Below are 55,970 nucleotides of genomic sequence, written 5' to 3' on the forward strand. Positions count from 1 at the left end.
TCGATTCAAGCTGCTTGTGACTGTACATACCTCACAAAATTCACGTCAATTTTTTAAGGAGCGAAGCAATGGTTTTGTTACCGATTTATACATATTTTATACTTCATTCCGATAGGCACATTACTACGAAAGGAACAGGTATTTTCACAGCTTGACCTTAATTTTACCAGCTGTCCTACACCAATCTTCTCCAAATAAACAAACAAAACAAAAATGATAAGCCGAGCGAATTCCGTGACTGATAGTACGTACTGGAACGCCTTCTCTCTACTACACAAGTATAGAATCGAAAAATCTCTTTCCCTTTGCCTTTATTGATCGCTTGATCAGTCCAAGTCAAAAGTTTCGATGAGATACAACCGGATTCAGGCAAGATGAAGAACATAATACTAGTGTTAACCATGCTGATCGTTGCGATTCAGCTCACCAATGGATTTTCTACAACCCGGAACGTTCTTTCGGCATCTACAGAACAGTCATTAGCATCAGAACAGATAGTTAATACTAGTACCGTTAAAACGCCAGTACCGTTCGATCCCCTACGATGGCTTATCTCAAAATCGGGAGCGCTGTTCAGTCGTGGAGTTCACTGAAAAGTTAACAAATGGAAAAGTATCATTACGTTGCGTGCAGTTCAACTATTAGGTGGGTAGTTACCATTGTAATCACACAGTTTTCAGCTAAAAACCACCGAGGCAGAGAATTGTCACATACAGTTACTCGAAAGTGCATTCCTCGGCCCCGGTGTTCTTTTATTATAAACGACATTAGTTACTAGCACATTGCCTGTTACGCAAAACCTACTTCGATTACAGTTCTTACACCTGTTGGATAATATCTCTACAAACAACAATCCGTCCCGCACCCGACGTTACGCAACTGCATTCAAAAACAATCGCACAAATCGTGCGCTAGAAGCAACAACAACAACAATAAACAGGCTCAATTCAAACACTGGGACAGAAGCCAAATTTCACGTGCCGACGCTGAGAAGTTAACCATCGCAACGTGTTCGGAATGGTTTAGATAGATGATGCTTCCAGGCATTACCAGCTTTTTCGTGTTGTTTTGTATCAACAAGAGGTTTATTTGTTAAAACTTCGACCTACTCTACCTTAATGGCAACTTGTTCACCAATACTTGTACAGGAAAGTTTGTAACATGACATTTTCACACTAGGTGAACTACAAAAGAAAACATTTCATGTTCTTTTCTATCTTTTCTTCGAAAGAATTCAGCCTGATTCTTGGAATGATTTTTAATCATTGGTCTCTTTATTCACTTATTCGACGAATTAATCACCTGGATATTTTTTGCAAAATGTTTAAACACATCTCACCACAGCAAGAATCTGCACAGCGCTGGGATCAGTATCAGAAGGCTGGAAAACTGCACATATGATGCCTTCCCGGCAGCTGGTTGAGCACCAAGCTGCGGGGCAGTTGTCGGAGCACCAGCTGTCACCGCCGGCTGATCGGTTACCACCGTTGTAGAATCAGTCGCCATTACAGTAGTCGTGATATTATCAGCGGTTGTGAAAGGTGCCAACGGCACCGCTTGCTGCGGTTCGACACTCATAGCGGCATTCGGTATTTCAACGGCCGCTGTACTTACGGTGGAATCGGGTAAGGTAGTGTCCGAGACGGGGAAACTTGCCAGCGGTGCAATTCCAAGGGGATTCTCCGACGCGGTAGTGGTGGCATCCGTTGGCATTGGTGCTAAAGGTGTCTCGCTAGCCGGATTCACGGGAATCGGGGCAAGTGGTGCATCGCCGTTGGGATTGATGGGAGCCAAAGTCGTTGTGGTTGTTGTAGTAGTTGTTCCGTCCGTTGTTGCAGGTGCAGCTTCCTTGGAATCTTTTGGTTTGAGTGCATCATATAGTGCGGCTCCGCCGGCACCTGCTGCCAGACCAGCAACGCCAGCGCCAAGGACGGTTCCTAGACCACTACCACCAGAGGAAGGTTGTTCGTAATGATGGATCACTGTTCCGGGTTGTTGGAAACCGCCGACAGGAGCTTGGTATCCGGGCTGCTGAGGGTATCCAGCAGGTGCGAAACCTCCAGGTTGGTAACCTGCAGGCTGATAACCTCCCGGGTAACCGCCGGTTTGAGGTGGGAATCCTTGACCAGGTTGTGGATGATAACCGAACCCAGGTTGTGCAGCAGCACCCGGATAGGCAGGTGCGCCCTGGAATGAAGGATTATTTTGCACGTATGTCGGTGGCGGTTCGTTGAATCTTGAGTTTATGTTCGGATTGGCCTGTGAGGAGTATGGTGGTGGAGGACCTGGATTGGGCTGTGCTGAATATGGCGGTGGAGCATTATGCGGTACGTTCCATCCGACTGGAGGACTTCCTGGCTGCTGAACTGGAGAAGACACGGGAGCGGGTGGTGCCGCCGGTTTCGGTGGTGCAGCATAGTTTGGCGAATAGCTCAACTTAGCCACGTCCGGATTCGCATAGCCTCGTTGCGCAGTGGGCTTTGTAACACGGCCACTGCTAACCACCTTTCGCGCTTCACTCAGTTCGATCAAGTTGGCCAAGCAAAGCAGCAGGCAAATTGCGCATGTTTTCAGCTTATTTTTAGGCACTACCGTGCACCGATCGTAGCTTGCCATTGCACTACACTTGATTGCTATAGATAGTTATGTCCTCACTGTTGCATACTCTAGACTGCACTCGAGTAGATGTAGCAATGTTTTCACGAACCACCTGACCACCACCTACGTTGGGAGGGCGGCAAAATCACACTGACCGATGGAAGGCGGTAGGTAGCACAACAATCGAAGCTAATTTAAATATTTCTCACTCACTTCAAGCGGGTTCCGCTAATGGTGTTCCGATGTGTGATTCAGACGACCCGTCAAGGTCGACCCGAAAGTGGTTTAAGGCGTTACCTAATGGAACTCGTGACCAGCAGTTTTCCCCCTTGACTGATCTGGAGTAAACTCCGAGAAAAGAACGAAAAGGTTCAACCACTTATTCTTTGTCGTTGCACAAATCCTCCAATGGCAGGAAACTACGGGTGATGTAGGCAATTTATGTATATTCGTCCTTGTTCGTAGCTTACGAAAAAAGTACCGTGATGTGTGGGGATCTTTTCGCGATCGACGAACGATGAATACTAATCGCACTGCTAAGCCGAGATGGGGGTTCTGAAATAACAAACAAATGGCAAGTGTGAGAACTTATTTTGATCGACTCTTGTTAACAAGATGCGCATTTTAAATATCTCTCGTCTATAGAGAATCTTCCACCCTCTCTATAAAGAGCTTAAATAATTAGTATTGGGTTTTATTTATGCTGTAGTTTGTACAATTAAACGGTATAAAAAGTGTATTGTATGCAAATCGAGAATCCACGTTCTACACAAAACCCCGGTAAAGTTCTAGAAAGCTTACTTAAACTGACTATGTACTGCGATTCGTCGGCTGCTACTCGGTAGCAACCAACAGGGATGATGATTCAAACTAAACTGCTGTCGCTTTACCACTGCTCATAAATTGTGCCCAAATTAACACATTAGCTGACTACCAGTTTTTCTATTAGCATTACGCGAAAACTAAAAGCCGTTGCTTGCCAAATCACGGACATTATCGTAAGCACTGATGTCACCCCACCACGCAGCTAGTTGAAGCAAAACCATTAACTGAAACCATAATATCCAAATAGTTTTCTAAACACACTATCAGACACGGTATGATAATTTAACAGAACAGCGCCGGCTATCCGAACAAAAAAGAGCCGTGGGACAGGGGGAAGGGACTATTCTCGATATGAGGAAGGGAGAAACGGCTGTAAAAAGGTCTAATGGCGACGCCCGAAAAAGTAGACTAAACACAGCTATTATAATGGAATTAAGCTTGACTTAATTATATCCTATATATAAGTGATAATTCAAGCCGAACATAAATCGATCATTCCTGAACTGTTGATGAAATTCCTTCTTCGAAGAATATGAGCATGTGGTAAAATCTCTGTTTTCTTAAATATATCTATGAATCATCGTTGAAAGTATGTATTGTCCCTTTGTTCTTTGAACAGCGACTTGTAGGCACAAAAACCTATCGATGAATGTGGCAAATTCGGAAATCACCGAATAAAAGCTACGTCATTTGTGGTTGATCCCAAATTATTTAGCATCTTGTGCACCAATGTTATCTAGTTTTTAGCACCCAGTAATTCGCTGTGTCAATGGTTTTGAGCTCATTAGTTTACAATATTGAGTTCTTCACGGATGAATGTAATATTTGTATATCTTTACCTAATAGGGGAGACAACAGGCTTCTAGCTTTTCTTATATTACGCTAGAAGACTCTATAGAAAATCTGAAAACAACAAGCGACCATTGTTGTAAAGTGTTGAAAATAATTGTACCTTGAAGATCGCAACTAAACCAATAATTTACAAATCTAACAAAATTTAACAATCCATGTTATTTCAAATCCGTTAAGGTCGACTATACGTGCTTTGATCCCTTATCGCGGAATGACGCATATAACATAAATTTCTCGATTTTCTATAATTTTTACATTTCTCGCCAAAGAAACGTAGGGAGAAGTGGACCAAATCGGACCGCTGGCCAAATCGAATCCTCAGCCGTTTTTCAGCTATGCTAATACTATGAAAAGCGTATATTTCAATTTCATATGTAACTTTTGGCTCTGATGTAGCACGTGAAATTTGACATTTCTAGAGAAAATTTTCAATAGGACGTAAGTAACATTGAGAGCCTCTCTTTGTTTACTTTCTCTTTCGTTTATTACGACGTCATTACAACACTTTGCACTAATTTTCCAGTACATATCGAAAGCCGACGGTTTTTACTAGAATATTATGCAAAGAGTTTAGTAGTAAATGTTGAAATGGCCGAGTAATGAACAGAAGAGAAAGATCCCAAAGAGAATCTCTCATTGTTACTTACGTCCTACTGAAAATTTTCTCTAGATTTAACAGTCTTCGCGTTTGTTGATCAGAGGAACACTCTAACGTAACCTTTATCTGCTATGTAGCTAAGACATTATTTGTGACAATATTAAATTGATTCCAAGAAACTATTGTGTTTCTGAAACTTTTGAATAATATCTTTCAAACGAAGGCTACATATTAAGAAGACTGATATCTCTTTCCTTCTCCCATACAAACGAGTGGCGACAGAGGTTACAGTGAACTCCGCTAGCGAATCTCAATAGTAGCATGTCTGTAATAACATACGTACCTGTAACTATTGAGAACCAGAGCTACAGGTCCAAAGCCCTGGTAAAGGAGGATGGTTGTGATGACCTGGGCCGCGGTCACCACGTAAATCAAGATAGGTCATAACCCCAATTCCAAGGCGTGAAGCGACCCGTGCCGAGGGATGAGTGATCGAGGGGGTGAAAACGATGCTCGATCGTTAACGGAGCCTGTGGGGTACCTGGGCAACCCCCACAGTGAGCGTCCCTTACCACGTTACTGCGGAGCTCTGGCGTGGCGGACCTTTCTTTCTCGCGCAACTCGTGGGTATCAACATGAATGAAGAAAATAGCCCTACCAACGCGCTGGACGGGCCACTATCCGCGATGCGCAAAGTGGTGGAGCAGCTCGATGCAATAAATCGAGTTCACTAGCGCAAAGCAAAATATAAGCAAGGAGCTGAAGCAGAGCCTGCTGATGCTCCGGAAAGCTGTTCGTGTCGCAAAACAGGAACAGCAGGCTTACGCCAAGAGGGTGGAATGTCGGGTGGCCTTCACCTTCTATGGAGCAGCCATGTCGCTCGAAGCGGCGGCTGAGTTCCCCCCGAAGGGCAAAGACAAGGGCAATCGCAAGACGGCGTCGAACGCGAAGCGCCCTAGGAAGTCACCAGGCGAGGGTGCAAAAACCGACACCACACGGCGTGCAACCGTCAAGGCCAAACGCCGTTTGGTCGAGGTAAGCAGGGGCGAGAATGACCCCGCTGGGCAGAGGGATGGTACCAGCAACCCGGCGCAACCGGGGCAGGGGGCGTAAACCCCTGGACGCTGGTCACCAAGAAGAAGCCGGCACCGACACCGGATGTACCGCGGCCCGCGAAGAAGGCCAAGGACAGAGGCGAGACATTGTGGTTAAAAACCGACAAGGACAAATACGCCGACGTCCTAAAGTCGATGAGGGCGGCCGAAAGCTTCTCAGCCCTTGGGCAAGACGTGCGTAGCGTGAGACGCACCAACACAGGAGAAATACTTCTGGTGCTGAAGCGAGGCGCACAATCTAGTGCAGTGTACAAGGCCTTGGCCCAAGAGGTCCTTGGTGAAGGCGCCCAGGTCAGGTCGCTAGGGGCGGAAATGACTCCAGTGTAAGCATCTGGACGAGTTCACGACCGCAGACGATGTCGTCGCAGCCGTCAAGGAGCAATGCGACGTTACAATCGAGCGGGCCTCTGTGCGTTTTAGAGGGGGACCCCCCGGCACCCAAGTAGCCTACCTCAGGTTACTGAAGGCGGATGCCAAAAAGGTAAACTGAAGATCGGCTGGTCGGTATGCCCAATTAGCATACCTCAGCCGCCTTCAGTGGATAGGTGCTATCGGTGCGTTGAGTCCGGTCACAAATCCTACGAGTCTAAGGGCATAGACAGGAGCAAACTATGTCGTCGCTGCGGCGAGGAGGGACATAAGGAGCGGGGTTGCACTAAGGCGCACAAGTGCCTTATCTGCACCGCTAAGAAGCAAGCCCGTAATCATGCTATGGGCGGACTTTCGTGTCCCTTCGGTGAGGCAAATAAGAAGCCGTGAACGTTACACAGCTAAATCTTAACCATTGTGCAGCAGCCCAACAGCTGCTGTGGCAGTCGGTCTCGAAGTCGAGGACAGATGTCGCCCTCCTATCAGACCCGTACAACATCCCTGCCGGCAACGGCAATTGGGTGTCGGACGGGTCTGGAATGGTGGTAATATGTACAACGGGACAGTTCCCGGTTCAAGAGGTAATACACTCCTCCGCCGAGGGTGTTGCGATTGCCAAGATCAATGGTGTGTTCCATTGTAGCTGCTACGCTCCACCAAGGTGGCCCATAGAACAGTTCAACCAGATGATCGACAGGCTCTCGTCAGACCTAGTGGGCCGGAAACCGGTAGTCATAGCGGGAGACTTTAACGCTTGGGCAGTGGAGTGGGGCAGCCGCTGCACAAATAGCAGGGGCCAAGCGCTAATGACACATTCCGTAGAAACGGGGTGGAGGCGTGGATTGACGCAACATTTGCCAGCCCGAGTCTGGCTCCAGGCATGGAATGGAGGGTAGACGAAGGCTACACCCATAGCGATAATTTAGCAATCCGCTTTAGAATCAACTATGGTGTACAGCATCCGAGGGCAGGAGATCCCTGTCAGGTACGCAGGTGGAAGTCCAATCACTTCGACAGCGAAGCTTTCACCGCGGCCCTGGGACTGGAGGCCAACACCGACAGTCTAAGCGGGGATGCGCTGGTAGCTGTTCTAACACGCGCGTGCGATGCCACTATGCCGAGAAAAACCCTGCCAAGAAACGGCAGATGCCCGGTATACTGGTGGAATGCCGAGATTGCAGCTCTACGATCAGCCTGCCTCAGAGCTAGACGTAGGATGCAACGAGCTCGCACCGAGGATACAAGAGAAAACCGTCGTGCGAGCTGCGAAATTGGCCCATTAAAAGCAGCAAGAGAGCGTGTTTCGACAACCTGTGTGAGAGTGTCAACGCGAATCCGTGGGGTGACGCCTACAGGATTTTTATGGCCAAGACCAAAGGGGGCTCTTCACCCCCAGAACGGTCTCCGGATCGGTTGGCGACGATTATCGAAGTACTCTTCCCGTCTCGAGCCACAAGCTCCTGGCCACCTGCACTACGAGACAGTGCGGGCACGGCCGAAATGGTGGCTCCGGTGACGAATGAAGAACTACTCGCAGTGGCTAAATTCCTAGCAATGAACAAAGCTCCAGGGCCGGATGGAGTTCCAAACAGCGCTCTCAAGGCAGCGATCATAGCGAACCCGAACATGTTCAGGCTAACTATGCAAAGATGCCTTGACGAGTGCCGTTTCCCCGATAGATGGAAAAGGCAGAAATTGGTGTTGTGGCCGAAGCCCGGGAAGCCGCCAAGCGACCCATCGGCGTACAGACCAATCTGTCTGATCGACACGACTGGCAAATTGCTTGAGAGAATTATCCTCAACAGGATAACCCCGTACGCAGAAGGTACGGACGGCCTGTCAAGCAATCAGTTTGGCTTTCGGAAGGGTAAGTCCACAGTGGACGCTATCAACTCAGTGATAAAGACTGCCGAGATAGCGATCCAACGAAAAAGGCGAGGCATTCAATACTGTGCGTTAGTGACACTTGACGTGAAGAACGCATTCAACAGCGCAAGCTGGGATGCCATCGCGCTCTCGTTACACCGGCTTAGCCTACCGGTGGGTCTGTACCGGATCCTGGAAAGTTACTTCCGGAACCGCGTACTGCTATACGAGACCGATGCCGGTCAGAAAAGGGTTCCGATTACCGCCGGAGTCCCGCAGGGCTAGATCCTAGGCCCGGTGCTATGGAACCTCATGTATGACGGGGTTCTGAGACTGAAGTTCCCTCCTGGGGTCAAGATCGTCGGCTTTGCCGACGACGTAACCTTGGAGGTCTACAGGGAGTCAATCCCTGAGGTAGAACTAACCGCAGAACACGCGATCAACACGGTGGAGGAATGGATGAGCGCGAGAGGCCTGGAGCTCGCTCATCATAAGACGGAGGTAGTTATTGTCAACAACCGCAAGTCGGCACAACATGCAGTTATCCATGTGGGAGAAGTCGCGATCACTTCACAGCGGAGTCTGAAGTCCCTCGGAGTCATTATAGACGACAAGCTGACCTTCGGCAGCCACGTCGACTATACATGCAAGAGAGCGTCGACTGCTGTTGCGGCTCTATCGAGGATGATGTCCAACAGCTCAAAGGTGTGCGCCAGTAGACGTAGGCTACTGGCAGGCGTTGCCGTATCTATCCTCAGGTACGGCGACCCGTCATGGTCAAGAGCACTGAGGGTAACCAGTTACCTACAGAAACTGGAGAGCACCTACCGCGTGATGTGGCTCAAAGTGATATCTGCCTACCGCACGGTATCACACGATGCATCCTGCGTGATAGCGAGCATGATGCCATTCGGGCTGGTCATTCGGGAAGATAAGGAGTGTTTCGAGCTACGTGGAAATAGAGGAGCCCGCTAGCACATCAAGGTGACCTCGGTCGCCAGATGGCAGCGTGAGTGAGATAACTCCTCGAAAGGTAGGTGGACCCACCGGCTGATACCTAACATATCGAACTGGGTGGGAAGACCCCATGGGGAAGTTCACTTCCATCTGACACAATTCCTGTCAGACCATGGCTGTTTCCGACAGTACCTCCACAGGTTCGGGCACGCGGAGGTCCCAGCTTGCCCGGACTGCCCAGGTGTAGACGAAACTGCCGAACACATACTGTTCGTATGTCCTCGGTTCGACGTCGAAAGAAGAGCAATGCTTGACGTCTGTGGCTGGGACACAACGCCTGATACCCTTATTCAGCGGATGTGTCAATCGGTGGAGAAGTGGAACGCAGTCTCGGCTGTTACCACCCAGATTGCCTGTAGGCTACAGGTAATCTGGCGAACCGAGCAACAGACGACGGGCGCGGCTAACTAGTGATTGGTTACCCGAGCAGAAGAAAATAACTGCGGAATACTAAACTTAGGTATCAATACCAACGACTGTTTACCACAATATGGTATAAATGAGCTCTACATAAGAGGTAAAATACCAAAAAAGAATATCACAGACATGTTCTACAAATAACTATTTGATAATGAAACGAGTTATTATAATACCTGAATAATAATAAAACATATTTCAATCTTCCAATAATAAAATTCACTCTATGGAGGTATTCAATAAGGTATTGGTTTGGTATTTGTAAAAATAACTGGAATACATAAATAATACTAAAATAAAGTATCATACCTCATTGAGGTATTAAGCAGGTATTGAAAAATATTTCTTCAATACCTGCTTAATACCTCAATGAGGTATAATATTCAATTAATACTAAGTTTTGGTATGAATACCAAAAAATAGTATGCTCGGGTTTTTGCCCAGTTATTTTCTCCTGGTCGGGTAGTTGGAGCGAAAAAGGCCGAGCGCAAAAAAGGGAGTGAATGGTCTGTTCATACTGAGGCAGGTTTGGCGCAGCGACTGGCAACCGCGTAAGGGGTAAACCCAGCCACCCCGAAGCAAGGCAGAACAGCGAGTGTATAGGCGTATAAGTGGAATGCCTCATGCCAAGATAGGAGGGTCGTAGCGTAGTATGTTGGGACTTAGCTATCGATGCATCATGGCGTGGCAGAGGAGTGAAAGGGTGAGCATCCAAGTCAGTCTCACACGGTATGTTAAGGGTGAGCACAAATGTCAGCCTCACATTGTATGGTAGAGGTTAGCACAAAAGTAAGCCTAGCAAGAAATGAAAAAGGTGAGCACACAAGTCAGCCTCGCATGGTATGTCAGAAGGGGCCTAAGAAAAATGTCCCACATGAGATGCCAGGGGGAGTGACAGAGGTATAATAGAGTGGCACGATCGAGAGTGAATCAGGTGATAGGGTGAGCACCCAAGTCAGCCTCACATGGTATGGGCGGGGCGAGCACAAAAATAAGCCTAGCAAGGAATGAGAAAGGTGAGCACAAAAGTAAGCCTCATGTAGAGTGTTAGAGAGTGAATCACGGTGTGACAGAGAGAGCACCCAAGTAAGCCTCATACAGGACGTATGAACGCGTGAGCGAGAGTGAATGAGTACATCAAGTACAGCCATCCCCCCAGAAGTAATACCGAGAGGTAGTCCCTGGGTGGAACGATGGCGGAGCCCAATGGAGTTTAGTCGGTATTAATGGCAGCGTCACCATTCGAGCCCGACTCGCCCCCCAGTACACCCCGTGTGGTAGCTTGGACACCTACTAATAGCACGTGTACTGGGTTAGTACGTAAATGTCTTCTCCATTGTAAAAAAGATGGGTGGGTAATGTCTGCGACATAACCGGAGAGATGTAGAATACATAAAGAACACGTTCTTCAAATATGTTGATACTCATTGGAATTTTCGGACAAAAGGTGATTTGGGCGAGGAATATTTCAAATTATTCTTTACAAAAATGATGGTGGTCCTGAAAAGGACCGGTTTTGTTGGCGTTGTTGGCCTTGGTGAGGGAGATGGCTAACGATGAAATTAATTGTTAGCATGAGGAAGTCGCGTAGTACTGGCCAATGGAAGAACAGATAATAATTGATTCCTGAAAATCAATTTTTCTTTATTCATGTAAATTATACATACTTACAAATCTAATAGAAGATTCCTGGTCATATTTCTGAATCATTAGTGCGAACATTGTGTAATTTGGTTAAGTACAATGAAAGTTACAAACTTTCCAAACTCGACCTTCTGTTCCTTCAGAAATATTGAAATGGGGTGTCTATATTAAACCGTTAGTCGTGGTCACAATAAAAAAGATGGGTGGGTAATGTCTGCGACATAACCGGAGTGTCGTAACTACACTTGTGACGTTAATCCAAATCTAATGATATGCAACGAAATTACGTTTGCATGTGAAATTTTCAAATGATTCGTTATAATTATGGTTAAAAATTCTAATTGGAAATTCTTTTCCATCACCAACTATTTTTCTTTTTTCGAATCTACAGCATTCTTTGAAAATATTGTTGAAATGTTATTGATGAAAAACTGAAAATGCGTTTGCCAACACTGCTCACTAAATGGATGGTGGGAAGACGCACATTCGTTTTGATTATGCTAGTATTAGTAGCAGAAAAGAAAGAAAAGGCGCATGGCCCGAAAACGAGCAAGCGAGAGAGCGATAGTAGTTCGTATTCGCTCTACTAAACTAAAAAAAAAGATGGGTGGGTAATGTCTGTAACATAACCGGAGCATCGTGACTTCACTTCGAGACGTTAATTTAAATCTAATGATTTATGCAGTTAATCAAAGGAGGCTGCCAAAAAGTTCGAATAAAAGCAAGCGACTAGTGTACTTTGCACGTTCTATATTTTATCAATACTAGAGAGGATCAATAAAATAATTCAAATTGTAATAGCGACATGCAATTGTGGCAACACTGGCCATGAGATGGTGGGGGAACACACACATTCGTTTTAGTTATGATGGTATTAGCAGCAGAAAGGAATGGAAAAGCAGTGCACGAAAACGAGCGAGAGAGGATAATTTAAATTCTCTTTCTTTCTTTCCACACATCGTATTTCTTATATAGCTTTCTGAAAATTATTTGTTATACACCATAAAATGTAAATTTCAGTTTAACTCTTATTAGAACATAATTAATTGGTCCTGAAAAGAACCGTTTACTGTTTTATTGCGGGAGCATAATTCAGACGCACTCCTCGCGGACACGGTGAGCCAGAAAGCACTATTTTGCATCCTCCAACAAACCGACCAAGTAGGCATCGTTGGCTTCTCGGGGCATCATTACGATTGAGCTTTGTAAGCGTAGCTCGACTTTGCAGTCCTGTACAATCTCACGAACCAGACGCTGGAACGATAGCCTACGGATTAGTTGCCCTTTAGTTGGGGCGAAATTCTTGCAGGGCGACAGTTCCGATGAGTCACCAGTAGCTGGGGCACTTTTTCCGTCCGTCGCTATTGCCAACTGCTTTCCTTCGGTGGACTGGCTGCTTGCTAGTGCTTGAACGAATACGAATGATGAGTAAAACCGACCGACCAATATTCATATATGAACACACGAGAAAGCACTACTATCGCTCTCTCGCTCGTTTTCGTGCCATTCCTGCGCCTTTCCTTTCCGTTCGGCTACCAATACTAGCATAACCAAAACGAATATTCTGTCTTTCCATCGCCTTCAATCTAGTGGCCAGTGCTAGCAAACTTGCATGTTCAGTTTTCAATAACAACATTCAAACAATATTTTCAAAGAATGTTGCAGATTTGAAAAGAAGGAAGGAAAAGATTTTCACAAATTTAAATTCTTTCGTGTTATTTGTTAGCGCTGATAAAGGCTATTTAGTTTGCTACTAGCAAGGAGCTGCACAAACAAATCGATTTATGCAGTTAATCAACGGAGGCAGCCAAAAAGTTCGAATAAAAGCATGCGACTAGTGTACTTTGCACGTTCTATATTTTATCAATACTAGAGAGGATCAATAAAATAATTCAAATTGTAATAGCGACATGCAATTGTGGCAACACTGGCCATGAGATGGTGGGGGAACACGCACATTCGTTTTAGTTATGATGGTATTAGCAGCAGAAAGGAATGGAAAAGCAGTGCACGAAAACGAGCGAGAGAGGATAATTTAAATTCTCTTTCTTTCTTTCCACACATCGTATTTCTTATATAGCTTTCTGAAAATTATTTGTTATACACCATAAAATGTAAATTTCAGTTTAACTCTTATTAGAACATAATTAATTGGTCCTGAAAAGAACCGTTTACTGTTTTATTGCGGGAGCATAATTCAGACGCACTCCCAGCGGACACGGTGAGCTAGAAAGCACTATTTTGCATTCTCGAACAAACCGACCAAGTAGGCATCGTTGTCTTCTCGGGGCATCATTACGACTGAGCTTTGTAAGCGTAGCTCGACTTTGCAGTCCTGCACAATCTCACGACCCAGACGCTGGAACGATAGCCTACTCTGTTGCCCTTTAGTTGGGGCGAAATTCTTGCAGGGCGACAGTTCCGATGAGTCACCAGTAGCTGGGGCACTTTTTCCGTCCGTCGCTATTGCCAACTGCTTTCCTTCGGTGGACTGGCTGCTTGCTAGTGCTTGAACGAATACGAATGATGAGAAAAACCGAACGACCAATATTCATATATGAACACACGAGAAAGCACTACTATCGCTCGTTTTCGTGCCATTCCTGCGCCTTTCCTTTCCGTTTGGCTACCAATACTAGCATAACCAAAACGAATATTCTGTCTTTCCATCGCCTTCAATCTAGTGGCCAGTGCTAGCAAACTTGCATGTTCAGTTTTTCAATAGCAACATTCAAACAATATTTTCAAAGAATGTTGCAGATTTGAAAAGAAGGAGGGAAAAGATTTTCACAAATTTAAATTCTTTCGTGTTATTTGTTAGCGCTGATAAAGGCTATTTAGTTTGCTACTAGCAAGGAGCTGCACAAACAAATCGATGTATGCAGTTAATCAACGGAGGCTGCCAAAAAATTCGAATAAAAGCATGCGACTAGTGTACTTTGCACGTTCTATATTTTATCAATACTAGAGAGGATCAATAAAATAATTCAAATTGTAATAGCGACATGCAATTGTGGCAACACTGGTCATGAGATGGTGGGGGAACACGCACATTCGTTTTAGTTATGATGGTAGTAGCAGCAGAAAGGAATGGAAAAGCAGTGCACGAAAACGAGCGAGAGAGGATAATTTAAATTCTCTTTCTTTCTTTCCACACATCGTATTTCTTATATAGCTTTCTGAAAATTATTTGTTATACACCATAAAATGTAAATTTCAGTTTAACTCTTATTAGAATACAATTAATTGGTCCTGTAAAGAACCGTTTATTGTTTTATTGCGGGAGCATAATTCAGACGCACTCCCCGCGGACACGGTGAGCTAGAAAGCACTATTTTGCATTCTCGAACAAACCGACCAAGAAGGCATCGTTGTCTTCTCGGGGCATCATTACGACTGAGCTTTGTAAGCGTAGCTCGACTTTGCAGTCCTGCACAATCTCACGACCCAGACGCTGGAACGATAGCCTACTCTGTTGCCCTTTAGTTGGGGCGAAATTCTTGCAGGGCGACAGTTCCTGATCGGGTTGCGATGAGTCACCAGTAGCTGGGGCACTTTTTCCGCCGTCGTCATCGCCCACTGCTTTTCTTCGATGGACTGGCTGCTTGCTAGTGCTTGAACGAATACGAATGATGAGAAAAACCGACCGACAGATATTTATATAATCGCGCTAATATGCACTACTATCGCTTTCTCGCTCGTTCTCGTGCCGTGCATGAGCCTTTCCTTTCCGTCCGGCTTCTAATGGCAAAACCAAAGGAATATGCAGTCTTTCCCCCACCAAGTGCTCTCGTCAAGCAACCCAATGCGAATAACCATACGAACAAACATGTAGTGGACCTATATATAAACTTTTCATTATTTTATTGTTCGGTTGGTCTACCATAACGACGGCTCTGTGCGGGATGGGCTGAAAATTTTCACTTTTCCGAGTCGTTTTCGAAAGATTTTTCAAAACACATTTTTTTTGTTATTAGTACATGTTATACATACTTCAAATTTTAATACAGCATAGAGGAACATATTTGCAACAAATTGGCCTAAAAATCAAATCATTCTGTTAAGTATGATAAAAGTTATTAACGTTCAAAATCTGACGCGGCACCGCAGCCGATATTTTGAAACGGGACCCCTATATTGAAACCTTAAATGTATTCTACATTAAAAAACATACATACCCAGGGCGCTAGAGGTTTTGAGCGTCGAAAGTAGCATTCTTTCCCACTGTGCGACGGGAAAATGACCTCGGTACATTCCGAAGTCTCTGTCATTCTGGAATGGGTCATTGGAAAATCGGCAGAGCACACACCTCCTACATCGCGAAATCAAGTTGTTTGCATAAGGAAACCAGACCATATGCAGAAAACTTTTTTTCATAATTCCACTGCCGGTCAGTGGGATTTGGAAGGTTACACAGCTTTTTATGTGTTAGTTTCTTGCAAATGCTTTGTTCTAGAGATTTTAAAAACTTTTGTAAAAGCATAATTCTGCCGAATCAATTTCTTTTATTTCGATTCTAGAGGTTTTAACCTTAAGGTCATTCGTCTCTTCGGGTTAGAAAAATCTCTTATGAAAAATTTCTAACCCAATGTGCGGTGTCGGGACTTGTACCCAGGTACGCTGCGTACAAGGCAATCGATTTACCAACTACGCTACCCCCACCCCCTGCCGAATCAATGAAGTTTCTATCTCTTGTGCTTTCACAGTTACACGCGATTTTCAAAACAAAAACCTGTTTTTATCCACCTAATGGTGAAATTATGTTCAATATAATAATGGAAATGTATAATCTATATTCAATACAATTTACACATACATGCAATGGATCGACAGCCACGAACTTGAAATGCTATGTGTTGACGCTGAAACACTTGAAACTAGCGGCGTACCAGTCCGTATAATATTTAACTAGCTCAATTAGCTTAGCTCAATGTTGTCTTTCGGCAAACTTTATCATGTCTGTGTGTGAAGGGGATGAATATCCCACAACCCAACCACCCCGCCCCAGCCTATCTCGGTATGCCTACTAGGTAAAGGTTATTGAGACGAGTAAGGGGTGGGTCTGGATAGGGTGCATGAGGTCGTCGTTTGAGGATCTGATGAGGGTATTTGAGGGAAGGTGGCTTGATTGGGGATGTGGCTTAATGGGGTGAACTTGAGGAGAAGGCGAGAGTTTAGCAAAGGCTGGTGTGTAATGTGGGGGGCAGCCCCGTATAACGTTTCTATATGAGAAAGGCAAAATGAACTGGATTTACTGCAAACGACCCGGCAACGAATAAAGGATAACGATTGGTAACTCGGATCTTGGAACGTAAGAACTTTGAATGAACCCGCACGGGTAGGGCCCCTCCCAAGTAACAATGCAGGTTTTATGATACTCTTGAAGTCGCTCTTAAAACTTAGATTACACTTGTAGTTTGCTATAAAACTTCCAATGTTTCTTGGGCTGGCTCGCGAACTGCGTATTGTTGGCGTGCACGTGGCAGCAATACGAAGTAGAGTGGCCGAAAACCCGAGAACGCGAATTCAGAACAGTGGACCCCATTGCGAACACCTCATTCAGGTACCACACCTACAACGGTAGTGGTGAAAGAGCATTACATGGTGTTGGTTTCATAGTGATCGGGAAGCAGCTGAAGCGAGTTATTCGGTGGATGCCGATAAACGACCGAATCTGTGTGTTAAGATCAAGGGCAATTATTTATGCGCCAACTAATGACAAGCCCGATGATATGAAGGACGCGTTCCATGAGAGCTTAGATAAAGCCTACGGAGATTGCCCAAGACAAGATGTTAAAATAGTAATCGGAAATGCTAACGCACAGATTGGGAGGGAGCAGTTCCTTCACCCAATTATTGGTGCACAGAGCCTTCATTCTGCTACCAATGATAATGGCCTGTGGCTTGTAGCTTTCGTAGATCACGTACTGGTAAATGGACGGCATTTCTCTGACGTCATTAATGAGAGGACCTTCAGAGGCCCAAACATCGACTCGAATCATTATCTCGTAGTAGCAAAGATTCGTGCTCGATTATCCAGCGTCACGAGTCCAAAAAACAACAAAACGATTCGATTCAATATTCAACATCTTCCGGCTGAAGGGGTAACAACTGAGTATCGCCAGAAGTTGAATGAGCGGATAGATGAGACCAATGTCAACAGTATGTGGGGGACTGCCCACGAAGCTGTGACCATAACGGCACGAGAAGCGACAGGTACAGCTCAGCGGCGCCAACGAAGCGGTTGGTGCGATGAAGAGTGCCAGAGAGTGGCGAATGAGATGAATGCGGCCAGAAACCGGATGCTAGTGGCTGGTACACGCCTCAACAGAGATCGGTACGGGGAAGCGAGAAGTGCCGAGAAACGAATCCACCGCGAAAAGAAAAGGCAGTGTGATTGCTGAAGCGCAAGAAAGCATGGACCGGAATGATATGCGGAGATTTTATGCAACTGTCAACAGTGCGTTATGTGCAATTACCGAGAGGGAAATTTGCTGACAGATAAAAAAAATGGTGGCTACCAGGTGGAAGGAGCATTTCGAGGTTTTGTTAAATGGCGGAAGTGAAAGTGTATCCAGGAACAGGATAAGCATTGAAAATGACGGACAAGCTATGGATCCACCAGCAGAAGACGAGGTTAACAACGCTATACGACAGCTGAAAATCGGTAAAGCTGCTGAGCAGGACGAGATCCCGGTTGAACTTCTCAAACAAGGTAGTGAGCAGTCGCACCAAATAATCCACCGCATTATTCTAAGAGTATGAACGGGCGAAGAATTGTCTGCTAGTTAATTGACTGGAAGGACTCATTTAACCAATATGCAAGAAAGGGCACAGACTGGAGTGTGCTAATTACAGGGGGATATCTTTCCTGAACACGGCGAGCAAAATACTGTTGCGTATCCTGTTTAGCAGACTTATTCCTTCGTCGGTGAATACCGGGCTGATTTTCGTGATTGCCTATCAACAACGGATTAGATGTTCAGCCTACGGATGATCCTAGACAAATTCCAGGAGTACAACTTGCAGACCACCACCATCTGTTCATTGATTTTAAGGCGGCGTACTACTCGGTGAAAAGAAATGAACTGTGGCAGATTATGTCAGAACATGGTTTTCCGGCGAAACTGATTAGACTGATAGGTGCGACGTAGGATGGTTTAAAATCAAGTATTCGGGTTGCAGATGAGATCTCAACCCCATTTGTGCCCTTAGATGGACTGAAGCAAGACGATGCACTTTCAAATTTGCTATTCAATATTGCTCTTGAAGGAGCTATCAGGACTTCAGGAGAGCTGGCGTGCAAAGGGACAGAACTATCATCACAAGATCGCATATGCTCTTTGGTTTTGCGGACGATATTGATGTAATTGGAATCGATCGTAGAGCAGTGGAAGAGGCCTTCTTGCCTTTAGAGAGGGAGACAGCAAAGACAGGCTTAGTCATCAACTCTGCCAAGACAAAGTACATGGTCGCATGTAAAGCTAGAGAGCCAGGTCTAGTGGTGTTGATTCCGAAGTAGTGCTTGATGATGACGTGTTTGAAGTGTAGTCGACGAATTCTTGGTGCACTTGTGACTTCCGACAACGATGTTTCCCGTGAGGTAAAACAAACGTCAACAAAATTCGCCTTATACAAGACACTGATCCTTATTGTCACTCGTTATGGCCATGAAGTGTGGACGTTGGGGGAGGCAGATAGGAGAGCATTCGGAGTCTTCAAGCGTAAATACTCGGCGCGATATACGAACATTGAATGTGACGCAGACGCATGAATCATGAGCTGTACAAGTATACAAAACTGCGGATATTGTTAAACAGACAAAATATGGCAGACTGCAATGGGCTGGTCATGTGATACGAATGGTGGAAGAAAGAATTACGAAAACAATATTCAGCAGGGAGCCAGGAAGAGGACGCCGACTTCGTTGTTCTATACGCGGTGGAAGAGGACTTGAGATCCATAAACGTGCGGGAGAACTGGAAGGACGCCGCCCTAAACCGACAAAGATGGAGCTCTACGATACGCCCGGCATTGGCAAGAAGACACTGTAGCCAATAGGGTACAAGGTAGGTAGGTTTGGTATCTTCTAGCTGCTGTACAACAAGTGCTGATGATGAAATGTATAGTGCGGTCATCGAGTATGGCTAGAATAGCACAAATTAATCTTCAGCATAAACGTATAGAAACTATAAATCTATCCCACCTTGTGCAGGGAGGAAAAGCTTCTGTAGTATTTCCGCATAGGAAACTTCTATGTTGGAAGGCTCCTTAATCCCGCCTTCGTAGCTTTCAACAAAAAGGGCATGACAAATCCACATGAAATGTCTCGTGCATGTCTTCGAGCTATCACTCACTACTGGTACATTCCCTTCCTGCTGGAAAGCAGCGAACCTGTTTCCAGTTCATATAAAAGGAAACAAATCGAACATTGATAATTATTGGGGAATCTCGTGTTTAAGTGCTGTATCAAAACTGTTCGAGCTGGTTGTGTTAGATCTTATTTTCTTTCACTGCAAACACTACATTGCAGATGACCAACATGGTTTCATGCCTAAACGATCGACAACGACAAACCTGCTCTCGTTCACAACATATGTAATGGATGGATTCGCTGACGGATTGCAAACCGATGCTATTTACATGGATCTATCTGCGGCCTTCGACAAAATCAACCATGATATCGCAACAGCGAAGCTGGGCAAACTCGGAATTCATGGACAACTTCTGCGCTGGTTTCGTTCCTACCTCGATGGAAGGCAACTCCAAATTAGCATTAAGGACTGTCTATCTGCACCATTCTTCGCTACATCCGGCATACCACAAGGAAGCCATCTCGGTCCAGTAATATTCCTCCTCTACTTTAATGACGTCAATTTCACATTACAAGGACCCCGCCTTTCTTTCGCCGACGACATGAAAATTTTTCAACAAATAAGGGATAAAACCGATGCCGAGCTTCTTCAAAGGGAACTGGACAGCTTTAGTACGTGGTGTGATCTAAACAGAATGATTTTAAACCCGAGAAAATGCTCAATCGTTACGTTCACGCGGAAACGCCAACCGACTCAGTTTAACTACCATTTCTTCGGCTCGAGCATTCCAAGACACTCTCACATCAAAGATCTCGGAGTCATCATGGATTCGGCACTAACATTCAAACCACATACGTCATACATCGTGGATAAGGCATCACGACAGCTTGGGTTCATCTTCCGAATAGCGAAAAACTTCAGGGACGTATATTGTCTTAAATCGCTTTACTGCGCGTTGGTCCGCTCAACGATAGAATATTGTTCAGCTGTTTGGAATCCGTACTACCAGAACGGGATTGACAGAATCGAGGCTATCCAACGCAGGTTCATACGCTTCGCCCTTCGTCATCTCCCATGGCGAAACAGATTTCAGCTGCCGAGCTATGAAAACCGTTGCCAGCTTATGCACCTCGATACACTCAGCATTCGGAGGGACTGCTCTCGAGCCCTGTTCGTCTCGGACTTACTCTCTGCCAGAGTAGATTGCCCTACAATCCTCGGACGTCTGGATCTTCAAGCCCGCGTTCGAGCTCTACGTAATAACTCTCTTCTGCGAGTTCCGTTCAGGAGAACCAACTATGGTTGCCAGAGCGCAACGAATTTTTAACAGTGTGGCGACGGCCTTTGACTTCAACCGGACGCGGAATGCGATAAAAACGAAAATGTTGGCAATTTTAAAATGTAATTAGTTTAAGCAACCACCATTGGGGCCAAGGGGCCTGTTGGTGAAGGTAATAAACATAAACATGTACACTTGCTAATATCACAGCTCGTGATATTTGTGCTGTCACAGTCAATATGACTGTTGATAACATCAACTAAAATACGTCTAATGTTCGGCATAACTCTCTGCTCTGACAGTATTACGCATGAGTTGGCAAACTAGCTCGTACCGAACGCGCTTAAACCGTCGTTGTCTGATCATAAGTGCATCGTCTTTGATCATTTAAACATCTCGCTAGACATCGTCACATATTGCAATCCCAAATCTACGACCTCTACGAAGAGGGTTTAGCGACTAGGTTTCAAGCGTATCTTCCGACGATTGAATCTTCACGTGACTTGGATGAGGTCGTGGATAAATCAAACTCACTCATAGTAGCAGCACACCAAGAAACCAACGTGACCAGCAGATTAAATAAGTTACTTTCAAAATCGAAAGGCTTTCAAGTCAGTTCGATTAGAACTGCTAATAGTGAATACTCGTTTGGCAAATATGTAGTACTCAACTATCTTTTTGACACACTCTTTCCAGGCTGTACGGAGCCTTCACTAACTGAATTCTTTTCAGGTAGTTCTGATTTGTTCGTAGGATTGTGACAACCGAAGCGATCAAATGGGTGATTGAATGTTTTGTTCCGTATAAGTCTGCGGAAAAATAAATTTATTCCAGTTCTACTTCAAAGAGAATATGAACACTTGAAGCATATTTTGAAAAAAGTTCTTACCAGTAGGTTTGCAACAGGATACATTCCATTTGCGGTGGAAAATAACTGAAAAATTCATCCCCAAAGTTAGCCGCGTCACTAATGCGGAAAAAAAGAGCTTTAGACAGATCAGTCTGAGCACCTTCCTTCTCAAATCAGTGCAGAGTTTAATCGACCACTATATTCGGGATGTTAGCTTGAGCGACTGTATCCAATACTACAGCGGGAAGTCTACCACCACCCCATTACACAATGCTGTCTACAACATTGAACAAGCTTTTTCACAAAAGCAATCAAGTTGAGGAGTTTTTGTTGATATTGAAGGTGCTTTTGACAGCGTGTCCTTCGAAGCCATTTTGGTAGCAAAACACTGTCAGTACTACCTTCATATATCACGAACTGGATACACGCAATGCTTAGCAACCGACATCTGTGCTCATCGTTAAGACAAGTAGAGACAAGGGAGCTGAGTGTCTGGGGGTGTCTGGGGATGTCTTCAAAGTGGTGTGCCATCACCACTTCTATGGAATCTTGTCACCGATGGCTTGATGAAGATACTTAATGAGCTTGCGTTTTCGACATATGACGTTGATAACTATCACCGGTATTTTGCATTAACACACTTTTTGATTTGATGCAACAAGCCTTATGTGTTGTTGGGCAAAGGTGTCTTCATGTTGGAGTATCAGTAAATGCAAATAAAACACCAATGGTGCTTTTCACGCAACGAAGGATTACAACCGGAGCTCGTCCATTGCAGTTCTTCGACTCTGAAATTATTATCGCAGATCAATTTGAGTACGTTGAAGTAATTCTTGACTCAAAACATAATTGGACAGCTCACATCGATTTCAGAATCAAGAAATCTGGCGTTGCCTTCGGCCAATGTAGACGGGCTTTCGGCAAATCTTGTGGAGTCAAACCCAAGTAAATTCAGTAGATCTACCCAACAATTGTTAGACCAATACTGGCATGCGGCTACCTTGTGTGATGGCAGACGGGAGAAGTCATGACAATCCAATCAAATATAAAACATCTGTAAACATCTCTCGAACTGAAACAAAGGAACACTTGGGATTTTTGATGTTCCTGGAAGTGCTGGGAACTCCTTCTCTGAGCTTAATCCTCCGAGACCAGGAGCTAATTGCTTCGGTTTGGTTGCAACACTTCCAATAGATGTGACTTTCGGAACCCCCTCAAGGGACACCTTCTGGCCTTTACAAGGAACTTTACGAGAGGAAATGTTCCTCCTCTTCCTATAAATTCTAGGCACCCTAGTAGATGTTCCCTCTTGTGGGTTACCAGCCTCGCCCTCGTCAGGAGGCAAGTGAGTATAGATGTTCGCTGAGGATGGTGGCGTAGCATTCTTTAACATTTCTGCGAAAAAATGTTTGGATCGTCCCGCAAGGGAACGTTTCAGTTTATCCCCGCGTAGTTTGTACGCGGGACATGCCGAGATATCATGCAGACTCTCCGCACAGTAAGGACACTTTTCGGCTTGCTTACTGCACGAATCATCTAGATGATTCTCCCCGCATTTTCCACAGCGGGCCTTATTGCTACAATGGGTGGCTGTGTGACCCAGTTGTTTACACTTTGTGCAATTCATGACCCGCGGCACAAACAGACGCACAGGCAGACGAACCTTGTGCAAGAGGACGAAATTTGGCAAAGCGGTACCAGCGAAGGTCACCCGATAAGAGTTTGATTGGGGGTACGTTTTTGAACCATCCCCCGCAACTACTACTGAGTGCAAACGTTTGCACTCAAGTATTTTAACTGGCTGAAGTAAGCGGTCTCTGAATCGGCCAACCCCGTACTTCAGCAGATCCTCGCACGTCAAACTCTCATCGGTTACGACGCCTTCGGATTGTACCCTTACAGCCGGAATATACACGTTATAATCCCGCGTAAAGTGCTCACAGCAAGCAATATCGTTTGCCTGCTTTGAGTTGGCTAGCAACACCCTTATCTTGTCCGAGCGGACCTTTGAAAACCGTTCCGTCAGGTCTCTAGAAATCTGAAGAAGATTCAGTGATTTAGTCTTGGGCCGAAAGAAGACCATAAATGGACCAGTTGAGAGTTCTGGATAGCATTTGGGCCGGGGGGGAGCCTTAGAAGTTGAACCCGATTCAACTTCCATTTGACCATCCGGAGAGGGAACCATAGAAAACGTCAACGCACGGGGTCAGCGCCCGCGCAGACGGAAGAAAGCAATAAATGTGTTACAAAAGACAAAAACCACTTAGCTTTAAACTGGTGTCCAACGACGAACCGATCCAGCTTATACAGCTGGCTATTGTTTAATCCTCACACGCGAACAAAAGACTGAGGACCGAACCGAACTGGCAAAATAACCTTGAATGCGGATTAAAACTATTCTTTATCGCCTCACACAGCACTACGGACTAGAAAAAACAACCTCTGTCTCGATGGAGAGCTCGAAAACGAATGAAGGTCTAGTGGCGTTGATTCCAAAGTAGTGCTTGATGGTGACGTGTTTGAAGTGTAGTGGACGAATTCTTGGTGCACTTGTGACTTGCGACAACGATGTTTCCCGTGAGGTAATACAAACATCAACAAAATTCGCCTTATACAAGACACTGATCCTCCCTGTCGCTCTTTATGGCCATGCAGTGTGAACGTTGGGGGAGGCAGATAGGAGAGCATTCGGAGTCTTCAAGCGTAAAGTGCTGCGGACAATACTCGGCGCGATATGCGAAAATTGAGTGTGGCGCAGACGTATGAATCATGAGCTGTACCAAGCATATAAAACTGCTGATATTGCTAAACGGATAAAATACGGCAGACTGCAATGGGCTGGTCATGTGGTACGAATGGTGGATGAAAGAATTACGAAAACAATATTCAGCAAGGAAGAGGACGCCGACTTCGTTGTTCTATTCGCGGTGGAAGAGGACTTGAGATCCATAAACGTGCGGGGGAACTGAAAGGACGCCGCCCTAAACCGACAAAGATGGAGCTCTACGATACGCCCGGCATTGGCAAGATGACACTGTAGCCAATAGGGTACAAGGTAGGTAGGTTTGGTATCTTCTAGCTGCTGTACAACAAGTGCTGATGATGAAATGTATAGTGCGGTCATCGAGTATGGCTGGAATAGCACAAATTAATCTTCAGCATAAACGTATAGAAACTATGAATCTATCCCGCCTTGTGTAGGAAGGAAAAGCTACTATAGTATTTCCGTATAGGAAACCTCTATGTTGGAAAGCTCCTTAATCCCGCCTTCGTAGCTTTCAACAAAAATGACATGACAAATCCACGTGAAATGTCTCGTGTATGTACACTTGCTAATAGTGCTACTGACGCATGTCTTATATCGGACCTCACAGCTCGTGATATTTGTGCTGTCACAGTCAATATGACTATTGATAACATCAACTAGAAGTACGTCTAATGTTCGGCATAACTCTCTGCTCTGACAGAACTACGCAAACTAGTTCGTACCGAACGAGCTCAAACCGTCGTTGTCCGATCATAAATACATCGTCTTTCATCATTTAAACATCTCGCTAGACATCGTCACATATTGTAATCCCAAATCTACGAACTAGGACCTCTACGAAGAGGGTTTAGCGACTAGGTTTCAAGGGTATCTTCCGACGATTGAATCTTTACGTGACTTGGATGAGGTCGTGGATAAATCAAACTCTCTCATAGTAGCAGCATAACAAGAAACCAACGTGACCAGCAGATTAAATAAGTTACTTACAAAATCGAAAGGCTTTCAAGTCAGTTCGATTAGAACTGCTAATAGTGAATACTCATTTGGCAAATATGTAGTACTCAACTATCTTTTTGACACACTCTTTCCAGGCTGTACGGAGCCTTCACTAACTGAATTCTTTTCAGGTAGTTCTGATTTGTTCGTAGGATTGTGACAACCGAAGCGATCAAATGGGTGATTGAATGTTTTGTTCCGTATAAGTCTGCGGAAAAATAAATTTATTCCAGTTCTACTTCAAAGAGAATATGAACACTTGAAGCATATTTTGAAAAAAGTTCCTACCAGTAGGTTTGCAACAGGATACATTCCATTTGCGGTGGAAAATAACTGAAAAATTCATCCCCAAAGTTAGCCGCGTCACTAATGCGGAAAAAAAGAGCTTTAGACAGATCAGTCTGAGCACCTTCCTTCTCAAATCAGTGCAGAGTTTAATCGACCACTATATTCGGGATGTTAGCTTGAGCGACTGAATCCAATACTACAGCGGGAAGTCTACCACCACCCCATTACACAATGCTGTCTACAACATTGAACAAGCTTTTTCACAAAAGCAATCAAGTTGAGGAGTTTTTGTTGATATTGAAGGTGCCTTTTGACAGCGTGTCCTTCGAAGCCATTTTGGAAGCAAAACGCTGTCAGTACTACCATCATATATCACGAACTAGATACACGCAATGCTTAGCAACCGACATCTGTGCGTTAAGACAAGTAGAGACAAGGGAGCTGAGTGTCTGGGGATGTCTTCAAAGTGGTGTGCCATCACCACTTCTATGGAATTTTGTCACCGATGGCTTGATGAAGATACTTAATGAGCTTGCGTTTTCGACATATGACGTTGATAACTATCACCGGTATTTTGCATTAACACACTTTTTGATTTGATGCAACAAGCCTTATGTGTTGTTGGGCAAAGGTGTCTTCATGTTGGACTATCAGTAAATCCAAATAAAACATCAATGGTGCTTTTCACGCAACGAAGGATTACAACCGGAGCTCGTCCATTGCAGTTCTTTGACTCTGAAATTATTATCGCAGATCAATTTGAGTACGTTGAAGTAATTCTTGACTCAAAACATAATTGGACAGCTCACATCGATTTCAGAATCAAGAAATCTGGCGTTGCCTTCGGCCAATGTAGACGGGCTTTCGGCAAATCTTGTGGAGTCACACCCAAGTAAATTCAGTAGATCTACCCAACAATTGTTAGACCAATACTGGCATGCGGCTACCTTGTGTGATGGCAGACGGGAGAAGTCATGACAATCCAATCAAATATAAAACATCTGTAAAGGATGCTCCTGATGGCGTTGACTAGTGCATGGTGGTGTTCTTGAACTTTTGTGTTCTGAAACAAGAAGCACTTTCTTATGCCTAACGTCTTAAGGTTACTGGGCTCTGGAACGGTAACCCAATAGATCGTGCAACCGTCCACACAAGACTGTGGTTACTTGGGATGTGTATACACTTGCTCCCAGTGACCTTACACTCAAAGGCAGTTTTTCTTTTAAAACTTTCAATGTGAGGATTTCTTCTCGCGAGGAATGGCTATCTGGCTGGATAGAAGAACAACTTGAAGAATACATAGTTTGTTATACTGAATTTGCAGGAAAAGAATCTTGTATCAATAACAAACCAAAAGAAATTACATTTGTAGGGTCTTGCTTCTTCCTCCCAGGTCTTTACTCAAAGTCATGCCGCAAAAAGATTCAACAAGAGTTTCTTAAATTCAATATGCGATTTTCTGAGGTATATTTTACCACAAAAGAACGACTTCTTCCCCTTTACCAACTTGGAGTGCCGCCTATGTTATAACTGATCTGCAGAATTATCGCTAGTCATTACCTGTCTAATTAGTTTTAAACCAGGAAAATAGAATGTCGACCCTCATAAACTTAATATAACTTGTGATCTGAAGTAATTAAACTAATTACGTTTTGCTGTTAGTTTTCAATGTAACAACATTCTAACAGGCGCAGTAAAGTGAACGCTTTGCGATGTATCCTTTCACGAAACTCAATAAATTCTTAACTCAAGATCCTACAAATTCCGCATTTCCTAAGCGGTTTTCTCAGCAAATTCACTTTTTCATCACACTCAATTTGCATAATTCATCTAATAATGAGCACAGCTGTTTCTTACATTCGAGAAGGGAGGAGGATCACATGTTGTTCCAGAATGTTATAGAACCTCATAGTCCAAAATGAAACTGAGAACTACGGTACCACTACGTTTTCAGTTCTAGCAACTCTCACCACTATTGAATTATGAGAACTAAGATTTGCAATGTTTTTCGCACGTAAAAAATGAACTCAACTTTGACGACATTGTTTCATTCAAAATAAAACTTCCGTGCATATTAAAACTCGTACTCAAACGAAGAAGCTTCTGGTTTTGCTTCAGATAAGAGGATTAGCAGACCGTTATATCAGTCTTTATCATATAGGTACCGCAAACATCACAAGTTCGTTCACCACAGTTTTCTAGAAATTCTGACACAGTAAACTAATAATGTACACAAACTATACCTTGGATACTGATCCCTGAGAGCACGATCCAGCAGGTAGAATCAATGGGCAGATCTACTGACCTTCAATAGCAACACTTTCCGCAACCGAAGCTAACCGCCAACTGACCGACCGTTGCTTCTGCTATTCGAACCACTTCTAACGTTTAAAGTGACTATACTATACCTGGCTGCGATAATCTCCTATGTCGGTCCTTCTCTATCCGATACGCGTTATATCAGACAAGGGGAAAATGCGCCACAAACACAGTTCCAGTTCCAGTAAAGGTGATATAGGTACATTAGCCGGCACGTATACAGCAACCAGCCTGAATAAAGTCTGGCATGAAGATATGCAAGGCCCAAATAGCAGCGCAAAAAAAAACTTTGTTTTGTGTATCAACAACCCAAGGAATGACTGTTGAGCCGCCACTGTTTTCGCTTTCCTTTCACGATATTCAAGCGGGAAAGAACACCTTTTATTTATCTGTACTTGCCCTGCTTGCTCACATTGCAATAACAGATGCCTGCGGTGAAGACAAAGAGGAATGTGCAAAGCACGTGATTCAAGATGCAAGATGCACCGGATTTTTAGGAAGATCATGGATCTACGCGAAACAGAAGCATGATTGTGCTGAAAATCATTCAAATTCCAGACGATAAGTTATCACACATGAAAATCGGTTATTGAGTAAATTTTTCAGCAATTTCTTCACGTGATGATAGATAGAAATAAGCATAACCGTCCCGTAAATGTGGGCGAAAGTTTAACAGCTCAGCTATTACTTGTTTTAAAACATCAAATCGAGCGCCATCGTGTACGAAGAACCAGATCCTGCCGACCAGCTTAAATTTCATAACAATCTCCACAAATGATGAAAGAGCATTTTATCCCGCGCAATCCTCTTCAATAGAATATAATCATCGTTGAAGATCGCTCAAATTCAGACAATTTGCTGACGACAAATTATTCGAGTAGCAGTGCTGTACCTTTCAACACAGTAGGCGTATGATTTCTTATCTCTATGGAAGAGGAACATGCTGACATGGCAGCCATGACTGACGTGACGTCGCGATCAATAGCGGTAGATGAAGTGAGTCATCGACAGTCAAACACGATCATGTTCAAACGTTGATGACGTAAAAAGGTAATGCGGTTCAACTCGGAACACGAACCTACATATGCAGCTATTTTGCAGCAGAGGAAAGTGTTGAGTGGTTAATCGTGTTTCATTTGTTCATTATTCAATGATGGATGCGGCGAGGTCGAAAATGAAACACGACTAGTATCAAATGAAAACAAACTGCGTATTGGTTTAACATTACAGTACAAGTTGGTTGAATCAAGGCCGGATGATTGCTCAGTTGCTAGTGATTGCAACGGTCTGCGAAAGGGGGGGTTTTGGTATAAGGAAATGTTTCTTTCGAATGATGAAATGGGGGTGCTATCGAGATGAGGACATAGTGGAAGGGTTAAAAGAAATGAAAATCGATCAACACATAATGACAAATGCTAGTGAAGGACCCTTCGTTTGTTATATGTATTATTCCAATGGAAATGTTGATGTATGAGTTCTCGTTCAAAGTTTTTTTGGCGAGGGGATACTTACTGACGTTATACTATTGTATACAATTGGGCACATACGGACAAAAATATATTCCATTGAAATTCCAACTAAAAATTCGTTGTTTCTTAAATTTTGGCGTGTTGAAACTAGGGTGAACTTCACAGAAAAAAATATTTTGTAATTTTAAATTTATTTTCATGCACATATTTGGAGCATGAATATAAATGTAAAATTAAGTTCCACCAAAAAAACAAATGACTTGTCGTGCTTTCTTCAACAAATTTTATTATAATTCTACACGTGGATTGAAAATTACAGTTTCTTCAAACGGAAAACCAATGCACTTCAATGTATTTTTTACACGCTCATTGCTGTAAAATGAATGACATGTAATATTACACGAAGGAAAGTTTAAAATTGTATGCTTTTTGATGCTCCATTTGAGTGCATTGATTTTAACGTAATTTTCAATCAAAGTTTTGATTCAATCTTTGTATGTTTACATTCGTATTGATTTACATGTCGTTTAAATTTCATTATTTTTGTGTGTGTTGAGTCGTTGAATGAGTAATAAAATTCTTTTACTAGAAATATTGATAGAATTCAACTTTCTAAACGTAACATTAACCTTTAAAACTTCAGAACGATTTTTGATTGGTTTTCTAAGTAAATGTAAACACGCGCTTGTTTGACACTATCGATCTTACTTGACCGTTGTTTTGGCAGTTAACCCAATGAGTCAATGTAGGTTTTTGTTCAATTCGTTTATTTGATAATTTCTAAATAACTAAAACTATTTTTTCTCCACTGAGGAGAGAATTGTTTTAAACCACTTTTCCACGTTAAGGATGTTCATAACCTATTACTAAATTAGTTATGGAATTTGAGTTTCGACTTCGTCTCATCAGAATCCGACAGTAACTTTGTTACAGGACTAAGACCCCATGCAGGGTTTGCTCAGAAACCCAAATAGGGTAGACGAGCCCTTATTCATCTCATTAGTCGGGATGTCACATTCTTTCGCTGATAACTCGGCTTTTAGTGATGGGTTTGCTCTGAAATCGGTATCAATATCTTTGCCTTGATTCTAAGAAGCAGTACAATAAAAAAAATCTCGCCTAGAAAATGTAAAATACTAGCGTTTGAGCGATGCAAAAAGTCGAGTACATCGCACCCTTAATCGTCAATTTACATTTTTTTGCTGAGATATCAGTAAAAGTGACGTTTGATAACTGAGACTCGGATAATATTTCGCCGAAAATTAGGAAACAAATGTCACTTTGCTGAGGTATCTTAATTTGCTGACTTCACGGCTGTTGGGAAATTACCGATCTGAATTGAGTATGCATCTAGGGGTACATATCGATATACACGAAAAGAATAATCTAATTTTGTGAAAATTAAAGCATTTTTAGCAATAAAGATTATTGGAGCAAATAATTATGTTATACTAAGGGAAACAATTTTACAACCATCTTAAAACTATGAATACCGTTCGATATAAATATCTTTGATTGACCTTCTTAATCTTAAAAAATCAATAACTACCCCAGTAATTGATTTTTTAAGATTAAGAAGGTCAATCAAAGATATTTTCATGAGTAGTAGTAGAGTACGGGCATTTTTAACGAGATTTTTAACCTTAGGGGCACTCGCCTCTTTTTTCGAATTGAAAAATCTCTTTAGAAAAATTCAATTCAATTAGAATCGAACCAAGGTGAGCTGCGTACAAGGCAATCGATTTACCAACTATGCTATGCCCGCCCCCAAAAATTTAACGAGATTATTTAATTTCGCAAATAAAAATAGATAAATACAGGGAGGGGAAAATTTGCTTCGAGAAGATGTTCAGAGGGATGGGAGGAGTGTGGGTTAAATTCCTACATCTGGGTACCAGAGACAGAGGACAAAGGATTTACAATGATGACAGGGAGAAAAAATATGAACTTTCAGTTTGAGGCAAACGGGAGATCAATGGCATCGATTACAAACACCGGCGACTTTCATCGGGAAAAATCATTACGCCGGGTGGTCCTCCTTGAACCGGCAGGGGTTGCTCCAGGCGATTTCGTAATACGGGTCAGTAGGGGGGGGGGGAGGGGGGTTGGGGTCGGCAACACACCGAGTGGCGCATGTGATGTTTGTGCTGAAGGCCCCGTGTTTATTAACTCTTTCGACAGAGATGTTTCGTGTCACCATGAAGTCGCATCAAACCGTCAATGGTCTACGGTACAGGCGGAAAAGGACACTTCTGAGAATGATAAGAAAAAGGGTCAGACAAATCTGTATATTCATGGTTTTAGGAAGGTGTAGGGGTCAAGGTAGATGAATGAAAGGTGTGACCCTATTAATTAAAGTTTATGAAATAATATTTAGATACAAAAAAAACAAAAATAAGTTCGACAATGTATCTTCGACGTCAGTTAAACCGTAAAACATCATAAACAGCATATGTCTTAATGACCCAATTGTTTCGGTATCCATTAAATAAATTTGACATTGTTGATTTTGATTTTTTCGAATATACCAAAAGAACTAGATTGAACAAAAATTTTTTCCAAGGAACAATTCCGAAACCACTAAAAGTGTACGCGATGGAAAAGAGCTAGTTAAATGGTAGGTTAATGTTGAATGTAATATCTATAGACAAATAAAATCGCAATTGAATAATTTTATTTACTTCCTAATAACATCTGGGTAAATTTACGGGCTCATGGCAGCTCCTAGCATTAGATTCATAGCCCACCAGCTTTAGATGTCCTGCCGATCTCGTAGTGAGGCTGTGATGCGGCTTGGCAACACACCGAGTTGGGTGCAACATGATCATGTTGTAGAACCTGTTGTACGAGTATTCGGTACAGTGGAAAAGACGGCACAGGATGATTCTGAAAATGAGATTAAAAGTAGAGTACTTTCTAGTCATTTTTTTTACTAACTTCTGAAAGTTTTCATTAAAATATGTTATTTCAGAATTTCTAATGGAATACCGAAATAACGGTACACGTATATCCGATTTTGTACTGTTTCCAAATGAATTGTTTCAATCGCATTAAATGCTCTGGTAACGTGAGGTCCAACAAAAAGCACGGAAGGTCACTCGACGGACGGAATTACCGGGGTCAGTGAGAAACGTACTCGATAAAAAGAAAGAAGCGTCGTACTTCTATCGACTAACAATTTGTACTGTATATTTGAATTGACTAGAGGGTTTATATTATTGGGGCAGACAAAGGGTAGAAAAAACTGCCTGGACTTTTGATAAATAATGATAAAGAGCTTATATATAACATCATTGTGCTAATGCACCAACGCTACCCGTTGGTGCAAAAATATTTTAGATCGCTTTCGATCGTAGCATGTAGGGTGGATCTCTGGTCTTGCGCGAACATGCTCTTTTCGGGGTTACCATGAGGTTGAGAATCCATATGTTCGAATATTTTAGATTTCGATGTACGTGTACCGATATTTCGGTATTTACATTGAAATACCAAAATAACTAGTTTTAATACAACCTAACAGAAGATTTTAAAAATTGCAGCATCCGCATTAACAGCCTAAAGCGTTTTCTACTTCACTCCGATTGTCTCTTTAATATTATTCGCCTTTCTTTTTTTATTGGAGCTTATCAGAGCTAAAAACCGCCTATTTATTATTGATTTGTTTATTTAATAGCAGCTCATTATTATCATCGAGAAGATGCCATACAGTGAGAATTGTAGTATCCTCGGTGCCGGAAGTCGTTCCGCAATGCCAAAAAGCAAAGTTGAATCTCTGGCTCTAGTTTTTTTTTATTTCGTTTATTTGACACGGCTCATAGCGGTAGCTTAACGGAGCCGTGGATCTTTTATGTGTTTACAATATGTAAAAACCTGTTTTAATCCACCTAGCGGTGCAATTGTGCCTTTCTCATTTCTCTAAACTATGGCACGGAGGCTTTTTATGTTCAACATAATTGTGGAAATGTCCATTACATTCTTAGTACACTTTGCACTTATACACAATGGCATGCCAGCCACGAACTTGATGAGCTACTTGTCGACGGTGAAACACTTGAAACAAAAAAATATCATACTCCATTAGCCTAATCAGCATTAGATCAATGTTATCTGCTTGCTAACTCATTTTGTCATGCGGGGGTGGGTATGTGAGGAGGGCGAAAGTCCCATGAACGAACGACTCCCCAGCTTAAATTGGTATGCTTTGTGATATAGTGGTGGTTTAAAGATGATGGGGTTGAAAGGGGTGGTGGTCTGAGGGGTGATTTAAGGAGATTTTTAAAGGAGGGGAGTGAACAGTAGAGGGGGGGGGTGTAACCCCTCTCCGTAAACCATCAACTACGCCCCTGTTAAAATCCAGAAACCTTATGCAAGTCGAAAAAAAAAATTTGGCCGGGATTAGGTTGACGTTTTTCAGAGTGATTCCATAACCTTTCTATATGAGAAAGGCAAAAATGTGCCAAAATCCAAAAAAGTGAATCGTCGTCAATTTTTTTTCGAGTTTGCATCAAATCTCGACGTTTCATGCACCTTGAACACATTTAGCATCAAAAATAAAAATTCTATTTTTAATTTTTCCTATAGTTTATATGAGAAATTTCTGTGTGGCCGCACTCTGAAACCCGTAATTCCAGAACCAGAATTCCGATCGATCCAAAATTCAATAGCAGCCGATGGGAAGGTTGCACCTTTCATTTGAGACTAAGTTTGGGCAAATCGGTCCAGCCATCTCTGAGAAAAATGAGTGACATTATTTGACACATACACACACACATACATACACACATACACACACATACATACACACATACATACAGACTTTTTCCGATCTCGACGAACTGAATCGAATGGGATATGACACTCGGCTCTCCGGGCCGGGATTAGGTTGACGTTTTTCAGAGTGATTGCATAACCTTTCTATATGAGAAAGGCAAAAATAAAAATAAAAACTTGTTTTAATCCACCTAGAGGTGCAATTGTGCCTTTCTCATTTCTCCAAACTATGATTTAATAGCTGGTTCGTACAATATAACATTATGGAAATGTCTTTCATTATTATTACACTTGGTAAGTATACCTATATAAGAGCACCTATTTGCATTCATCGCAGTATCGGTTTGAATCGGAGTTTTCTATGTGATCGCACTCCACAACCCGTAACTCCGGAGCCGGAAGTCGGATGGAGATGGAATTTAATATCAGTTTCCGGGGACGCAACACCTTTCATTTGAGACTAAGTTGATCAAATCGGTCTAGCCATTTTCGAGAAACCAATATAACCGTTATTCTGAATTTGGATGCTTCCGGATTCGTCGATGGTGGCCAGTGTGGCCAAAGAGACTTTGAATGACTCTTGGTGACCTAGATCTACAAATTCAACAGTTGTGTTTACATTTTGGAAAAAATTTCACCTATTTACATTCATCGCAGAATTCGTTAGAATTGGGATTTGCTGCGTGATCGTGCGTATCACCCTGTAATTCAGGAAACAGAACTCGGATCCACACAAATTTCAACAGCAGCTTATGGACCTTTCATTTAAAATCAAGTTTGTCAAAATTCATTCAGAAAATTCCGAGAAACCGATGTGGACAAATCAACAAATTTTGTTTTGTAACCATACTCTTCAACTCGTAATCCGGAACAAGATGTCAGTTGAAAATGAAATTCAATAGCAACCTATGGGAATATTATACCTTTCATTTGAATCTTAGTTTGTAAAAATCGGTTCAGCCATCTCCGAGAAACCGATGTGGACATTTTGTTAACAAATCCGCACATACACACACATACATACATACATACATACATACATACATACACACATACACACAGATATTTTGCGATCTCGGCGAACTGAGTCGAATGTTATATGAGACTCGGCCCTCCGGGCCTCGGTTAGAAAGTCGGTTTTTGGAGCGATTGTATTACCTTTCTATATAAGAAAGGCAAAAGAATAATATTTAATTAGCTTAATAAGCATGAGTTCAATGTTATCTTCATGTGATTATAATTTGGAAATGTTGGTGGAATGGGTTTGAACGTGTAGGGAATGGGGGGTTAGTAGAGTGGGAGTGGAGGATGCGTCAGAAATCCATCATCTTATTTCGGTATACGGGGTGGATGAAGGAAATGCGGGCATGAGGGTGGTCCAAGGGGAGGGGAGTGATGAAGGAAGGAGGTGTCCGGGCAAGGTGGGGGGGAGGGGCGGCGACGCAATACTCAACTGTATATTTTGCCGTCCATTTGAGAAATCGGTTCAGTCTTCACCGATGAACCGATGTGACTTTAATTGTAGAATATGCCCGGAATTCCGGACTTCCGGAATCGTCGATAGTGGACAATATATTCAAAGAAAGTTTGATTGGCAATCAGTGATCTAGATCTGCGATTAGAAGTAATTTGGTGACAATTTCAATAGTTTTTAGCCTCTGAGGTATTACGATTGTACCGATTTATATGGGAAATTCCAGTGTATCCTTACTAACACCCCTGTAACTCCGGAAGTAAGAGTCAGAACCGAATGAAATTCAGCAGCAGTCACTGGCATTACTGTATCTTTCATTTGAAATCAAGTTTGTAAAAATCGGTAGAGAATTCGTTGTGGAATGGGTGTGATATTAGCTTAGGAACTTGGCGGGTTCCACGGGGGCGTCATGAACCGTCATAGGTGGCCAATGTGGTCAAAGCTGCTTTGATTGACCATTAGTGATCCAGACCCCCAAAATAGAGTAATGTTACATCTATTTTAATATGTTTTACATCATTTGAACATCATGATGGTACCAGTTTATATGTGAATTTGCTGTGTGACCGCACTCTTCAACCCGTAACTCCGGAACCGGAAGTCGGATCAACTAAAAATTCAATAGCAGCTTATGGGAGCGTTATACCTTTCAGATGAAACTAAGTTTGCGAAAATCGGTTCAGCCATCTCTGAGAAAATTGTGTGAGTTTAAATGACACACACACACATACACACACACACATACGCACACACATGCATACACACACAGACATTTGCCGATCTCGACGAACTGAATCGAATGGTGTATGACACTCGGCCCTCCGGGCCTCGGTTAAAAAGTCGATTTTTACAGTGATTGCATAGCCTTTCTTTATGTGAGAAAGGCAAAACAAATATTATTGATTGTCCGTTGGATCTCGTGCGCACAACTTTTTATTGCGAGCGGAGACCTTCTTTCGCGGCTCGCCTACTACGCCATGGGGACCGTTTAATTCTCCCCTGTCCTCCACATCAAGGTCATCATCGTTAAAAATGCCCTGGTGCTCGCGACCAGATGTTCTTTCTTGCTTCTTGTACTTACGGGTGACCAATGTAAATCCGTCGTCATTGTTATTATCTTCTTCACCGATGTTGCTTACAGTGGTTTCTGGGGTGCTGGATGCTACTTTGGCAGTTGTCAATATGGACTGAACAGCTGCCACAAATTTGGCAACCGTTTATGGTTCAGGCATTAGTATTGAAAACTCTTTTTTGGGTTGGTTTGCCGTGGATGCGTTAGCAATCGGTAGAGATGCATTCTCCTCTGTATCTTCCGCGCAAGGTTGTCCGTGGTGCGCTGTCTGATTACAATACTTACACGTAGGAGTTTGCCCCTCATGGGTGCATAACGTAGTTTGATTAATAGTAGCTTCGTGGGTTTTGAGTTTTATAGTCAAGTGGGAAGGGATAGGTCAATCGATCCGCATCCTCACCACAAGAACACCGTTAGGTGTACCCGGGAAGAAATTTCTCCTCGTATCACGTGTAACGGATTCTACTTCTCCGTATTGCGACATGTATTTTGTGATTAGATCAGGAGGGGTACGTGGTGATAGGTCATGTAACTTTACATCTACATAGTCTTTTTCTATGTAGAGGAAAGTGTTCGGTTGCCGGCGCCTTTATCTAGCTTTTGACTGAAACCAGACATGGACATTCTGATAAATATTATTTGTGTGTTATATTAGTACGATCTTTTTGTGCGGATTGCTGAAGCAAACAGACTCGAAGATTCTGTTCTACACCCAAAATATTTTGTGAACAAGTGAAACTCTACTTAAAAGATGTTTTGATGATTTGCTTAGTGTTATAGAAAGAAGTAAAGAATACGCATCGAATATTTACGATGTGAATTTATTCTATTTTGTGATTCAACATAGAATGGCATCGAAATGTCCACCACAAATTTTTGTTGATCAGTTTTCAAAAAGGTTTTTAAATTCAGTCGGCACCCAAACAAGGTCGGTTGTCAGAACCTCATTTTTTGTGCAAATGCTACCAGAAATCGATCTTTGGCACCATTCTGAAAACCAGAAAGGTGACTTCCGGTTTAGCGTTTTACATTTACATTTACAAAGCTCACCTGGTCGTTTTTCAACGCTAGGTAGTACTGTATATACCAGCTTGTCACGACCAGACAACTTGGGGGGACGGGGTTTACCCAGTAGCCCCTCTTTGGTAAAAAATGAACTGCCTGAAACTAACTCAATTGCAATGAATTCGATCCGTCAGTGCATTAGCAGTGCGTAATATTCGCACTAATTTTTCACATACACACATTATGGTTCTGATGAAGAATGATGTTCATAATGCCTTTAATGGTTGTTGAAATGAATAAATTTCCTTTTCCCTTTGAATCTTGATGATTATCATTCATATTTTTCCATTTTTAGTCAATTTTCTTAGGGTGCTGACAACCGACCACATTTTTCAAAATGGTAAAAAATTAGCATTTTACTAAATTGTAAATATTTTTTTTTTTTCAAATTGACAGAATAAACTAAATTCTTTCATAAGTTATTAGCTAAGGCCTCTAGCTTTCCATTGGTATGCTTATTCTCATATATTGTTCAATTGGAGTAATGTAGTGAGCCAAAAACAAAAGTGTGCCGACAACCGAACACATTCCCCTACACAGGAATCTTAATTCCAACTTTATCACTTTCAGCCATGTGCTTCAAGATCAGGGTTGTTAATACGATACATTTTTCACGATAATTTATCGGCGTTACTCGTTAACGATAATGTATCGTCATCGGAAACTCCGTTAACGATAATGTATCGTCGCCTTCATCGTCATCGTCGATAATTGTATCGTCGTTTTCATCGTCATCGTCGGTTCATCGGTTATCGCGATACATTTTGCGTTACTTTCCCATTTATTGGAGTTGAAGTTGATCCGGTTAATTTTCAATTGTTTAGAAATAAATACCTATTGAAGGACATGTTGTTGGCAGTTGAAAATCAATAGTTTTGGACATTTTCTATGCACAGGGGGGACCAACGATGCGTCAAAATGAAATAATTTAAACTTTTCGGGAAAGTGTATTATATTGAAGGGAAAGTTGTTGGCAATTGGAAATCAATAATTTTGGACATTTCAATACGCAGAAGGGTCCGACGATGTGTCAAAATTGAATTTTTCAACTTTTCGAGTAAGTTTGTGCACAGAAGAGTCCCAGGTGCACAGTGTTTCCAAGCGGCAAAAAGGTGATCAAAATTGTTTTGACCATGAAGAAAACAAATTTTGAGCTATTGTGTAATTAGTAATTTATAGCACGCAAAATTGTAGTGTATTGAAAAAAACTTCTAAACCACTATTATTAGGCCATTTACAAATTACACTACACATTTTAGTGGTGTGGTGATTAACAGATTTTATTATAATTTTAATTTAAACTAGAAGATTCCGGATTTAAAAAAAGATACATACACATTTCCAATGTTTGATTACATTTTCTAGTTAGGAAGCTTTTAGCCCCCTCCTCCGTTTCTTCTCTACACTATGTAACAAGATGCTTCATTGTTTCTTCTTTTACCCTTAAATATGTAGTGTAATTTATGAACGGCCTCATAATAGAGTTTTAGTCGGTTTTTTGAATACAGTGAAGACCCGTTTTTATCAGCCCCTTGGCGAATTTTAGGCTGATAAAACGATGACATTGGCAAAATCGGCACATATTTTTTCTGGTTCTGAAGAGACGAAGTCGAAACGCAAACACCTTGACTAACATATTCTTTTTAATAAATCGGAGCGCTTAAAATATTCTTTTTTAGTCCCTCGACAAAGCCTCATAACCCGTTCTGATCATTTAGTAAAAATTTCCCTTAAGGAGGTCTTACAGTACAGTATTATTATTTTTGTATATTTTGCATCTCTAAGATAAGAAAAATATGCTAAAGAAGGAATTTACTCGAATTTGACTTGAACGTAGGTTGGAGCCCACCAAACGATTTTGATAGTGTTTGTTTTGCTTTTTGGACACAACATTCGATAACTTCTACGTTGTAAGAGATACAAATAAACTTACATTATTACAATTCTGTATTTTCTTATGCTGAACAAAATCTTGGAACATTTTGAAATTCTACAAAATTACCAGGAAAAGTATTTTTAAAAAAGCAATTTTCGGGGGTATATCAAAGAAATCTCCACAAATGTAATTTAAAATCGACAGATAGACACATAGTCTCTTCAGCGAAGTTAATACTTAAGATATTCTCAACAACTTTGCCAAAGAAAGTTTTTTTTTTATTTTCATAAATGACCAAACAAAAACTTGCTGCTCAGCTTTAGAGGGATTAATCACCCAACTAATACTTTTTAAATGAAAAAAAATATAAATAAACTTTGCTGAAGACACTATAGCTAAAAAATGTTTTTCGTGGTTCAAAGAATTTATTTCACCTTTTTGCCACTTTGGAAACACTGTGCACTGGTGGATCCTCCTGTGAATTGAAAATGTCCAAAACTATCGATTTTCAACTGCCAGCAACCTGCCATTCAATATAAAAAGTTCGCGAAAAGTTGAAAAAAATTGTATTTTGACGGTACATTGAAAATGCCTAAAACTATTGATTTTCACTTACCAATAACTTCTTCAATATAATAAACTTTCCCTAAAAGTTGAAAAAATCCATTTTGACACATCGTCGAACCCCCTGTGTATTGAAAATGTCCAAAACTATTGATTGTCAACTTCCAATAACTTTCCCTTCAATATAAAACTCTCCCGAAAAGTTGACAAAAAATTCCATTTTGACTCATCGTCGGACCCCCCTGTGCATAGAAAATGTCCAAAACTATTGATTGTCAACTGCCAACAACATGACTTCCAATAGTTATTTATTTCAAAACAATTGAAGGTTGACCGCATCAACTTCAACTCCAATAAACGGGAAAGTAACGCAAAATGTATCGCGATAACCACCGATGAATTATCGACGATGACGATGAATCCGACGATAAATTATCGTTAACGGAGTTTCCGATGACGTTGACGGGTGGTTAACGTTATCGACGATGACGATTAAGTATCGATTAACAACCCTGTTCAAGATCTTCTGCAAAACGATGCGTTCGGCTTGTGCTAACGTGTTGAATGATATGAGTACCACATTGCGAAGATGATGACACTGTAGATACACAACCTCCTTGAGCTTAAGCTGCATCTCCACCTTCAGCAGGTATTCAACTTCACGTAAACTCAATCTTATTGAACAGAATTTAATGTCAACGACCGCTGTGTTGGGACGGAGCAGAGATTTTTCGTCAACTTTACTCATGATGGCAAGAATAAATCAAAAATTTCCTTTGTTCTCGAGACAAAGCACACTAAATCGAGAGGTTGCTAGTTGTTGTTCACATGACAAAAGACCTCTTCCCCCGCAGTAAAAACACCTCAGTATCATTCCTGTACCGTACTTCAATAGGTCTTCGGTCTTCAGACCAGGTTCGGTGACTACACCATCAAGCCCCACTACTCATGTGAGCACATAGACGCGATATTGCTTTTTAAAACGATTCTCTGTAAACAATTTGGGTGGTCTGGACGAAGTCATTCACTGTGACTCGTTGTTTATTTACTCGAATACTTGTTATCTTGATCACGGTCGGGTAATGAGCAGTCAGGTTCAACACGATTTTTCATATATTCAAATTACTAGTTCGGCCGGAAGTATGTCAACCAGCGCCCAATTGAAATTACTGAATATGTGGATAGTCTCGAGACTCAGAGAGCTCATTTAGGAACATCTATTATATCCATGGGAGTATAACGAGGTTCATCACCTTATACTGGGATAATTCAGAAACGAGGTTAGCACGTCGTCCAAACGAGGACTGATTCTGATATTTAGATAAAACGGGAAAAGAAAGGAATGACAAAGAACCGATATACTGGCAAACAAAGACTTCGCCTCAGATAAAGCCTAGCCTTGACGATCGATTAATACATTTCGATTAAATATAACAGCAATAGAAAACATATATACATCTCGATTTATGTTTGCTTAAATTTTAGTATGCAAACAAAGTTGTTCGCTGTCAGTTTTCTTCCCCGCAGCTTACCTCACTTCTCGCTTAGTTACTGCCAAAAACTAATCACCTTAGAACTTTTAGCACCTTGGCAGTGACGGGCCACAACCGGCCGAAAAAATAGTAATGAAGCGAAGCAAACCTTCAAAGGACAAGGCGACCAATAGCCGTGAACAATGAAACTAAATTTGCAATGAAACTTTAAGTTGACAGCACGAAGATTTGTCGCAGCTTGAAGCAGTGAATAAGTAGTTCAAAACGGACAAGATCAACTGGAAATTCTCTAATTCAAACTGGAGGTCATCTACCTGATGTCGAGGTGCAGCAAAGAATTGGGTCATTAAATAAGAAAAAAAAATCTTTTTTTATTACATACATCGATAAAGCTGATTTTCGCGATTGCAACAATGTTTTTTCCAACTCAGGAAACGTGAAATAATATTAAAATTTAAAATAAAGAGATATGTTGACAGTCTGGATTTGACACTATCAGAAGCATTTGACCTATCGAATTTCACTACAAATGATACCCTGTCAGAAAAAATTAATACATGTTTTCCCGGTTTTTCTGCAGGGTTATTTTTTGACATAAACACCATCCAATGCATATAGTTTTTTTCATTTTTGGTGTTGTCTTGATAGGCCAGATGTAAACAACCGCAGTTTTCCTATGTATGGTTGCCAAGTTTACAAGATTTATTTTAAAAAAAAAAACAAAAAAATCGTTTTAACGTATAACAACGAATTTTTTTTTGAAATAATGTTATATTATGTATATTGGACCTAAAATTTATCATTTTTTATATTGTAACGACATATAATTAGCAAGGGACTGGAAGGTGAAGTATTTTTCAAATATTAAGAGCCATAGTACTCAAGGGAGAGCAAGGATTTGAAGTAAGAAAGTTTAGAAAAGCGTGGAGTAGGGTCAATGAACAAGCTTAGAGTTTCCCGGTTACTTAGCTTTTTGTCTTCTGCAGCGCAGGAGTCAGGATCTTTTGGCATTAAATGCGAATCACCTGAGTCTGCGGCATGTCCGGACAAGCGTAAAGTCAATTTAATGACTTATGCTATTGTCCAACTAAAAAGCATCTGAATGTCAAAATCTTATGTCAAATTTACTTTGACAGTCAATCTGACAATTATTAGAGATGTGAATAGATGCAATTACACTACTAACGTCTCCTTTGGAGAGTTTTTGACATCTGTCAGTCGGTCCAACTAACGAATCAAATTCGTTGGTTGGACTGAAGTGTGGCCCAACCAGGAATCACGATTGTATTGCCCCGAAGGGTGCTGAATTAATGAAGATCCAGAAATAGACAAGTGGCAATTAAAAGCAACTAAATAGCACAAGATATCGCACGAATTATGTGTATTATACACCGGTGAGATCGTTTAAAATTTGTAATTACCTTTAAATGTCACTACTTCATGTTACTTAACATTATAATCAGTGTTGGATTTCTCGTTTTACCTGAATTAGGCGAAATACTGATGATTATTCTAATTAGTATCTGTAATCAAAAATAAATGGGGGAGCCAAAAAATCTCTCTAAGCAAACTTAAGCCATCTACCAATAAACGGAAAAATAAGTTGGATATTGTTGAGACTGTCTCTTTTGCGCATTGCTTTAAATGGTAAATTCGGATTCCACTCTTAGTTATATGCAACATCGTAGTAAGTGCCTTTGGTTCATGTGTATTATGTACGCGTCTTGCGTATTTAACAAGACGGTAAAGTTTCAATAAAGTTGTGTCTTTGCCCAACAACCACTGCTGCAGAGGAGCAGCTTTGAGGCATCCATTATCTACCATCTCAGTGAAAAGGCATTGAAAGATCACCCTGAGAAGGTCACTCCAGACAGACAACAAGAATCCATAACCTCTCAATCAATAGTCTCAAAACCACGTCGCGAAATACAACGCTGAATGTTAATCACATAAGTCAATAAAGAGGCACCGAGCGTGCAAATTGTCGCTTATACTTCCGTGAACGGAATCAACAGATAACCGCAGAACAGGCGCAATTGATTCCGTTTCGGTCTTGAATGTTCGGCTATATAGCAATTAAACTACGCCCACGCTAAACTTTGATCTTCGGCTACAAATCGGAAGCAATGAAAGTGGTGATTGCTACAGAAGCAATATTGAAATCAATAGCATCGTGAAATCAACTACTAATGAGTGTACTAATACACTCATACAATACGATCGCGATTCGCTAGAATGGCCTATCGCGCATAGATGAGAAATTGACATAAAAATCTTTATAAATTAACTAAAGATACTTTAATCCTGATTTGAAACTATTTACAGATTATGTCAGGCCCGTGTGCAAGGCAGGGTTTGGTTTTAAACACCTCCCCTAAAGGTGTTGAATTACTTTTTAAAATTTCTTAACTTGCTGTTCTTGTTATTTGAGGTCGGTCACTCTAGAAACAAGTCGTTTAAGAAACCTGCCGAGAGTGGTCGAAAAGGTAAGTCAAGTTGAGATTGGGTCAAGTTGGGGTTCAGGCCTTGGCAAGTTTAGCTATTAGTAACAGTTGGTCGGTGTTAAGCATAACCGGACTATATGACATTTTATTGATTTCGAGGAAAACGAGTTTAAATTATAATTTGAAATATAAATTTGGTAAAAGTCGAATGTAGCTAAATTTGCTTTATCTAGTGCTATCCTTACCATATTTTTTAGGATTTTGCAATTTAGCCCGGTCTGACTTAACACCAACCAGTTGTGAGTAGATCAGTTATACAGCGAGTTAGCAACAGCAGCTAAGGAGAAAAAACACGGAGTCGAAGTAACTGAGAGCCAAATGGCTCAAGAAAACGAGAAACGGTATCGGGAGAAATTCCGCAGTCGTGGAACTCTCAACACCAGTTATAAAGGTAGTTATAAAAGGATGTAAGTCATTGTGGTCTGCATCTCCATATCGGCTCGCGTCTCGACAGGTGACGATATTTGCAGCAGACCTGAGCAGGTCAGTTAGGTTAGACAGCAAGCGAAAAAAAAGTAGGCAAGTAATAAAACATGAACGATTGGCACAAAATGAAACGAACAGGTCTGGGCAGTATGCTTATCTACTACAATTTTTTGCAGCAAAGATCCGACACTCCCACGAGCCATCAAGCAGTGATGTCTGTTGAAGATTCCTTTCTAGGTTACACTGACCGTTTTACCTCTGACATTTTTTCTTAAAATAAGTTATCAATTGTAATATTTTGAATGCAAAAAGAGGAAATCAATTCCACGTGCTCCATTCTGAGATATTAACATTTGAAAAGGTTGTATTTTTTGACTAAAAACGCTCTTAACTTTAGAACTAAATAAGATATCCGAAATATGTAATCATTAACAATATTTGTCTCGATAAGTTCTAAAAGTTTTAAGAGGACACTATTTTTGAATTTTTTTTTTCTATTTCGATTATAGAGGTTTTAACCTTAAGGTCAGTCGCCTCTTCAGGTTAGAAAAATCTCTTACGAAAAATTTCTAACCGTATGTGCGGGGTCGGGACTCGAACCCAGGTGCGCTGCGTACAAGGCAATCGATTTACCAACTACGATACGCCCACCCCATTCTCAAATTTAAATTAAAAGCACAAATAAACATGACAATAGACCCATCCAGTGTTGGTGAATCAAAGTAATCAAAAACTACTCAATTGGAAGCTTTATTGAGAAATTAAAAAAAAGATTTAGATAAAAATAAATGAGAATGGAGACACTTTGTAGCACAGTTTGCAAAACTAAATGTAATGTTTTGGGAACAGTAACAATAAATGAACAAGACACAACTAGGTAGGATAACTGACTAATTTAGTGTAATTCAAAGATTAGAATAATTTTATAATCTTTCGTATACACAAAATTAGAGATGATCTCGAAGAGTTCAAGCGTTTGGATGTTTACATGTTTGGCGCGTGTGGTAGCATGTAGGTATCCTCGTATGTATAAATTCGATTATATAACCGTGTGGCCATTCGCATACTCGCATATGTTCTTGGATGATCACGCGGACCATGAATCTGATGTTTAATTTTTAGCGTGTGGTTCAAGTATTAGTAGAGAGTGATCCCCTCCTTTTACTTCGAGTTCCCGGTCATGTATTCAGTATGTTTTCGTTTCTGACCATGGTTGTATTAACGCGCAGGGCTCGAGCGATTGTATGATAACGGGTTCGATCACGAGGGTGTGTGTCGCGTATATGAAACTTGTGGATATATTCGTTTGTATAACCGTGTAGCTACTCGCGTATTCAGTTGTGCTTTTGAATCTTGCGCGAATTGCGGTTTTGAGTGAATGGTTCAGAAATAAAAAGTTTTCCCATATCACTAGAGTATCCGACCAGGGCGCCTTGAGGCTTCCAATGTATACCACTTTGTTTTTTGAGACGAAGATTAAAGGCGCGGACCCAGTCTGCTTCCGATGTGACTGATTCAGTTTCGCGTGGCAACGGGCGAGAGTACAATCGCAATTGAGACCTCGTTTATATATTCGTAAGTGTTAACATATGGACTTGATCACCGAAGCGTTTATATGTTTGCGAAATCGTGGGCGTAATTGTGCGCGGATGATTCCAATTGCATATTTGCATGCGTGGCCATATTTATATTATCGCGAAGAGAACAAACATTTCTATGTCAACGTATGTCGTGTTGGTAGCGTGTGTATAACGCGCTTGAATTCATTTATATAACTTAGTAGCCACTTGCATATTCGCGTGGGCTTTTAAATGTACGAATGGGTAATCATACTGATGCTTAATTTTGGTGGTACGATTCAGATGAAGTAAATGAACTCACCCATCTCACTACAAGTATGACGCCCTGAGACTGGTTGCTTAGTATATAAATGTTTCGTATTTTGGAGTGGGAGCTTACGAACAATAATGATTGTGATCGCGCATGGGTGGACATTCGTATGTTGGTATTTGAGATCGAGTTCATAAATTCGAAAGTGTTACCACGTTGACTTAAGGGGTTACACCACTGTAGAACTTGTTCTAGACAAAACAAAGAGATGGATTAAGCACCTTTTAAGTGAGATTTATAATTCTAATTGTGATAAACAAAAAAATGTTTCCAATTACGTTAATCACAAGATAGCGGCTGTGCAGCATTTCTCGCCGACGAGTTTTTGTTTTGAAAAGGGACCACGGTCGGAAATCTTCCTCACTGAAAATGTGTGAAAAATCGACACATAATTGCTTATTCAAAGAAATTATGCAACGAAAAAATGAAATCTTTCGTACGTCGCTGGAAAAAGTAATTTTGAATGTACTGCGAAAATTTCAAAACGATAAAAAAAATCACTGGTTAGCTCAAAAAAGTGTCATGTATTCCTTGTTTTGACGTAAGACATGTTTTTTCGCTTTTCCAAGGTTTTTAGGAACGAGTCCAATCGAAAATATATAGAGAAAGAAAAGCCGGAACGAATGAAGATACGGTGGAAATTCACCTTTTGTTGGGCACACTGAGAAAAGATATGTCATCAAGCAGGAATCGAACCTACGATCTCCCAGTCTCTAGTTGGATGCGTTAACCACTTCGCCATCGAGGAACTGTGATGACGTCACCACAAATTCCCAACATCGTTATCACCGCTACAACTCCAATACCTATACTAATAGACCTAGCAACCCCCAATGTATCCTATAAGTAAATCGTTACCTCTCTTCGATCGGCCAAATCTCTCTCGTTAACTATTTTTAGCTCCAGTGGTTGCGTTCAGGTTTGAGATATTATTATCACTGTTTACGTCCCATTAGCTAGCTCAGCCACCGCCAGACTTTGGTGGTGAATAGAGCTATGGAGAAGCATATTGAAGTCGGCCTTCAAACCCTATTGGCAGATGGTAACGACAAATCTAACCTTTGTTTCGACATGTTTTTCCCTTTTTCCAAGGCTTATAGGAACGTGTCCAATAGAAAATAGACAGCGAAAGAACGACTGGAACGGTGAGTCAATTCAAGAGGCTTTCGATGCACTCGATCCCCAAAAATCTTGTACACGTCGACGTTCTTCGAAAGCTCGAAAGTAGATGGCTTTAGATCAAATCGATTGATCCAACACTTGGTTCTTCAGGCATATCCTGCCACCAGCTTCATTACAATAGGATGCGAGCCAAGTACACATTCCTGGACTAGAGCGGATACGTCTTTCTCAGAAACATACGAAGCGATGCCTGAAAGGTAAATCCAAAATTTGTCCACAGGTTTGGGTACCTTATCCACATTTTTTTGGTAAGTTCTTTGTCGGTCTAGTTCCTTCAAGAAGTTTCGGCGTAGATGTGGACGCTTAGTATTTGAGCAAGTAGAAACCGGTACGGTTTATGCTCAATATGATCTTGGTCGGTTGCTTCTAGTTTACTCACAAGAATTTTTAAGTTGAAAAAGTGTTAAAAATCGGCAACGGAAACAAAAAAATTCAGCAAACAATACCAGTATCATCTTGTGCATCCTAAAATCTGCAGATTTAAGTGAAAGGATCGACATTACCGAAGACTGCAAATTAAACCGACAGTAAAAAGATATTCTGATATAAAATTATGTATCACCTGTCTCTCGCACAAGAAATTTCAAAAAAATCGGTTGACTTTCAAAATCAAATAATTTTATCGGGAAATCTTCAATCACTATCCGTTTCCGGGAAACCTTAAATCAATATCCGTTTTAACGTATTCAAAGACGACCGAAATCTTCACGAATATCAGAAAAAGTCTGGCGGGGGAGTTCTTATAGGTGTTTCGGCTCAATTTAATTCAAAAATTCTATCACAGTGAAGTTTAGGGGATTTTAAAAAGTGTAAATCAAACATTGCAGGCAAAATTCATGTTTTTGTCTCTGTAAATTTCCCACCAGAGATAAACAATTCAATATTTGCCAAAAATGTATTTTTTTGAGAATGCGTAAAGTTGAGACAAAAACACAATGTTATCAAAAACGACAATAATATTCTGGAAAGTAGAAGGAAATGATGATGTTTTCCGTTTGTCTTTAGCAGGTCAGGATCGGCTTTCATGGGGATTTTATTATTTTTTTGTATTATGAAGTATATAAATTTCAATTTCAAGTTTCAAAATATTCCAATTCAGTGGCTAATAATGGTGTATATTTGAGTGTTGAATTGAATGGTATAATATATTTTTGCATTCGAGAACTCATTCTGGAGTTGTGGCTTTAATAGTGAAGAAAAGTAAAATTAATGCTCGAACACAGTTTTCACTAGCACGATCACATTATTTCGAAGCTGTCAGCTTTAGATGTTTAGAATCGCTGAATAATATTACAACGTAAAGCAGCACTTCATCAAATAAAACAATTTTGGCGGTCAATCCTCCTGGAAGTAATTATAAAAAATTACACTTCAAACAAATTCAGTGCGAGATTTAGGGGAGACCGGGGCTGGTTGGCCGAGTTTTGCTTTCGGAATCTCTGTACTCATTCTGGTTAGACTTTTTGAAAACCGGTTTGCGCTGTCATGAAGATACAACCCTTGAGCACATATGTAATTTCATTCATGAAAAAATTAGGGAAAAAGCTATTAGCAAACAAATTCGGAAGGAAAAATCGGCCAACCAACCCCAGGGCTGGGGTAGGTTGGACGAGTTTGGTAAAATAAGTTAAACACGTCAAATGTATCAGTGGAAAACTTTTAATTCAAAAAAAATATCGTTTTTCGTATATAGGTAAGGAAAATAAAATCCATCTTCACTTTTTAGTCTTTTTAACCTTTTTGGACTTACCTTTAGCAGCTTTAGTGAACTTTTTACGAGCTCTCGCTGATTTTTTTCCTCCGCCAGCGTACGCTTACGTTTGATTTCATTTTCCGCTCCTCCAATACTGCTTTTATTGGGGAATCGGTCAAAATTTGAGACGATCGGCGTTTACGAACTTGCCACTTCTTCGAATCAGATCGTGCACTCGTCTTGGGAAGAGGTCTGACGTCTTCAGAGAGGCTTACACCTGCAGCAGATTCTATGCGAATGGACGAGTTTTGTTCGGGGTTGGGTCGATCTGTGACAAATCCTGCCAGAAAAATTTCAGGATTGAAGCGGCACACGCCAGAGACTCTGAAACTTACTTGGCATTTAATTCATAAAATATCGGAATCAACTTTTTTATAAACAATGTCCGCCTTTTAATGATTCTAATCTCTTATTTCTATTTGGTAATAATTTTAAATTATTTTTATTACTTATTTGTCGTGCATATTTTTCATTGTAATCATCAATATTAGCATAATTTCAAATTTTGCTTTGAAAAAGGTTGGCACTTCACAAATATCAAAGTGCACATTACTCTACACTAAATTTACAACTCGGCCAACCAGCCCCGCACAGAACTCGGCCAACCTACCCTAATGTATATTTTCGAGAACAATCACGATTTACACAAACAAATATAAGATTACACTGGTAACTGTTATACCATTTTGTTGGGTTTTGAATACCCTTTCCAGTACCAAGTTATTGGAAATCGGATGTAAATTGATTCGCGTTACACATATTATTTTTCAGAAACAGAAATTTACTCACCAGTGCCGAAAAAAGAACAAACGTGCTCCTGTACAAACGACACCACCAAAACACCTGAAATTACGTCGCTACATTGGTGACCTGATACCCCATCAAAATCACTATAGATGTCGCTACTGCGCATAATAGCCTTTTCACAAAAGGCACTCGGCCAACCAGCCCCGGTCACCCCTAATGTCTTCAGCAAAGTTTTTGAAAATACTGTTTCAAACGACTATTGAATAAAGCTGGCTAGCGTAGTTGGTTAGTCGATTGCCGTGCACGCAGCTTACCTGTGTCCGATTCCCAAGCTCCGTCAGGTTAGAATTTTTTCTAGCCAGAAAATAGAGCCGAAAGATTTTAAGGTTAAAGCCTTTATAATGCGGTCTAATTTAACACATATCATGTACCTAGCTTTCAGCCTTTCTGTTAGGCTTTTTCAAAAAATCAACGATTTTCATCATTCTGGTACTAAATATATCTCCGTCCGGTATTGCCCACCGAACGGTTCAATGCAAGCGACCGATGTTTTCATTGATAGAAACCTTATAACTACTACCGCTACATAATATAAAAGCGCTTCAAGTATAACAGTACACTCACACACTGTTATACCCTCGTACCGCACTCAAAGCCATGCGAAATTTGATGAATATTTTAATTTGTGAATGGGGAACCCTCTACCAACGTGTTCGCATAGCCATTTCGATGTATGTGTATGCGTGACTGTGGACCATTCGACCATGGTTTGGTATATCGCAATGAGTAATAGTGAGCAGTTAGTATTATCTCGATTGATGTCACACGAAGTGGTCTGCCAGTAGGCAAATTGCATTTATTGATTTTTCCTGACGAATTTGGCAAAAATAATTGTAATAATCTTCGTTGCTTAGTCATAAAACTGTGCGTGATTTGTAATCCTTTACAGTAGCAGCTTACTTCGATCGATTACGCGAAAGACGTGCGAATAGTGATATTATTTAGCAGAAAAAAGTGATTCAAGTGGGGGTGCAAGTTGAGCAAGAGAAACGCAATAAACGCAGAAATATAAGTGGATTTTTCCAATAACCTGTTTGTGGTGCTTCAAGGCAATGAATAACAAAATGAGGCGGAAAATATCGTTGCGAATAGACAAAAATAAGCTAAAGGTGTTCACGTTTTGTTTGCTGCTGTGTGCCACTAATTTCTTGCCAGCGCTGGAAGCTCGGAAGACCAACAACAGCCGTAGCAAATCGTCATCCTCGTCAAGCAGTGGTCGCGTTTCAAAGCCCAGTAAGACGGCACCGTCATCCTACAGCAATCCTGGAAGTTTGAGCTATAACAACTACCAACAGAAACCCAAACCGCAACCATCAGCTCCAGTGGACAATTCAGCGAATTCGCGCCCTATAGGTTGGAATGTTAACAATAACCAGCAATCGAAACCAGCGGCCGCTGCACCACCTTATCCCGTGCAGAACGCTGCTAAACCACCGCCATATCCTGCGCAGAGCGCACCAGGCGCCAAACCACCACCATATCCGGTACAGCAAAGCCACAACGTACACCAAACTCACGGAGCTCCACCACCCCCGTACTCGGTGAACCCGCAGCACGGTGCACCACCACCATATTCAGCCGTGAACAATCCAAATCTTAATTCACATTTCAATCAACCACCACCCGTGTACAGCCCTGGAAACCAAGGTTTTAAGCCGGGACAGCCAGGTGGTTTCGGACAACCAGGAGGATTTGGCCATCAGGGTGGGTATGGTCAACAGGGTGGATTCGGACAGCAAGGTGGATTTGGGCAGCAAGGTGGATTCGGACAACCAGGTGGATTCGGGCAGCCAGGTGGGTACCATCAGCCAGGAGGTTTTGGTGGTCATCAACCATCGTTCGGTGGATTCCCCTCGGGTGGAACAGGTTATCATGCTCCTCATGGCGGATTCCAGGGTGGTGGTGTTGCTCCAGCAGTTAATTACGCCCCTGCACCGAGTTTCCCAATCGCGGCCATACCAGCCGGAGCATATAAGCCTCAATCCTCAGGAATTGGCATTGGAGGAGTTGCTGCTGGAATTGGCACTGGCTTATTGGCAGGAGCTGCCGGAGCTGCTATCTATAATGCACTTAAACCGGAAGATCGCGTTATCTATCGAGATCGTGTAACTGTTGTTAATGCAAACCCAGAAAACAATAACAATGCAGCTCCAGCTGCCGTAGCTCCGGGTGCTTCAGCGCCTGTTGCCGCTGCCCCGGCTGCATCAGCACCTGTTGCCCCTGCACCAGGTGCTCCAGCTGCTGCTGCCGCACCGCCTTCAGGTGATGCTATGAACTCACAAACGGCTCCTCATGACGGTGGTGTGTCTGGCGTTCCCAATACTCCGGTAATCATGAACAACAATTCAACCAGCGAACAACAGAATAATACTACGGAAATATCAACGCCTCTTGCGCAATATAACGAAACAAATCCAGCACCGGTTCCGACAGGAAAGCAATACTATCCACCACCTGGTCAATACTACCCAGCTACTGGACAATACGTTCCCCCCGGTGAATATGATCCTGCCACCGGTGTTTTCACCCCAGGCCGCTACATCCCGGACACCAGCATATTCCAGCAAGGACAGTACGATCCGTTAACTCAAATTTTCACCCCTGGAAGCTACGACCCAGCCACTGGACAGTTTGTGCCTGACCCCAACAACGGACCGGTCAACCTGGATGCCTCGATCGCTCAGGAAACTGCAGCCGCTGTAACCAGCCAGCCGTTGAACCAGTCGCGCCAGGAAACCAGTGGATCAACGAGGGTAAAATTATTCCTGCTGTCATCGCTACCCGCGCTGTTGGCTGCCGTCGTGCGTTTCATCTAGAACCACAAGTAAGCTGTCTGTGTCCTTGCAATCACTCCTAGTCAAAATTGCATACGTAAGCTAACTCGACTGGTTGCACTAGGTGGGACAAAGTGAGCGATTCGCAGATGGAATCCAATCAAATAAAACGGGAGATAAATGGAGAAAAGGAATCTTGATTAGCTAACAATAAAAAATAATTCTTAATCTGGTGCAATTTTGTCGCTTCATCAAATCAATGGGCTTGCTCAAGAATACACAGCTTGAAAGAATATGAACGATCTACAGACAACATAAAAAGTAGTGTTGCAAATGTTAAGCTTTTAAATGGGCCTTCGATCAATTTTGAATATTTCCACAGCTTGCAAAGATACTCAACTTAGAGATAGCAACCCAGCTCACCAGATTATCTGTAGTGAATCGATCCACTTGTCATTAGTCATTTACTTGGATGTCCTATACCAACTAATCGGTGAAATTAACGGCTCCTGAACAGGAATTTTATAAACAGCAGTCACTGCGGAACATCACAATAATTAGGTCTAATTGATCATGTAATCTCGCAATCTTTAAATGACACACATTCACTTTCCTCAATGCCAAATTGTCCCACCCTTTCGCCCATTCTACAATCGTGACAATTGCATGCTCTATTGTGTGCGACGTTTTACGTACTGAACTATAATAAAGGATTTTATACTATCCGTGTAGCAGCCGAGTCTGAGTAGGATATACGAACCTGTTTAGGTGGTAGCTGTTTTTTCTTTTGGATAATTTTACTAGGCAACCATGCCGGTTTAAACTTTTGAGGCGGACAGCTCTCTCAGATCCTTAACCGATGTATTATTGAATATTTCGCAACGTCGAATAAAAAAAAACTTATGTGATAGAGAACGATATTAAACTAGACCAGAAATGTGTATAGAGAGCGCATTTTATTTTCCCTTTACCTGCAGCATCTTACATAGTTTTATTGGAGGAATTCTTGTTAGTCTACATAGGTAACTCAGAAGCTGAAATAAGCGAACAAATAAGAATATAACATTACATTTCTACTGTACAAAATTATCACGTGTTGGAAAAAATCGAACAAAAATAAGTGGAAGAATCCTACCTATCGACAACCAGAATGTGCTTTTCAGAAGAGACATAAGTTCTAAAATCTCAATAAATACAGCAGCCTTAGAGCAGATGAATTTCACACCAAACTTTGATTACATGTGGATAACAAGCATGATATGAACAAATAAGGTAAAAGCGATCATTGAAAGCCAATGAATTGGAATAAACCTATTGGTTGCGGCCCCTTTCGACATCTTTGAACATTTTGCTTATCTTGCTAACGGAATTACTAAATACAGATTAAGTGGTATTGCGAGTCAAATAATCTGAACAGATGGAAGGCTACTGAAATAAAATTATAAAACAATAGCACCAATTTATGAAAGAGATAAACTTTTCGGCACGGTTGGTTTTGCTAATAAAGGATTTTCCCTAAACTCAACTTGCAACTGTATGTTTTTTGACCTGTATCACATTTCCCTTCTGACTCATGAGATTTGTGGTTATGCCCAACAGCAAACAGAACCGCTCCAGAATCAGAAATCGAATATGAATCCATTGTGTCTCCGGCCTAGTGCAATGATGCCTTGCACACAGACAACGAGTGTGCTCCAAAGTCGACGACCTTTTTCAGGTTCTCTGCTGAGCATAGCAATAACTGGTTTCCCTTCTGGCATTCGCACCACATGTCCAGCCCACAGCAGTAACCGCCTTAAGACTAGTAAAGGCTACAAGCAGAAAAAACATCAGTAAAAAAACTAATTTTGGTTTTAAATATCAATTTTCCCGTTTGATATAGTGACAAACAAGATTCAGGTTTCATTCAATCAATACAAATTCATTTGTTGGCTTTTCAGTAGTTTCAACAAATATATCGTTTGAAACAACAAAATCATAAGTTTAACCGAACAAACAAGTTCGAAGAAACAAAAACAAATCTTTTGAATTAACCAAAGGAGAGAACAACTCAAATTTAGTTGAAATTAAACAAAGATTCTGTTGGTTTTTAACAAAGGGATCAGTTAGATCTAACAAATTTTATTTTGATTCAACAATGTTTCTATTTAAAATGTAAACAGAAGTATTTGTTGAACTAAACCAAATACATGCTTTCGAAAAACGCCCATTTCAGCTTGAAACAGTCATTCGCCACGTTTTATATTCAACTAAACGTTTTGTTGATTCAAAAAGGTCTGATTCTTCTGCGTGTACGAAACTGTTGCATACAACATTTAGTACAACTAAATTAACCCAAATATGAGTTACGCACATTTAGTGTGTAAGCCAAATTAAAGTAAATAAAACTATTGGCAGCTGATGGGGTTTTCGATTGATTGACACCGGTGTAGTGGAGTGCACTGAAACTGCACCGTTTTTGCACTTTCTAGCAGAAGTGCAGAAAACTGGGTATGTTCCATTGACACTTCTGCTAGAAAGTGCAAAACCAGTGCACTCCACTAGACCGGTGTCAATCAATCGAAAATCCCATGAGAAATCAGCCGCTTATAGTCTGCTCATGAGTCCAACAGTAAAGTTCGTTCTTTAACTTCTCTCCTGATTTAAAAGAAACCCTTTCGGATAGTTTACCGTGGTGTTCCCCTGTGGTCCCTTCAGTGCCGTAGCAGATATTTGATAGTGGCGACGAGGCGAACT

General features: G+C 41.7%; 2 protein-coding genes and 1 long non-coding RNA gene across 7 annotated transcripts; 2 read left to right on the forward strand and 1 right to left on the reverse strand.

The window, feature by feature from the left end:
- Nucleotides 1–281: 281 nt before the first annotated feature.
- On the forward strand, nt 282–1,209 carry LOC131682680 (uncharacterized). Its single transcript, XR_009304125.1, has 2 exons — nt 282–645; nt 816–1,209. It is a non-coding gene; the product is annotated as an uncharacterized LOC131682680 (long non-coding RNA).
- On the reverse strand, nt 1,047–28,228 carry LOC131682679 (basic proline-rich protein-like). Of its 5 annotated transcripts, none has more exons than XM_058964352.1 (2): nt 28,205–28,228; nt 1,047–3,153 (listed from the first exon to the last, which is right to left on the reverse strand). In XM_058964352.1, the coding sequence occupies exon 2, from the start codon at nt 2,614–2,616 to the stop codon at nt 1,336–1,338; it is 1,281 nt and encodes a 426-aa protein (XP_058820335.1). In that variant the 5' UTR covers nt 2,617–3,153; nt 28,205–28,228; the 3' UTR covers nt 1,047–1,335. The 5 variants fall into 5 exon arrangements, with proteins under 5 accessions (XP_058820335.1, XP_058820332.1, XP_058820333.1 ...); XM_058964349.1 differs by lacking the exon at nt 28,205–28,228 and adding an exon at nt 28,040–28,188; XM_058964350.1 differs by lacking the exon at nt 28,205–28,228 and adding an exon at nt 28,102–28,181.
- A 22,958-nt stretch (nt 28,229–51,186) lies between these two features.
- On the forward strand, nt 51,187–54,759 carry LOC131682684 (collagen alpha-1(I) chain-like). The gene has a single exon (XM_058964367.1). It carries the CDS (start codon nt 51,513–51,515, stop codon nt 53,274–53,276), a length of 1,764 nt encoding a protein of 587 aa, XP_058820350.1. The 5' UTR covers nt 51,187–51,512; the 3' UTR covers nt 53,277–54,759.
- Nucleotides 54,760–55,970: the final 1,211 nt, after the last annotated feature.

The sequence above is a fragment of the Topomyia yanbarensis genome, chromosome 2 (assembly GCF_030247195.1).
Source record: "Topomyia yanbarensis strain Yona2022 chromosome 2, ASM3024719v1, whole genome shotgun sequence".
NCBI classification, from domain to species: Eukaryota; Metazoa; Arthropoda; class Insecta; order Diptera; family Culicidae; genus Topomyia; species Topomyia yanbarensis.

Excerpts from the sequence above, each read along its gene's own strand:
- LOC131682679 (XM_058964352.1), bottom strand. The coding sequence starts at position 2,616 with ATGGCAAGCTACGATCGGTGCACGGTAGTGCCTAAAAATAAGCTGAAA.
- LOC131682684 (XM_058964367.1), top strand. The coding sequence starts at position 51,513 with ATGAATAACAAAATGAGGCGGAAAATATCGTTGCGAATAGACAAAAAT.